The sequence below is a fragment of the Lithobates pipiens genome, unplaced genomic scaffold, assembly GCF_037356315.1.
Source record: "Lithobates pipiens isolate NorthernLeopardFrog02 unplaced genomic scaffold, aLitPip1_a1.2 Scaffold_27, whole genome shotgun sequence".
NCBI lineage: Eukaryota > Metazoa > Chordata > Amphibia > Anura > Ranidae > Lithobates > Lithobates pipiens.
The window spans coordinates 142,703,075-142,766,178 of NW_027507788.1; the positions used below are offsets into that span (position 1 = coordinate 142,703,075).

At 44.1% G+C, this 63,104-nt stretch overlaps 1 protein-coding gene across 1 annotated transcript; it reads right to left on the reverse strand.

The window, feature by feature from the left end:
- Positions 1-1,287: 1,287 nt before the first annotated feature.
- Positions 1,288-23,502, reverse strand: LOC143934190 (taste receptor type 1 member 3-like). The gene is made up of 6 exons (XM_077457587.1): positions 23,230-23,502; positions 16,974-17,274; positions 9,569-10,336; positions 8,441-8,638; positions 2,513-2,633; positions 1,288-2,335 (listed from the first exon to the last, which is right to left on the reverse strand). The coding sequence occupies exons 1-6, from the start codon at positions 23,412-23,414 to the stop codon at positions 1,437-1,439; spliced, it is 2,472 nt and encodes an 823-aa protein (XP_077313713.1). The 5' UTR covers positions 23,415-23,502; the 3' UTR covers positions 1,288-1,436.
- Positions 23,503-63,104: the final 39,602 nt, after the last annotated feature.

A 63,104-nucleotide genomic window follows, 5' to 3' on the forward strand; every position in this document is an offset into this window, starting at 1 on the left:
CTAATGTACATTAACTATAGCTATAATTATTTTAGCAAGGGTTTCCCAAGACCTGAAAAATATTTCACGGGTTCCTCTGAGGTAAAACAGTTGAGAAAGACTGATTTGGAGGTTGGATAAAATATTTAGTATGGTAAAATACTCTGGTGGTTAAATTGTGCATTTTTTACAGATCCATACATTAGACCACAGAGAGGGACAACTGAAGAGGAAATAGTGAGAGGTATGTGGTTCCATAAGAGGGACGGTCCCTCTGGTAGTCCTATGAAGAGTTAGTACTCTATCCTTCAGGGTTGAATAGAGAATGTGCTGTGTATGTGTGGGTCAACAATTGACTGTTATCAATTTCAACTGACCACCACTGTTCTATAGGGTAATTAAGAGACAGGCACACTTTCTGCCCTTTCAGCTTTAGTCCACAAGGTAATTAGAACACCTGCTAGTCTGGGGTCTTGGGCGTGAGAAGTCCCGGTTCAGTTTGAAGTATGGAGCAGAGGGAACGCTCCATCGATGTGGATCATCTTTGGTAGGAAGCAATGTTGTGAAAGCACCACCCCGTTACCATCGGGAGATCATATTTAGCCTATTGGATTCATATTTGGGCCTTTAGAGATCATTCTGAAAACTCTAATCCAGCATGATGGGTTGATGAGTGGATAGACCTTTCAAATTCTTTGACCCCTTTTGAGAGACCTGGACTACACTTTTGTGGCTTCACAGTCTAGTGATAAAGAGTATGCAGTTAGAGACAGTTTGAAGTTTTACTTATGAATGGAAAAAAGGAACTTTGTACTGGATTTCATGCTTTCAGGTACCTTTTTGGAGCCTGCAAAGAAAATTCTGAATACTTATCTGTCTTACCATCCATGCAGACAAAAGACTCTGACTTAAAAAAGTTAACCTTGCTGCAACACTTCCAGGAGTGCCAAGTGCCAGCTCTCCCCGCTGAGCTTAATGGTTCCTTCCACAGGCCTCCTACGCCACTGCTGGTCACAGGGACTTGGGGGGGGGAACCGCAGAGCACAGTGGGGGACCATGCATCTGACACACCCAGAAGGATGACAGATGCTGAAGAGTCTTCAACAAACAAATTTCCTTTGAAGTCATTAAGTCATTGGAGTTCAGAGGCACAGATGTTGGTACAGGCTAGTAATTATGTCTTTCTTTGCAAGCTTGGCTTGTGTTTCTTAATTTTAACAAAGTGACAAAGTCATTTTAAGAATATAAAAAGATGAGCTATAACAGTAATCAAAATTATTTCTAAACTGAATGCATCGACACATGAGATAAATATGATTTTTTTATTTTTATTTAAAATATTATACTTACACTGCAAAGTCATAGTAACTACAGTTGTAATCTAAAATACACCAACACCATATTTTTCCGAGGTTGAAATATATTTACAGCTAAAAAAAGCTACTTTGATAGACAATCTAATTAATATATATTTTAAAATACTCCTCTGTTGCCATCTGTGGATTAAACAAAAGAATATAGCACTTGGGAGCAAAATAACCCACCATTATACCAAATGAACTGATAAGAGTAACTGCCATTTGCAACAAAGATTGACTGCCATCTGTAACTTCAGCATAAGCAGGAACAAAAACTATCCATATCAGCAAATAGGACAATGTTGAGAATGTGATGTCTCTGGCCAGGTTGTATTGGCCAGGGGGTGCCTGTGCTACACAATTTAGCATGAAGGATATGAGAGCTAGCAATCCATTATAGCCAAACATCAAAAAGAAATCAAGGACATTGGATATTTCACACTTTAGATATTTATAGAGGAAAGTGACCTCATTGCTTTGGGGTGTATTGACCATGCTTAGAATATGCCAGATGCAAAACAACCCCTGAATAAGGATGCCAGAGAGTAAAGAGACCCAGGTCCCTGTGGTCTTTAACCATTGGATATATTTAGTGGGAACTCCTTTAAAGTCTGTCACCAGCATGACTTGAAGGGCCTTGATGGAGAATGTTGACAGACAGCAAGTGAGGCTCATAGCCAGGAATGGCTGCTGTACTAGGCACACCAAATAAACTGGTTTCCCTATGAAAAGAACCATGCTGGATAGTACAGCCACTAGAGAAGTTAGTGCAAAAAAGCACATGTAGCCACCAGAGGCCTGAACAAGCGGAGAATGCCTGTGGTTGAAGAATAGAATGAGGGTTCCAAGGACAAAACAGAGGAGGACAAAGGAAACAAACAGAAGACAAATAACAGCAGTATCACTCCACTGTAGATACAGGTAGGTAGGGTAGCTGCAGCTGATGCTCCGTACACTGGACCACTGACCCGCTGGACAAGATTGACACTGGAAGTCATCTGAAAAAAAGACGATGGTTACAATTTTATTATTATACAGTATTTATTATCTGTGCGTATTTTGTAATATATGTATGATTGCATACCTCCAAAATAAACTGACAAAAACCTCTCAAATAGTTAACTTACACTCATAAGAAAATACTATCTTTCTGATCTCTAATTCTTAATGCCTACCTCCAGAAGACTGAAATAATCCCTCCTGACAATCAATACAGTCAAAACAGCATGAATGTGTTCCTTTCACTCTCTTAATCTGACCAGGTAAGCAGTCCCCTGAACACTGAGATACTGGAACCTGAAAAAAGATTACAAATATTCAGCGCCATGAGACTTAATCATGTTTATTGAAAGATAACAGTACTCATAAAACATATTAGCTTCAAAGATACCAAGGGATACTAAGCCACTTCTATAATGCTGTATAACCTCAGACAGTTTCTCCAAATTATGCTTTAGGAACATCACAGGTTCAGGACAATTTAACCATTCGACCTCTGCAAGATTTGCCCCCCTTCATGACCAGTTCAATTTTTGCGATATGACACTGTGTTACTTTAACTGACAATTGTGCAGTCATGCAACGCTGTGCCCAAATAACATTTATGTTTTTTTATTGTTTGCGCTATAAACAAAAAATGACAGACAATTTTGAAAAAACAAAACAAAAAAAACAATATGTTTTACTTTCTGCTATGAAATATATCCAATAAAACAAATTAAAATTTTTAATTTCTTCATAAATTTAGGCCAATATGTAGTCTGCTACATGTTTTTGATAAACAAAAATCCCAGTAAGCATATATTTATTGCTCTGCGCAAACATTATAGCATTTAAAAACTTTGGTATATATTTATGTAATTTTTATAAAAAAAAAAAAATTTATTCTACTAATGACGGTGATCAGCAACTTATAGCAGGACTGCGATATTGCAGCGGATAATCGGACACTAACTGACACTTTGCGGGAACCAGTGACACTAATACAGTGATTAGTGCTAAAAAATATGCACTGTCACTGTACTAATGACACTGGCTGGGAAGGGATTAAACATCTAGGGCGATCAAAGGGTTAACTGTGTGCCTAGTCAGTGTTTTTGTGTACTGTATGTGCTGTTTTTACTAGGGGAAGAGATGGATTTTATTCCCTGCTTTGCAGAGACAAAAAATCCATCCCTTCCTTTCTGTTAGAATGGAGATCTATCTTGTTTACATAGGCAGAGCTCTGTTCTGAGTGTTTTATCAACGATTGGTGGGTGCTGGTGGACATCTAGTGTCCGGCACATGCAGATTGGTTTCTGCTGTGAGCAAAGCAGAAGCAGCCTGCCAGCGGTGCACATGTATCCCCTGTAGGTGAAAGTAAAGAACCATGTACAGTATATATACACGAGATCCTCCACAGGAGGGCCGCTCCGTAGCTGTAAATTGGCTATAGGTCAGTCTGGAAGTGGTTAAACATTGCGTTTTTTTACATTCATCCTGTCTGTAGTCTGCGCTATGACTTCAGACGAGGATTTAGAGCAAAGAAAGCATCTGTTGTAGTTTAGTTTAATGTTTTCACTGGTAAAAGTCATAAATGCCAGAAAAACACACTTAAAGCGGTGTTCCACCCACCGCTGCAAAAATTAAAAGCCAGCAGCTACACATACTGCAGCTGCTGGATTTTAATAATAGGACACTTACCTGTCCTGGAGTCCAGTGATGTTGGCACCGCAACTGATGTTTCCATCAGCTGTCGGGTGCATGCCGCTACCATTGCGAGTAAGGGAACCCGGCAGTGTAGCCTTATGGCCCAGGGGCAGGGGGAGGATGAGGGAGCCGAGTCGTGACGTCATGGACTGCGGCCCAGATTCCCAGAAGTGGGAACCGGATATCTGTCAAAGACAAGCATCTGCCAGCCCCCCCCCCCCCCCCCACCCCCGAAAGGTGCCAAAATCAGTGGAAGTTCCACTTTTCTGCTTTAAGAGGAACCCATAATTTCAGTGCTTAATCTAATGGTACATACACAAGAAAATCTTCAAATGAGATAACTGGTGAGGTGGCTCTCAAACACACAGGTCTCCCTTAACTGGTACTCAGAAGCAACTGAAAATATTCAAATAGACACCAAACCATAAAATAAAAGAGTGAAAACCAATTTTAATAGTTCACAATACCGTTACATAAAAACAGCCAATGCTTTTCAGGGGCAACAAAACCCCCCTTCAATAGGGCTTAGAAGAATGGAATAAAGACTTGAATGGGTTTAACAAAAAATACAATTAAATTAATCTATATATAGTATAACACCTCCTTTAGGGTTGGAAGCAGCAGTAGATTATAAGTCTAATCAAAAAAGATAATTTGCAATAGATTAGACGTGAATCCCTTTGGTTGTAGAGTCTATTCTTCTAAGCCCTGAGGAACATGGAGTTTTGTTCCCCTAAAACCCTTTCGCTGGTCTTATGTTTCATGAACAATTGAAGGCATATTCGCCTCTTTCACTTTGTGGTTTGGTGCCCAGTTGCCCACTATACTTTGTGAATGGTAATTTCTGTGCTTCAATAGTAATTTAATTCCTAGTGATCACCTATTATTAGATGTAGACAGCCCTTGCAAAAGTTTAGCAAAAGCCCTTGGAAAACACAACGCAGGATCAGGACAGAGAGAAGGAAAGGCATCAGGGATCAATCAGATGTGTATTCTGTTTTGGTGTGTCCAGAATCAAATTAAATTAAAAAGAATCTTGTGATCGCCACTGATTAAATGAGTAAAGTGCAGCTTAGAAATCCTGATTTATGGTTCCTGGAACTAAAGTCATTGAACTAGAAAGGTAGTGAAGCCAGTACTTTGTTTTCAGCTCTTGTCTGCAGTTACAGAACAGTGGAATGCACAGACAGGCTGAATGTAACAACGCAACACAATGTCTACATCGGTTGAGCCTGTGATGACAGGTCTGAAAGTACAGAGAAAAATGGAGGTCAAATTAGCAAAATTATTTGTTATCCCTGTATATATGAAAAAAATATATAATTAAATAAAAAATATATATATTTAAAAATGTGTTTTTAAAAGTGCACCTATAGTATTTTTTATATACGAGAGGAGTTTGCATGAATACATAGAAGTTCTAGGCTAGCCTATACCTACAGTGGGTGCAGCTGGATACAACTTCTGGCCCTATTTTGGCTTGGAGGATGTGGGTACAAGTTCCAGGTCAGTAATTTAGAGCATTAACAGGGCCAGAATGATAGCTTGGCAGCTGGCATTTTCAGAAGGGTAGATCTTTATGGACAGCCTTTATATTTCCCCCATATCAGGTTTCTTTTATAACTTAGATAGGCAAGTGCAGCTTTCCTTCAGGTACGTTCAGTCTGCATTTGAGAACAATTTTTAGATGCTTCTGATATCATTCATAGTTCACGAAAAGATGCATTTGACCTGCAGCTGACCATTCACTTGAATGGGGAGCAGTTCTGACATGAACAAAAGGCAGTCAGAACAGGTAATCTAGTATTGTTATTGTTCTAAAGCAAATGATATTTAGTTTTAGTGGACTTGATCCTATACCCTTATAAAAGGACTATGCTTTGTACTCCTGTACAGTTGCAAAAGTTACACTTGCAGTATATCAACCTCTAAACTCCTAGTAAGCCTATTTTGGAAATTTTCTTGATGTAGATTACATGACATATACAGGTGATACTCGAAAAATTAGAATATCGTGCAAAAGTTCATTTATTTCACTAATGCAACTTAAAAGGTGAAACTAATATATGAGATAGACTCAATACATGCAAAGCAAGATAGTTCAAACCGTGATTTGTCATAATTGTGATGATTATGGCTTACAGCTCATGAAAACCCCAAATCCACAATCTCATATAATTTGAATATTGTGAAAAGGTGCAATATTCTAGGCTCAAAGTGTCTCACTCTAATCAGCTAATTAAGCCATAGCACCTGCAAAGGGTTACTGAGCCTTTAGGCTGGGTTCACATTGCAGCAATGTGGGAACGCTGCGAATCCGCTGCGGGTTCCCGCATTGCATGCCTCCTGGCGGCAGTTCACACTGCCCTATGCGAACTGCTGGGAGTGTCAGTGAAATGTTAATGACACCCCCAGATCAGTTTGCATATCGCAGTGCGATCTGCAAACTCGGACAGGAATTGGATCGCATGGTGTGAACACCCATGCGATCCGATTCTGCTGCGGACCAAAAAAAGGGTCCTGTGTGAGTTTGGGCCGGGTGCGATGCGAATTCAGCCATACTCTCTGTATGGCTGAACTCGCATCGCACAGAGATCGGATGTGATTTGCACTGCAGTGCGGTGCGAATCACATCCGATTCTCGTCACCGCTGCAATGTGAACCCAGCCTTAAATGGTCTCTTAGTCTGGTTCAGTAGGAATCGCAATCATGGGAAAGACTACTGACCTGACAGTTGTGCAGAAAACCATCATTGACACCCTCCATAAGGAGGGAAAGCCTCAAAAGGAATTGCAAAAGAAGTTGTATGTTCCCAAAGTGCTGTATCAAAGCACATTAATAGAAAGTCATGTGGAAGGTAAAAGTGTGGAAGAAAAAGGTGCACAAGCAGCAGGGATGACTGCAGCCTGGAGAAGATTGTCAGGAAAAGGCCATTCAAAAGTGTTGGGGACTTTCACAAGGAGTGGACTGAGGATGGAGTCAGTGCATCAAGAGCCACCACACATAGACGGATCCTGGACATGGGCTCCAAATGTCGTATTCCTCTTGTCAAGCCACTCCTGAACAATACACAATGTCAGAAGCGGCTTACCTGGGCTAAAGAAAAACTGACCTGGTCTGGTCCGTTGCTCAGAGGTCCAAAGTCCTCTTTTCTGATGAGAGCAAGTTTTGCATCTCATTTGGAAACCAAAGACCCACAGTATGGAGGAAGATGGAGGTAGTAAACACACAGATTTTTTTATTTTTTAAACCTGTAAGGCAAAATGCATAATGAGCTAGTGTGCAACGCATACTAGCTCATTATGAAATACTTACCTTAGAACGAGGCGTCGGCAGTTGATCTCGGTCAACACCGAGGGAGCTGACATATTCCCATGGCGTGTCTTCCGGGTATCGCAGCTGTGAGTGGCCGGAGCCGCGATGTCATCACTCTGCCGGAACTTTCAGCAGGGAAATTCAGAGTGCATGCGCTGAACTCAGCGGCTGAATGCAAGGGGAATATCTCCTAGACCGTACAGGTTTAGGAGATATTCTTTTTACCTACAGGTAAGCCTTAGTATAGGCTTACCTGTAGGTCAAAGTAAAAAAAAATGGGTATACAGCTGCTTTAAGTCCAGGGTCAACGCAGCTGTCTACCAGGAGATTTTGGAGCACTTCATGCTTCCTTCCTCAGAGGAGCTCTATGGGAATGTACAATGTTTGTTTTTTTGATTGCATGTAGTATTCTAATTTTCTGAGATTGTGGATTTGGGGTTTTCATGAGCTGTAAGCCATAATAATCACAATTATGACAAATCACGGCTTGAATTATCTTGCTTTGCATGAAATGAGTCTATCTCATATATTAGTTTCACCTTTTAAGTTGCATTAGTGAAATAAATTAACTTTTGCACGATATTCAAATTTTTCGATTATCACCTGTATAATTCCTCTTGTGGTTTTTCATTTTTTTTGTAAACATACAATGGGGGTTATTTACGAAAGGCAAATCCACTTTGCACTGCAAGTGCACTTGAAAGTGCACTAAAAGTGCACTTTCAAGTGCAGTTGCTCTAAATTTAAGGGGTAGATCTAAAATGAGTGGAAGCTCTGCTGATTTTATCATCCAATCACGAGCAAGGTAAAATGCTGTTTTTTATTTTCCTTGCATGTCCCCCTCGGATCTACAGTGACTTCACTTCCAAGTGCACTTTCAGGTGCACTAGCAGTTGAAAGTGGATTTGCCTTTAGTAAATAACCCCCAATGTTTTATTTTCAGAATAAATCATACTGGGCTTGCTGCGACCTTTTGAATGTGTTTGCCTGAGGATCAGATTCAGAAAGGAAATGTAAAGAAATTCCTTGACTAGAATTTTTTTTAATATCATTAACAAAATAGAAATGGATGACGTACTGAAAGATATATATTTTCTTACCAGGTTTTGTTTGGTTCCCCAGTTAATGAGAGAACTATTCAACGTCAGCTCCATATTGTAAGATCCAATTATGCTGAAGCCCAATTCAGATATGCTATGAGTAACAATATCATATCCCGTGTTGGGATTACCATAACTGTCAAATCTGAACGATGTGTTAAAGATGGAAAAATTCACTTTCTTCACTTCTTCTAGCAACTACGGAGAGAGATGGTTATAGTCAATAATAAAAATCAACTCTAAAGAGTAAACCACTGTGCTGGGGGCAGCAATTCCTACAGTTGGATTAGCTTGTGATACAGTGCTTGTTGCACCTGATGTTGGGGACTAGGGCTCTTCACACCTTATTCTTGGATATAAACAAAGCTTACAATGACCCCCAGAAATGAATGGGGTGACTAGAGGCCTCCATAGACTTAAAAATAGCTCACTCCAATTTAAAGCTTAGCTTTCGACAGATGAATAAAGACCACTATTTAATCTAGTTATACATTCATTAAAAAATATATATATATTTTATCTAAAGTCGGGATATTAGCTTCCCTTAATACACTACATAGGAACACAGAGAGTGTTGTCAGTCTAATACAGTAAGCTTAATGACAGGAGACGAGAGAAGAATGATAGAGTGATGACTTCATTAGTATGCTGATGTTTCCCCACTGTCCAATCAGCAGGCTTTGGGAAGGCCACAGAATCTTAGCAGTTGAGACTGTTCACATATATGCAATAAAGCTGTGCGTTTAGCGCTTTGCCTGAGGGCAAAGAGGACAGGAACATTTTTTTTTCAAATACACTAATGATAGCAGATTGCACTGTGCTTACATTAAAAACGATATAATTGTGTAAGAATCAGGAAATATTAAAGCTCATAACAATTTGGACCTTATTCCAAGCTTGTATATGTGTTACTGCTTAATGTAGAAATAGCCTTATAAATACAAAATTGAAATATGTTTTATAAATAAGAAATGTTCATATCCTTGCAGTATTTGAAAGTCAGGTGTGGGTCTCCAGAATTGTTTGGCCATGGATGAATGCCCGTGTTACCCCATTATTTAAACAGGCTTGCTCAATTTCCATTTGGAATAGAGATGCTGAATAATGTTAGTAAAATCTAGACCTTACCTTCCAAGCATATAGGTTGGAACCCTGGTTGTTGCATTTTATGAAAGTACAGTTAAGAAGACTGTGCAATGCATAAGCCACTGCATACACAGCAGTGTATACACTATGTGCATGCAAAGAAGTCAGCGGGCTTAATATACTGCTGATTATGTCCGGCTTGAGATCAATGTTTTGATAACCTTCACTGGTCCCCAAAGATGAGGACATGAGGGCAGACTGTGATGGGTATATCTGTGAGATAACGTTTTTTATAAATTCATCGAAACCAACAACATAGTGGGCATTTGGGAAGAATCCTATTACTGGTCCAATGTGTTCAATGCCTGGCATAGACAAAATATCTTCTGAAAGCACCCAGGAGGCACTTCCTATCCATACTTTTGTCATATTACGCATAATGACTTCTTCGAAGAGGGCTATGGAATGGGTTAGAGAAGCAAAAACTAGCACCACGTTGACATCAGCCTGAGCTATTTTGTCCAATATGTCCTCAATGATGGTGTTTGTTTCAGAGCTTGAGAGGGTCTTTGAGATTAGACCTTCATAGGCAACACAGATGCCTTTACCCATGGCAGAAGAAGAGAATTGCTGTAGACCTGTCGTGCCATAATCATCGTCACTAGCCACAACAGCTATCCAGTTCCATTTGAAGCATCTCATCAAATCAATCATGCCATTAATTTGCTTACTGTCGCTTGGCACGGTTCGGAAGAAGGCAGGGTAAACCGTTTTATCACTAAATACATCAGAAGTCACAGAATAACTGATCTGAAAATCCAAATAAAAGGGACAAGAAGTTACATTTTTTGTGAAAGTTAATGTTTTTCCTTATCAACATGGTATATGTTAAAGCATGGCATATTTTATATGTGAAAATACTTGTATAGTTCTTGACCAATGTAAAATGTTTTAGTTTAGCAGAAAACATATGTGAGAGTATGGACAGAGAGAGGAAAGATTTGACCCTCTGACAATATTTTATTGAGGTTGGTGTCCCAGCTGGAGAGTGTAACCCCTCTATTTGTCCTACTGACCACTACACTTTAACAGAAAATATGGTATGTTTTAGAGTTGGCGTAAGAGTTAGAGGTGAGAGTAAATCTTCCCATGGGGGCAAATGTTCTTTGATTACTGTCCAAGATAGGAATTCTCCCCACTTTAGTCTCTTACTTCCTGTTGCTTCTCCGAAAAAGTAAATAAAGGGAAATCTACCCAAGGGGACACAAACATCAATAAAATAATCGTAGACACACTTCCTACTCTAACCAAACCAAAAAATAATTCTGGGTAAACATACACTTTAATCTCTTTCCATAATGCTTATATGCAGTGGCAGGGCAGGTGGGCCTTAAAGTCCAACTGCCAAACATGCATCTATGGGAGCCAATAGATGAGATTACTCCTCTCGACAGACTTCTGTGTACAAGCTAAAATATGTTCCCTTTGCGCTCACAATAATTGGGCACTGGTTAATGCATATGCGCATGAGCATACCCACGCTGTATCCTGATTCCAGTTGCTGACCTGGCTTGGCTTGACCACTCTCTGAACTCCACCTGCACCAACTTCGGCTTGTCCACTGACCTCCGCTTCTGTCTGCCCCATTGGCTCCTGCTTTACTGATCGGCTTCAGACCCGGCTTGTTTCCTGAATATGCACCTGCCCATGCCCTGTACCTGATCCATCCTGTCTGTGTATGACACAGCCTGCCTGACTCTGCTACTCTGCCTGCTGTTGCCAGTCTCATCTGCTCACCTGCTTATTGGAGCCATCTGACGATTTCGCCTGCCCAGCATGGACACCTGCACTACTGCTTGCAGGACTTACAGGCACTCATGCGACTTAACTCCTGCGCCTCCTGTCTACATTATCAGGAGCCCCAAGACAGAGGTGTAAGAGAGGCCTTCCTCATATCAGGCTCTGCTACCAGGTATGTGATAACCCACTTCAAACGCTATCGGAAGGCAGCGGGAAGGGTTTGCTTGAATATTATACTACATTTTTCAGTGGGAACATATTTTGCATCATTATGGCAGAATTTACCTTAAAGTCATTTTCTGTATGGTTTTTAACATTTTAAATGTTTTCATATTTTTATTTTATTGGTATATTAGGAATTTGTCGATGGACCATTAGAGGCTAAGTATTTGACTCACAGTTAGTGTATGTATGTATGTATAGCCAATACTTATTTTTTCTGGTTTGGATAGATTAGGGAAGGGTTGAAATTCCTGTTCTGTCAGTATCCCTTTGGAAAGATTTCCCTTTGCTTCCTGTTCTGTAGACACAGCAGGATGTAAGAGAAAATCTCTTCAAAGAGGGGGGAGCTTCCCAGTTAGACCATTATCACCAGAACACGTACATCTATTGGAAAATGTACCCCACAAACTGACACATTTTGGATTTCCCATTGCATTCTGTGCCTGTGACAAGAGTCACCACAAACATTTTCACTGAGGTTTCAGGTTTTTTCTGCTCTATTCCAAAATAAAATTTTGTTTAGGCTACTGTACACTTCAAGACAGGATATCAACCACATTGGAAGTGCATTTTTTTTAATGTGTTTGCCAACTCATAGACCTACAGTGTGAGAACACCATTGTGTATCACTGCAAAGCGGGAAGCAGAGCCTTAGCATGCAATATTGAGTAAATATGGCTGTCCTCATAAATATATATAATTACAATCTATACATACAAAAAGAGACATTTTAAAAACTGCAAATACAAGGTTAAAATTACTTGAAGGTAAATCCTGCAGTAAAATTCACTGTACGGTATCTACCAGGGACGTGCAGTGAGGACAGTGGCTGGTGAGGCATTGGCTAGTATCAGAGCCAGATACACACAGGTTACATACGTCACGATCATTAAAGCAAGAACAATAATTCCAGCACTAGACCTCCTCTGTAATTCAAAACACGAGACCTGTAAAAATGTTTAAAGCGTCCCCTATGGAGATTTTTAAGTACCGCAGTTTGGCGCCATTCCACGAGTGTGCGCAAAGCGTGACATGCCAGGTAACTATTTACTTGGCATAACATCATCTTTCACAATATACAAAAAAATCTGATTCCCTTTAGTGTTTTTTTTTTTCCATGAAAAAAATGTGTTTGAAAAATTACTGAGCGAATACCATGTAACAGAAAATGTTTATTCCCTAGGGTGTCTGCTAAAGCAATATATATATAATGTTCTTTTTAGAGTTATTTTATAGCAAAAAAATTATGATTATTGCATGTAGGAGAGAAGTGTCAGAATCGGCCTGGGTGGCAAGGGGTTAATTACCATAACTAATATACAAATAATTATTATATATTGTTTTTAAGGTAGTTTACTATATTTTCAAAAGCTGTACTCAAGAAGATAGCTTAACGGATAAATTACTGAAGTTTGAAGTTATAACTTAAAACCAGTAATTTCACAGTAAATAGATAAATAATAAATTATTATCTTATAACATATAGCATAATAATATATGATTTAGCTTGTACCTTTTCAAAAGCAGCAGATTCTCATTCTCCCTCTTAACTGTGTGAGAAAAACATGGGATTGTGGGTAAATCGTATACCCATGAACCCATGTTATTTCCTTGTAGTTAAGAGGGCTGGGCTGGTAGGAGACATTTGTCTTTTAGACACATGCCCCCTTCTATGACACTGCAGTGAGAGGTGTGCCTCCACTGCAACATTTTCATTGGACAGCTGGGGCTAATGGTACTTTACCATTCGTCCAAGTCTCCAAGTTGTCCATTGAGCTCAGTGCCTCTGACAAGAAGTGAGGAGAGACACTGTGAGCTCCACCTCTCAGTCTGCTGCAAACAGAGTGTACCAGCCTGTAGTTAAACTGGCTGTATATGTAGCTTCTGACAGGCTACACAAGGAGCCCTGTATCTCCAGAACCATAGGTCGTAGAAGCCCCATTTTACCAGTGTGGGGTAGGACTTAGGCTACCTACAACCCAAATGTGGGGTCTATGTGACCTCAGGTCGCTGAGCTACAACCCTCAAGTTTTTTATTTTTAATCTTATTTTATTTTTAATTTTTTTATGTTCATTACAGGTGAGGCTCTGCCTTACCTGCCTCCCCTGACTGCACTTCCCTGGAATCTACCAGGAACATTGTCAAAATTGTCAACCTAGGATATTGAGCTTAAAGGACAGAAGTATATAGGGACTAAGGATGAGCTGAACACCCCCCTGTTCGGTTCGCACCAGAACCTGTGAACAGACCTAAACTTCGTGTGAACTTTAGAACCCTATTAAAATCTATGGGACTCGAACGTTTACAATCTAAAGTGCTAATTTTAAAGGCTAATATGCAAGTAACTGTCCTAAAAAGTGTTGGGGGACCTGGGTCTTGCCCCAGGGGACATGGATCAATGCAAAAAAAAAGTTTTAAAAACTGCAGTTTTTTCAGGAGCAGTAATTTTAATAATGATTAAAGTGAAACAATAAAAGTCTAATATTCCTTTAAATTTCGTACCTGGGGGGTGTCTATAGTATGCCTGTGAAGGGGCGCATGTTTCCCGTGCTTAGAACTGTCCCTGCACAAAGTGTCATTTCGCAAGGAAAAAAAGTATTTTAAAATCACTTTCAATTGTCGGCTCCCGTAAAACAGAGAACACTCAATGAGTATTCTCTGTATTACAGAGCACAATTCATTCATTGATAAAAAAAGCATGGGGGTTCCCCTAAATTCAATTACCAGGCCCTTCAGGTCTGGTATGGATATTAAGGGGAACCCCGCATCAAATTAAAAAAAAAATTGACGTGGGGGTCCCCCTAAAAATCCATACCAGACCCTTTATCCGAGCACGCAACCTGGCAGGCCGCAGGAAAAGGGGGGGGATGAGAAAGCGCCCCCCCTCCTGAACCGTACCAGGCCACATGCCCTCAACATTGGGAGGATGCTTTGGGGGTCTGTGACCCCTCAAAGCACCATGTCCCCATGTTGATGGGGACAAGGGCCTCATCCCCACAACCCTGGCCAGTGGGTGTGGGGGTCTGCGGGCGTGGGGCTTATCAGAATCTGGAAGCCCCCTTTAACAAGGGGACTCCCAGATCCCGCCCCCCTCTGATGTAATGCAGGTTTCTGCGTTACATCAGAGGGAGGCGGGGTCACCCATACGTCACTGGGGAACCCCATGGCTTCCCTCACCAGCATCAGAGGGGTCGGGGTCAGGTGACAGGTGGCCCCGCCCTCCTAATATAAGAAACGTCAGCGCTGGGATCCCCGCAGTGTCTCCGTAGTGGAGACAGAAGACGGATGCATGTATGGACAGCGCTGGACTGAAAATCACCCGTCACTGGATCAGATCAGCCATCGCTGGACCCCGGAGAGATGATCATCCATCGCTGGATAGCAAGAGTGGATTAGCACCGCTGGAATCTTTTTTTTATTTTTTTATTTTTAATAAAGGAATTTTTCAAAAGTGTATTTGTTTTATTTAACCATTTTTACACTTTCTTTGTGAAATGGTACCCCCTTACCATTTCAAATGGGGGGCAGGATCTGGGGGTCCCCTTGTCAAAGGGGGCTTCCAGATTCTGATAAGCCCCCCGCCCGCAGACCCCCACAACCACCGGCCAGGGTTGTGGGGATGAGGCCCTTGTCCCCATCAACATGGGGACATGGTGCTTTGAGGGGTCACAGACCCCCAAAGCATCCTCCCAATGTTGAGGGCATGTGGTCTGGTACAGTTCAGGAGGGGGGCCGCTCTCTCGTCCCCCCCTCTTTTCCTGCAGCCTGTCATACCAGACCTGGAGGGCCTGGTAATTGAATTTAGGGCAACCCCCACGCTTTTTTTTTTTTTAAGCAATGAATGAATTGTGCTCTGTAATCACTCATTGAGTGTTCTCTGTATTACGGGAGCCAACAATTGAAAGTGATTTTAAAATACTTTTTTTCCTTGCGAAATGACACTTTGTGCAGGGACAGTTCTAAGCACGGGAAACATGTGCCCCTTCACAGGCATACTATAGACACCCCCCAGGTACGAAATTTAAAGGAATATTACACTTTTATTGTTTCACTTTAATCATTATTAAAATCACTGCTCCTGAAAAAACTGCCCTTTTTAAAACTTTTTTTTGCATTGATCCATGTCCCCTGTGGCAGGACCCAGGTCCCCAAAGACTTTTTAGGACAGTAACTTGCATATTAGCCTTTAAAATTAGCACTTTAGATTTCTCCCATAGACTTGTACAGGGTGTTCCGGCTTTTCAAATTTGCTGCGAACAGCCCAAATTGTTCACTGTTCACTGAACAGGCAATGTACGAGTTGAACATGAGTTCGACTCGAACTCGAATCTCATCCCTAATAGGGACAGAGGGTGTAACTGTACTTAACTATACACATAGTTATTTGTATAAAAAATAAGATAAGTGCTTTCATCTTTCGCCTTCATATTTAGTTTTCTGAAATACGGTCTTGTTAAGCTCTAATGTGCTAAAAATACCTTTTTCTTGCTCCATACAATGAATAGTGTGACTCATTTTTTAAGTCTTTAGATTTTTGGGGGCTTTTCAATATTGGGCATGTTAAACTCCAGCAAGATGTATGATTAAATACTTACCATTGACCCATTTGCTTTTGTTATCTGCAGTCTTGGGAATGATCTGCTTAACAATACACAGAATTTCCTCCTAATCTCCTCTGTCATATGTGATGTTTAATGTACTATTGAATAAGGCTCTGTTCACATTATTGTGATTTCAGATGTGACTTGAACCGCACAGAATTACATGACAATGGAAATAACATTGTTTCACATCAATGCAACTCCGCATTGTCATGATGTTAGAAAATTGTGAGATTCCAGCATGATTTTGGCCCCACAGATTATGCAAACCACATCCAAGTTGCACTACATAATCGCACTTAAGCCGCGTACACACGGGCGGACTGTCTGGCCAACTAAGTCCGTCAGACAATCCGACAGACAGTCCGTCCTACTTTCGAATGAACTGACTTGACCACACACGATGAACAAACAGTCCGCTGAAAGCTTGTGCGATGACGTGTACAGCACGTACGACGGGACTAGAAATACGACGTCCAATACACTGCAATGCAACCTTTCGCCGTGTAAATCCTTTCTGAGCATGCGTCATACTTAGTCCGTCCAACTTGCCTACTCACGAGCGGACTGTCCGCTGAAACCAAAGTTGGACGGACTGTATTACAGAAATTCCGAAAGACTTAGTCCGCCAGACTGTCCGCTGAAAAAGTCCGCTGAAGCCCACACACGAGCGGACTGTCCGCTGAAATGTGTTTCAGCGGACTAAGTTGGACAGACAGTCCGCCCGTGTGTACGCGGCTTGAAATACTGGATCAAAATTGGATTTCTGCAGTGTGAACCTAGCCCCTCCTCCTTAAAAATAAATAAATAATAAAAGACATACTTGAGGCACAAGGAAAGCACCGAAGAGCTTCATGGTGACAGTGGCCACCTCGTTGGATGAAGGTCCAATCACAGAAATGACTCTTGTTTTGTAGTCCGTAAGATTGCACTTCATTTCCACACGTTCTGTCCCATTTTTGGTTAAGAGGAGCAGGACAGGGTGCAGACAGGTCAGTGTATTTAGACATGTATCATAGATCTCATAGCCCAAAGTCCATCCTGGAATGAGGGTAGTGCTGTTGTTTATTTCTTCCAGTGTAAATTGCATTGCTAAAGCCTGCAGAAAACCTGTAGGGTTTAAGCTGAAGTAGACAAGCCTTAGTAAATATAACTTAGTAAGTGAAATGGACATGTATTGCATGCCATCATGAAAAATAAGCAGCATATTTTATAGTAGGCACATACAAGCAGTGGCTGACCTTCTATCAGAAATTTTAGTCCTACGTACTACAGAGCTCAGACTGGGAGAGGGAGAAGCAACACAAGAAGACAGTCAGTTGTGCTGCAGTGTTCATTTTCTAACATGTTAATAGGAAGAGAGGGCAGAGTTACAGAGGAATGGGCTCCTTAGCCTGCTACTTCTCCTTTCACTGACCAATCACAGGTTTGGGAGGTGGGAGCTGCAGGTGCTACCTAACTCTAGCAGAGAAAAGGAAAGTCTCCTGCCCTGGCAGACATGGATGTTTTGTGTGGCAGAGCTGTGCAAATCTCAGAAGGGAAGAGAAGAAAGGTAACAGCGCTCTCTGCAGGGAAAACTCAATCCATCCACCAGGTCCACTCACAGGTGCCGAGGCTCAATGTGTCCCAACACACTCCAATGCAACAGTAGTAAGAAGAGGCGGAAACACTGTAATCCTTGAAATGTCGTTTATTGGTACATCAGAGTGACAATAAAACAATAAAGCCAGCTACGACTAAGGCTATTGCCGAAACGCGTCAGCTTTATTGTTTTATTGTCACTCTGATGTAACAATAAATGACATTTCAAGGATTACAGTGTTGCCGGCTCTTCTTACTACTGTTGCAAAGGGGGGCAGTGTTGCCAACCGTCAGTATTTCTATTGGCAGCCAGTAAAAAACAGACAATTTTCTCCTGCCAGTAAATGCCAGAAAAAGGAAAAGGTTGCCAGTAAAAAATATAGCTGTGACGTTTGGCTTGGCCCGGAGTCGGCTGAGACCATCCGAGTGCCTGCTACAGTGTGATCGGGTGGCTCTGGCGTAGGCGATGCCTGAGCATGTCATGTGATGTCATGGTGCAATGGAGCCAAGCAGAGCGGCCAGAGCCTTGTGTGCCAGTCTACGGTATGGGAGCAAGGCAGGTTGGGACCGGGACGTCAGTGCTGTTTAGACTGGAGTGGACTGGAGGGACCGCTTGACACTGTCACTGTTACTCAGGAGGGGGAGTGTTGTGTCTGTGAGGTCTCATCATCTGTGCTGCTGCTCACTGCTGTCGGTGTCACTGAGAGTCAATTTTATGTGTGTGTGTGCACCCATTCCAATTTTTTGCACTCCTGAGTCCTGTCCCTGTGCCACTTACTATATCGAAAATAAAATAGGAAATATGTTTTTTGTCTTAAATCATATTTCTAACTGTATATTGTATTTGTTTGTAGCCTAAATACTCTAATTTGCACTTAAAACTGCAATTTTGTTACTTTTGGAATTGCCAGTAAAAACTTAGCTGTGCCAGTACATTTTGGTTGTTGTGCCAGTAAATTTCAATCTGGTAGGTTGGCAACACTGAAAGGGGGTAAACAGAAATGCCAATCCTTTTATCAATTAAAACAGCTCCCTTATATGTATTTCATCTGTGTATTACAGTGCTGGACCTTCAGAGCCCGTGCTGTAAATGGCAGCTCCTGCGCGCATGTGCGGGAGTGATGTCATTCCGTCCCCCGGCCACTCATGTAGCCGGAGGGCGCAAACCCGGAATGGAAGACTGGGGGGGAAATGTCAGTTCTCTCAGCGGTGACAGAGTGGTGCTTGGGGGCTTAGTTTTGAGGTCTGCGATGCATAGTAGAACATTATGACATTGCCTTGCAGGGGATTTCTTTCTTTTTTTTCAGCAACTGCTGTTTACTACTGCTTTAAAGTAGAATTCCAGGCAAAACCTAACTCCCCTCTGGCAGTCAGCAAAGGCTGCAGGGTAGAGGAGGGAGCAAAGACAGCACATGATGGATCAGATGAACCTATGGGTGATGTCACCATTCTCAGCTGTTGTTAAGCACTCCTCTCCCCTGCTGCTGCCACTGGCTGACACAGGGAATCATGTGACTGGACTGGAGCAGACTGAAATTAGGTAGGTATATACATCTTTCTTATCCAGGTTAGTCAGCATATGTGTTAGGAGGAGGCAGGGAGCATTTTTAAAACTAGTTAGGTTTAGCCTGGAATTCCAGTTTAAATCTGAACAACGTTGTCTGGGTAATTTTAAGCTTCTCCCTATAAGCAAATAATTTATTTGCACTTAAAAGCACAAAAATAGCTCTTTTGTATAATGCCGGGAAAAGCGCACTTGTATATCTCCAAGTAACACGCAGGGCCGCTGATAGGCCAGTACAACTGGCCCTGTGGTACCGGGCCTGGCCAGCAGGGGGGCCCGGGAAACCTGTCCACAGAACTAATTAAAGTGGAAGTAAACTCCCCTATCGTTTTAAGGCAAGGAAGCTGCCATCTTTGCCTCTGTTTAATCTTCAACTGCTATGGTGCTGCACATGTGATTCGTTATGACACCAGCCATTGGATGGTTTGATAGTTTGGCTGAGAGCACAGCCAATGTGCAATTAGCATTCCCGGCATGCCTTTTTTTTAACTGTTTAAATCCATGGGTTTACTTCCACTTTAATGTAAGAAAAAAAAATCCTCCAGCTACCATGACCAAACATTGTCTGTCGGAGTCATCCTCCCCTCCCCTCCACCCCCCCCCCCCCCCCCCCCGGTTACTTTTTGAGCTTTTTTTTTGTTTTTTTTGATAGCTCAATATCTGCAGGTGGCGACAGGGGGAGAGACTATTTTCTCTATTGCAGGCGCGGAAGAATGACTCTTCCGCGCCCGCTCCTCATGCTGGCTCAAGTCCCGGCCAGCATGTCGTTTCCTGGTGCTGCGGAGTGATTCCTCTCCCTCTGCTCTGTTCTTCAATCGGCCCGAGAGAAGAAGCAGTGAAGCGAGCGGGGCCGCCAGTGGCAGAAAAAAAAAGAAGCAGCTGCCATCTGACTGGAATAGTTTGTGGACACCCGCACTCTAGTCCAGGCAGCAGCAGGATCAGGGAAGAAGTGACTCCTGGGGCCAGGCCAACTCATGTGTGTGCTTGCTTGGGGGTGGGCTTTCGAGATCTACTACTACTACTGCAGCAGCATCTATACATATATAATATAATATAATATAATATAATATATATATATATATATATATATATATATATATATATATATATATATATATATATATATCTATATATATACATATTATGTGTATATGTGTGTGTGTGTGTGTGTGTGTGTGTGTTATTTTCAAAATAGTTTTTTTTTTTTTTTTTTTTAAGTAAAAACCGCAGAGGTGACCAAATACCACCAAAAGAAAATAAATATCACTTGTAGACAAGCCTGCACTTTTTTTTAAGGCGAGGTCTGGGGAGGGGCCAGGGGTGGGGCTAAAGGAGAGACCAGGGGCAGGACCAAGGGTGGAACTGAAGGGGGCCCTGTCAGGTAGGCTGTACGGGGCCCCATGATTTCTATCAGTGGCCCTGGTAACACGGATGTTGGTATCATGTTGAGCTTAGCAGAATCCTCCAGAGAATAGCCAGCTCCATTTATTTACACTATAAATATGAATAACAAAGGAAGGTGGTGGCTTCAGAATCAGCCAATCCGACATTTGTATTCTTTCAAAAGAACCAATCACACACATGTATATATTCAAATAGAAATACTGTAGTGACGTGTGCAGATGGTCGTTTGCAGAGCCATGCAGCAAGCATCCTGTGAGACAAAAGTGTCTCACAATTTGAACACTAACCCCATGGCTCTGAACACGATCGTGTGCACACTCCCACTGCTACCAATGACACGAGCCATAGTCTATTATGGCTCAGTGGGCCATAATTTTGTATGGTTATGCTATGGTTCCCATGTACACAGATCTGCTTACTTAGGAGTGTAGATGCAGTTGCTATGAAGTGGCCAGTGCCTTGGTGAGGCATAAACAAACATCCCTAAAAGAGCAAACAGATCTGCTGTGTCCACAGGAAGGTTTCCCCAGCCAATGGTCTTCCACCAACTTCTGAGCGTATTACAGCAAAACTGACACTGGGGGACATCTGACAACATGCATTAATGTCTACAACGTCTTCTAACAGAAGATGCTTCTTTATTGCTAGAAGTTGATGTCGGGCCATGTCTAGGTAAAAGGAGCAAATTACATTTATAAGTGAGCCTAAAAAGCATTCCTTACTTTTAGTTTTGTGTTTCAAGCACTTGAAGCAGTTAACGTATTTATCGGCGTATAACACGCACTTTTTTCCCCTTAAAATCAGGGGCAAATCGTGGGTGCGTGTTATACGCTGATACCCGCTGATCTCCCGCTGATTGTGGTGAAAGGAGCAAGCGGAGCTGAGATACAGAAAGCCGAAGTACACTCGGCTTTACTCAGCTCCTCTCGCAGTCCTGTCCACCTCCACTGATTGCGAGAGGAGTGAGCGCCGCTGACATACAGAAAGCTGAGTGTACTTCGGCTAGACTCGACTGCGAGAATGCGCATATTCTGTATATATCTGCTGAACACTGTACATGAATATGATAAGACATAAACTACATATATGAAAACTAAATTTGCTTATACTAAGTGCATGTACACAGTATTTCTGTATGAAAACTAGATATCCCCTAAAGCAGTGATTCTCAACCTTTTTTTCAGTCACGGTACCCTTTAAAAGTATGCAAAATCCCAAAACACCCAGTCTAAAATGTTAAAAATGTAAATGTTACTTATCAATGGGAAGCCTGAGCCTGGAACGATGCACACCTTGATAAAATTACATTCACATCAAAATCACCCTCTTTACATTAGAGGTTCCTCATACCGTCAGAGCCCTCCCTATATGCCACAGTCCCGATTATATGTCAGAGTATCCACATCACATCAGATTCCACCTATAAACAAATCTCTTCATCACATCAGAGTCCCTCCATAGTTACACAGTTGGTAAGGTTGAAGAAAGACACCAGTCAATCCAGTTCAGCTTATGTAGTATATGCGTGTGCTTGTGGGTGTTTATGTCAATACCCTTTCTTATATCCCTCTATATTGCATTTATTAGGATGCCCATCTAAATGTTTTTTCAAATTATCCACACAGACACCATCAACTGTAGAAGGGAGTTCCACATCCCTACCACTCTACCATGCTTGTAGATATTCTTTATAACTGAAGTCCTCTAGTCACCTAATTAGCTTTGTTGCCCTTCTCTGGACTCTCTCCAGTTCCAACACATCCTCCCTAAGGACTAGGTGGCATACTCAAGATGAGGCCAGATCAGAGTTTTGTAAAGTTGAATAATTATAGTTTTATCTCTTGAGTAGATTTTTAATGCACGCTAATATTCTACTAGATTTGCTTGCTGTAGCTTGGCATTGCATGCTATTACTGAGCCCGTGATCTACTAGGACCCCCAGATATTTTTCCATCCTGGATTCCCCCAAAGGTTCTCCCCCTAGCAGGTAACTTGCGTTCATGTTTTTAGCCCCCAAGTGCATTACTTTACATCTTCCAATATTACACTTAATCACTGAGCCATCCAATCACAGAGCCCCTCTTCACATCAGAGGGCTCCAGCAGCCCAGCAGGGGGCAGGAGATGGAGCAGATCTGGAGGAACCAGAGGTATGTCCTTTCTGACTGCTAAGGCAGCCCTGAATGCCACCTGCCTTGGATCAGCATCCTGAGTTGCCATAGTGCAGGTGGGCCGGCTGGCAACACCATAGCAATGAATTATGCCATGCATACTACTCTAGAGCATCACTGGCTGTTATGGTGCTGGTGGCTAGCCGGCCCACATCATGCAACTCATGATGCTGATCCAGGATAAATTGGGTCCCATACTCGTAGTACCCCAGTGGAAACCAGACGGCATCTCTGTTGAGAAACACTGCTCTAAAGGAAACTTATTCTTTCCACTACCCTCTTTTTGTATTCCCCTCTCCCATGCTGAGACATAGTGTTATAGCGTTATAAGTCTTCATCTTATATGGCATATGACCTTACCTTGAACATGTCAGTGGTTCTGGTTTCCAATAATTATCCAAGTCATTAACAGTGGTGTGAAAGGGGAACAGACCTCCGATCATGATATCGCCTGCCTTCCTGAAAACCTGATAGGCTACTGGCTCCTCGTCCCCCAGGATAGCCCCCACACTGAATCCCAGCGTTAAGACTGCATATACTATCATAGCTGTGAGTCGCTGACAATGAATAGAGGTGATGGGAACGTGAACAGCTGTCAGCTATCGTCGGCACACCAGACCGAAAGTAGAATGCAACAAAGATAGAATCAGTAATCTTTTGTTATCCCGGAAGACTCTAACCCTAAGATTTGAGTAACTACAAACCTTTGTTTTACACTGGACAGACAGGATGCACAGTCAAATGGTGAGGTTTGTGGAGACATCATCACCTGGAGAACTATGGAAAAATGAAATACTGTACATTTGGCTGCCAGAAAACATTAAAAATAGGCTTTTCTTGAGCTGAAGTGCAATGTAAGTCATGGGCAGGCAGATGTAAACAGACGTGTATCAATTTATATCTGACTCCTTCCAAGTCCAATAAAAAATTGAAAAGTTCTGTGTGACTCTGTTTTTTTCTGACCAAAACATGATGGATTGGAGGTAGCCTAATGTAGGAATACTCAAGTCTGTTTTCATCTGTCCGTAAGGTGCCCACGTGTCCCGGATTGCCCGGGACATTCCCGCAATTAGCAGGTCTGTCCCGGGTCCCGGGCACCTTCATTCCGGGACAATACAGTGTCCCGGAATGAAACTGATGCAGCCGTTTGTGATTTTCCATTGACTGCTGAATGTCAATGATGTCATTCGGCCGGGCCAGCCCAGTGGTGTACCGTGGGGGTGGGCAGCCCAAGTGACTACTTCCAGGCTCCAGCCCATATAATAACCATACACCTCCAATGAGGCAGACACTCCTCAGCACCCGGGTTTCCCCCCCGCTCAGGGACTCCAGTGGTCCAGGCTGTCCCCCATGATTCCTCAGGTGCGGTCCACAGGCAGCCCATGTATGTGAGGGGGAGGGGCGGTGCTCGATGCAGACGAGCGTATGGCGGCTGCTGGGGGAGATCCTGGCCTGCGGGGGATACAGAGGAGCGACTGGGGGATAGCAGACATCTATGGATGATCTTCATGGAATCCTGGCCTGGAGTGGTGAGTGAAATCCACCGATCTACCTTATATTTGTGTGGGGGAGTAGTCAGTAGTGTGAGTAGTGCAGTAAGGAGTGTAGTGGTCAGGGGGGTCAGGTAGCTAGGTGCAGGAGACAGGGAAGTTAGTGTAGTGGGCAGGTGGGTCATGGTAGAGGTCAGGTAGGTTATAGTGGTCAGGCAGGTCATTTTAGGGGTCAGGTAGGTCAGTATAGTGGGCAGGTATGCCATTTTAGGGGTCAGGTAGGTCAGTGTAGGGGTCAGTGTACTGGACAGGTAGGTCAGCATAGCGGTCAGTGTACTGGGCAGGTAGGTCAGCGTAGTGGGCAGGTAGGTCAGCGTAGGGGTCAGTGTAGTGGGCAGGTAGGTCGGCGTAGGGGTCAGTGTAGTGGTCAGGTAGGTCAGCGTATGGGTCAATGTAGTGGGCAGGTAGGTCAGCGTAGGGGTCAGTGTAGTGGTGGGAAGGTAGGTCAGCGTAGGGGGTCAGTGTAGTGGGCAGGTAGGTCAGCGTAGGGGTCAGTGTAGTGGGCAGGTAGGTCAGCGTAGGGGTCAGTGTAGTGGGCAGGTAGGTCAGCGTAGGGGTCAGTGTAGTGGGCAGGTAGGTCAGCGTAGGGGTCAGTGTAGTGGTGGGCAGGTAGGTCAGCATAGGGGTCAGTGTAGTGGTGGGCAGGTAGGTCAGCATAGGGGTCAGTGTAGTGGGCAGGTAGGTTGGTGTAGGGGTCAGTGTAGTGGACAGGTAGGTCGGTGTAGGAATCAGGTAGGCACTTGGATCAAGGGACTTACCCAGCAAGAGCGCAGGGTGGCAAATGCCACTGCATCTGGTGGCAGGCTATGGGGGCAAGTGACACACCACATCTGGTGGCAGCCTACGGTGGCACGCTGCATCTTGTGGCAAGTGACAAGCTCAGGGTTCCCAATGATTCTGCATTATGGTGAGTTGAACTATTTCATTATATATTACAATGTAGTAATAGAAATAATATGATTTGATCACTCGCCCCTGAAATCCCCGTCAACCCCCGAGACTACCCCCCCCCCCCCTCCCCCTCCTTGGCAAAATTGTCCCTGAATAGCAGTTTGGAATTGTGGTCACCCTATCTGTCCGTCCACAGGTTTGTAAAAGCAGAGAAAAAGTAAACAGGCACAAATGTCACAAAAGTGTCATCCGTTCCGTTCTGCTGAGATTCAGAAGGGTTCATGGATCCCCTGCTGATCGAACAGGATGGTGCCTGTGTGAAAGGGGCCTTGGGCTGATAACCAAACAGGTGTGCTGAATGCAAATATTCCGATAGGGACACTGCTGAGAGTATGAGAGAGCAGAGTGAGCTAGGAAATATCTTCATCTGCCTGCTGCTTCTCATTCACTGTCTATTCAACAGTTTGGGATGAGGAAATTACATTACTGTAGATGTCATCCACCTGGCTGTGCTGTGTGGCAAAGATAAAGTTAATCTAAGGAATAATTGTATAGAAATACAAATTCTTTGCAGGTAATACTGATGCTATTTTATATACTATATTCGTCTGCATATTTAAGTGTTAGCCTGAAGTTCAACTGGAAAGACAGCTGTGGTCTCTAATTAGTAATTGAAACTAGCATTTAACAACACTACCATTTTAGGAAGGTATGTAATGGCAATACAACTTGGGCAAAAAGGTGCATAAGAGGGACAGTGCAGTTATAATTGTCAAACTCGGTTCCCTGTCTTAACTGCAAATTCTAATCAAGGCATATGTCTCCTCAAGTGTTAGTGTGGTCTCTGCACTCTTGTTTCTCTTACTCCATTAACACAATAACATTGTCTTTAGTGGCAGTGCCTCATAAGGTCAACTTGTTCACCTGACTCAAGCTTTTCTAAAGCCCTCTGCTCCCACTCTGGTGTACACTTGTAGCACCCTTAGTGTACAGATAATGACAAATTAAGTTTTTATTCCTCTGTAGTCAGAAGAGCTGGAGTTAATTGTGTGGGTTGTAGAGTTCAGAGCTCCAAGGGCTGGGTCCCTGTTACTTCCCCCTGGCATATGGAACTGGCTAGATGGCTCTAAAACTTAGACGGTGGAGGAACAGAGACTAAGCCTGAATATTTATGGAGATTCTCCCAATCCCTGGGTAGGTAAGGCCCAAAGGGCTGGATGATACCCCATAAAAATTCTGGGGCCTGGCAGTGAGGGAGCAGAGTCTAGGCTCCTGTTACCTGGAGGGGATCCCTGGGCAGAGGGAAGAATCTAGTGGAAGAGATGGAAGAGAGAGAACTGAATACTCACACTCCTTTCCAGCTTCAGCTAGGCTTAGCTGGAGCTACCCTGAGAGTCAGGAGAATGTTCAGAAGGAAGCCTGTGCAGCAGCCATCTGGACTTCAGTATTAACTAAAGAGGGATAATGAAGGGACAGCAAGGTGCAATACTATGCTAGCCAATAACCAGGAGACAGCTTTGAGATAGTTCACAGCCGTTAAAGCAATCCTATACCTCTAGCCTCCCTGGCGGTATGATTATGCCAGGAATTTTGTACCAAAAACTGTAAATGTTTGCATGGAAATTTGGTGTTATGTATTATAGGCCTGCAATTCTTAGTAATTACTTACTTAAACCTGACCAAACAAGACTCTAGTAGACATCCCAGATGTGATAAAGTTTGAAACACAAAATCATGAATTATAATGTAATAAATAATATAATTTTATTCAATAATGTAATGCAAAATAATGAAATTTGTCAAACAAAGAAAATTTAATAAACATCCTGAATGTGATAAATTTTGAAACAAGATACAGCACACAGTCCGACATCACAATCCGGACAATGGAACCTGCTTTCTTTTCAGACTTTCTTTCCATTGCTATCTCTCTTTGAACAGCAAACCCCGCACATCCTGGTAGGTGCTGCCTTTTTTGCGGTTGGCGGTATGTAGTCCATGTGACTACCTGTTAGGCGTTCTGGGTTGGCAACGTCAACAGCACGTTGTCCAGGTCTGTTCACAGCTACTGATGGCGTCTGGTGTTTGACAAAAATCTGCTCAGCCACCTTCCAGATAAAGTCAGAATGAACAAGAGGCTTGTCACTCTTTGCTCTGTAGAGAATATATGAATTCCAAAGGCATTGTTCCAGAAGATGTCGGAAAATCTTTTTGTGATTTTTTTTGCTGTTTGCACATAGCCGGATAAAATGTCATTGCCTGATCAGCTCTGTCGACACCTCCCATAGTGCAATTATTTTCTATCACGACTTGCGGCTTCAGCACATCTTTGCCACCTTTTGTGTGGACCATGGCATTGGAGGTATTGTGCACAGTGCTCATGAGACACACGTCCTTCTTGTCTAGCCATCACATTGCCATCATCTTATGCCACATACACACAATCTGCCCGTGTGTGGGCTCCGGCAGACTTTTTTTCTCAAAAGTCCGGCGGACAATCCGGCCATGTGTGTGCGCTAGTCTGGACTTTTAACTGAACGGACTTGCCCATACACGGAGAAAAGTCTGTTCATTTTGAACGTGACTCCGGGTAGATGGGACTAGCGCAGGAGGTCAATGTCGCCGCCTCCATCGGCGAGATTGACATCTCGCTAGCCCCATCGCCTGCTATGGACTTAAAGGGGAAGCCCTACGCCAAAAAAATGTTGTGGGCCCCCCCCCAGGTCCATATCAGACCCTTATCCAAGCACGCAGCCCGGCCGGTCAGGAAAGAGGGTGGGGACGAGCGTGCGCCCCCCTCCCTCATGAGCCGTACCAGGCCGCGTGCCCTCAACATGGGGGGGTACTTTGTCCCCATGTTGATGAGGACAAGGGCCTCTTCCCGACAACCCTGACCGTTGGTTGTCGGGGTCTCCCCTGAAGAATGATGAGTCCCAGAAACTGCTAAATGTCCTCTTCGGTCACCGGTTCCCACTTTTTGCTTCGGGAAAACCTGGCATGCAGCGTAGCAGATTGCTGCTCTTGGTAGCGATTTGTCTCTGTGACAATTTTTTTCAATTACCTCCTCAGTGAGGAATAATTGCAGGTATGCCAGAGGGTTGTCACGTTCAATGTCTGCCTTCATCCCAGGTGATCCAGTGAAGGGGAATCTTGGCGGCGCTACCTGGTCCATATCACAGTCAATAGGGCACCAAGTGTGCACATCGCTGAGGTTAGGTGCAGGATCATCACCGCTGCCACTTGCCAGATCAGTGTCGGTGTCAGATGACAGATCTCCCCATGACTCACTATCGCTCAGTTCTGCGAGCAACTCCGTGTCGCTGCCATTGACACTCAGCTGATCCAAAGATGATTTTGTAGCGAAGTGGCGCTTTTTTGATGCCATGTTAGATATATTTTATTGGGAAAAATTGGAGGCAAGGGGCACTGTACATTTATCAGTCAGATAAAGAGATGATACAGTGTAATCCTTTCAGATTACAGTGTATCACCTCTTTTTATGTGTTTGTGTTATGTTTCACTTTTTGAAATTTCCGCCCAGTTCCGCTCCCCAAGAGCCACTGCTGCTCGCAGGGAACAGAACCAGAAAGTCAGATGCCGTGATCTCGCCGGCATTCGCACCGGCAATCACAGGGGAGGACAGCAGGGGACATCGCTGAAGTGCCAGGAGAAGGTAAGATCTCCGCTGACAGCTCTGCAATGTTACCCTGAGGTAGAGAAAATCAACCCCGAGTCATGCGCGGGGATACCACCAGGGAGGCTAGCTTGGTTCCAAAATCACCTAGGTGTATCAGCATTAGCTTACAGAGCAGCAACTGCATTCAACAGTTGAGACTTTTTGTTATTCCGTCAGCTAAATCAACATTCAAGTTTCCCAGCTCTGGGCACCCTAAGGCTTCCCATCCCTATCCAAGTACATCCCATAATAAACCGAAAAACAAAATAACCTTGTCTGGTTCTTGAAGTCTGTGCAAATGTTGCAAAATTCCTGCGACCTGGCTGCGTGAGGGACGACCCAAAATCCAGCGCCCCTTAGGGGGGTAGTGCTACACAATCACACCAACCCAACCACATGTTGTATTCTCTACAATTTTCATTGATGCATTCTACATATCATGGATGCTGTACCTTTCCACCAATACCAGGTTGACTTCCCCTTCCCAGAGCCACTGCATCTCATATAGCTGCAGCCCACCACAAGGTTTCCAAGGACATCTAGGAAACCAGTTTATGACTGGTAGGGATGAGCCGAACACCCCCCGGTTCGGTTCGCACCAGAACTTTCGAACGGACCCCAAATTCGTACGAACGTTAGAACCCCATTGAAGTCTATGGGACTCGAACGTTCGAAATTAAAAGTGCTAATTTTAACGGCTAATATGCAAGATACTGTCCTAAAAAGGGTTTGGGGACCTGGCTCCTGCCCCAGGGGACATGGGTCAATGCAAAAAAAACTTTTAAAAACGGCCGTTTGGCGGGAGCACTGATTTTAATGACGATTAAAGTGGAAAAAAAAAGTGAAATATTCCTTTAAATATGGTGCCTGGGGGGTGTTTGTAGTATGCCTGTGAAGTGCCATGTGTTTCCCGTGTTTAGAACAGTCCCTGCACAAAATGACATTTAACGGAAATAACGTCATTTAAAGCTGCTTGCGGTTTTAATGTTATATCTGGTTCCTGCAATATGGTTGAAAATCATTGAGAAAAATGGCATGGGTAGCCCTCCCTGTCCATTACCAGCCCCTTTGGGTCTTGTACGCATATTAAGGGGAACCCCGTAGCCATATTAAAAAAAGGAAATACGTGTGGCCCCCAGGCCCTATATACTCAGAACAGCAGTATACAGGCGGTGCAAACAAGACAGGGACTGTGTAGGTTTGTTGTGTTAAGTTGAATCTGTTTGTAATTTTCAACTGGTACATCTTTAAAGCGGGAGTCCGCCGGGACTCCGCGTTTTTTTTTTTTTTTTTTTAAAAGCCAGCCGCTACAAATACTGCAGCTGCTGACTTTTAAAATAGTGACACTTACCTGTCCAGCGCGCCCACGATGTCGGCACCCGAAGCCGATCTCTAGATCGTCTCTCGGGTGCTGCCGCCGTCATCTTGGGTATGGGAATCAGGAAATGGAGCCTTTCGGCTTCATTTCCCGGTTCCCTACTGCGCATGCGCGAGTCGCGCTGCGCAATAAGGACGGTCCCCGCTGCCTCTGGGATCTGTGTGTTTCCCAGCAGGCAGCGGGCACTTGCGGAAAGGGGCGTAATCTACGCCCCTTTCCGCAGAGAGCTATCCCGGAAGTGGGTGCAGATACCTGTACTGTACAGGTATCTGCACCCCCCTCCCCCCTGAAAGGTGCCAATTGTGGCGCCGGAGGGGGGGAGGGTTCCGATGAGTGGAAGGTCCACTTTAGGGTGGACCTCCGCTTTAAAGTGTAGCTCCAGTCAAAAAAACTATTTTTAAGCTTTTTGGAAAACATAGGGAAGGGTTATCACCCCTGTATAATTTGTTTTGTCGTCAATCTTTTTTCATCTCACTTGCTGTTGTCTTCTTCCGTTTGCAAGTAGGAGATGTTTTTAAGTTGGATGTTTGAAAGTAGGGGCCTGCCCTATATGCTCTGCAGAAATGGCGGAACAAGGTGTTGGTTTTGCCACAACATTGTAAGCCCTCAAAGTGACTCTTGGTGGGCGCTGGAGCGCCCTGCTGTGAACGATTATATCAAGAATTGTAATTACATGCCATTGTTGAACAGTGGTAGAAAAATTGACCTTTGGTGGTTGTGGTGCTGGTGCCACAACACTATAAGTCCTCACAGTTACTCTGGGTGGGCACAGGAACGGGCCCTCCTGTGAAATATTATATCAAGAATTGTAATTACATGTCCCTGTTAAACAGGGGCAGAAAAATTGGGCCTTAGGCACTGGTGCTGGTGCCACCACACTGCAACCTCTCCCATATACTCTAGTTTTATTGCAGGAATTAGCCCTGCTGCAAAGCATTGCATTAAAAATTGTAATTAAACGCCCCTGTTAAACAGGGGCAGATAAATTGGGCTTTAGGCACTGGTGCTGGTGCCACGACACTGCAACCTGCAACGTACAACACGTACAACGTGACTAGAAAAAGGAAGTTCAATAGCCAGTAGCCAACAGCTTCTGTCTCGTAGTTGAATCTGAGCATGCGTGATTTTTGGCATGTCGGAATTGCATACACACGATCGGAATAACCGATAGAAAGTTATTACATTGGGAAAATTGAGAGCCTACTATCAATTTTTGGCTGGCGGAAATTCGGACAGCTAAATTCTGACGGAGCAATACACTAGCTATATAGGTGAGGTGAATATAGCGGTGTATACTGCGGTCAGGGCACGCAGACAACAACCACTACACAACAGCAAGATCGAAAATCGTACGAAAACGATCGGTGTGTACTGTGTTGAAGGTACACAGAACACCCACTAACTCCTGCAGATGCCTTTATTATAGAACACCAGAGATAAAGGGGTATATACAGATGTATACTGTGCTGTGCTGGAGGCACACACAACTTCCAATAACTCCTGCAGATGGCAAGTGGGCTCAAATAGAGAAGAGCTATGTAGGTGGATATAGCGGTGTGTACTGGGTACAGAGCACGCAGACAGCACGCACAAGCTCCTAACACTACTGACTGCAAGCTCTATTATAAAAGATAGATCACTAGCTATATAGGTGAGGTGAATATAGCGGTGTATACTGCGGTCAGGGCACGCAGACAACAACCACTACACAACAGCAAGATCGAAAATCGGCCGAAAACGATCGGTGTGTACTGTGTTGAAGGTACACAGAACACCCACTGCTTCAGACGCCAACACACTACACAAGGCCGCCGTGCTGGCGGCCTTATATAGTGTGGGGCGTGCACTACACAGCCTGAGCTATGATTGGCCACAGGCATCCTGCCTGTGGCCAATCATGGCTCTCCTCGCTGCTGGCGCTGCGATTGGCCAAGCATACGGGGTCACAGTGCATGCTTGGCCAATCATGAGCCAGCAATGCACTGCACCATCGCAGTGCATTGTGGGCCGTAAGCGCCACACGAATTTGGTGCGAACGGACCAAAATGTTCGGACTTCGCCGAACGGACGAACAGCCGACGTTCGACTCGAACACGAAGCTCATCCCTAATGACTGGTTAACTAATGGTATCTACAACAAGACATTTATCACTGCATTGTTTAATTGTGGGTATTTATACATCCACTTGCATTTAGAATCATGGATCTGTGTTTGCATACCTTTACGCAGATAACCGTGCAATTTGAAATTCAGTAGTGGATGTATTGAGGCCAAACACAGCAATTTAAGTTGCAGCATTGTTTCTACCTTATTTATTAAGGCAATTGAAGTATGAAGTTGCAATTAAGGATTCCATCATTATGATTTATCGTGCCTGTCTTTGACTGGTAAAAATGGGAGCACCAATGCAGCATGAATTATGAAGGAATAGTATTCTTATCATCCATTGCTTGGGACCTTTCTTTTACTGTCAGCTGCCTTGTAAACAGTTATGCACTTTATGGATTACATGAATGATAGATGTATTTTTATTTATAGCAGGAACTGGGTGAAATCAGATTTTTCTTTATTACGCCTTGGCACGATAGATGGATTGGATAATTAGGAAGTATTGAACATAGTTACCCTATATATCAATCATTTTTACATTAAATTTATAGTGAGATTTATCAGGATGCACTTACATTTTTTTCTGCTAATTTAGAGTGTTGTCATGTTTTAGTATTTAGAGAGGACTGGCTTTCATGCATATTTTAGAGTATCTTTTTTATGGGGAGGGAGTGAGATATTTAACCACTTGCTTACTGGGCACTTAAACACCCTTCCTGCTCAGACCAATTTTCAGCTTTCGTTGATCTCACACTTTGAATGACAATTACTCAGTCATGCAACACTGTACCCAAATGAATTTTTTGTCCTTTTTTTCCCACAAATAGAGCTTTCTTTTGGTGGTATTTGATCACCTCTGGGGTTTTTATTTTTTGCGCTATAAATGAAAAAAGACCGAAAATTTGGAAAAAAAAAAACACATATTTCTTTGTTTCTGTGACAAAATTATTAATTTTTCTTCATAAATTTTGGCCACAATTTATACTGCTACATATCTTTGGTAAAAATAACCCAAATTAGTGGATATTATTTGGTCTTTGTGAAAGTTAGAGAGTCTACAAGCTGTGGTGCGAATCATACAAAATTCATCACATCTGATGTACTGGTGGCCTATCTCATTTCAAGTCAGGAAAGTACAAATACCACCCAAATGATCCCTTTTTGGAAAGTAGACATTCCAAGGTATTTAGTAAGAGGCATAGTGAGCTTTTTGATGTTGTCATTTTTTTCCCACAATTCTTTGCAAAAATAAGATTTTTTATTTTTTTTATTTTTTTCCACAAAATTGCCATTGTAATAGGTTATTTCTCTCACATGGCATGTGTATACCACAAATAACACCCCCAAAAAGATTCTGCTACTCCTCCTGAGTATTACAATACCACATGTGTGGGACTTTTTCACAGCCTGGCCACATAGAGAGGCCCAACATGCAGGGAGTGCCATCATGTGTTCTAGGAACATAAATTGCACATCTAACTTGTTGACTACTTATTACACTTTTGAAGGCCCTGGAGCACCAGGATAATGACATGTGACACTGATGACAGATGGCACTGATACGTGGCACTGATGACACTTATACGTGGCACTGATGTCACGTGGCACTGATGACAGATGGCACTAATATGTGGCAATGATGACAGATGGCACTTGTACGTGGCACTGATGACAGATGGCAATTATACGTGGAACTGATGACACGTGGCACTAATACGTGGCACTGATGACAGATGGCACTAATACGTGGCACTGATGACAGATGGCACTAATACATGGCACTAATATGTGGCACCGATGACAGATGGCACTAATACGTGGCACAGATGGCGCGTGACACTGATGACAGATGGCACTGATAAGTGGCATTGATGACACGGGACACTGACAACAGATGGCACGTGACACTGACAGGTGGCACTGATGACAAATGGCACTGACACATGGCACTGATGACAGATGGCACTAATATGTGGCACTGATGACAGATGGCACTATGTGGCACTGATGACACGTGGCACTGATGACAGATGGCACTTATACGTGGCACTGATGACAGATGGCACTGGGGACAAATGGCACTGACAACAGGTGGCACTGGGGACAGATAGCACTACCCAGCTGGTTCCTCAATTATTCTTTTCTCCATTCTTATGACCTATGGAAAGCCAACACAATGTCAATCTGGCAAGAGCATAGATAGGCGAATATAAGAATTTAGGGAAATGCCATGGGGTCACTTAAACATAGATATATGCTATATATACAAAATGCAGTTTTACCTATGTAGCACTGACCCCTGAAGGAGCTGCTGGTTTTATTGGGCTTACCGTTACCTTCTTGACCTCTTCTCCGTCTAGGGGTTCCCGTGGAAGATAGCCCAAAGAAATGTGGACACTGACACTAAATCTTCTTTTGGGTTATTTATTTGAACCAGAAACAGAGTTTTTAGATAAGGGTAGAGGGTTAGGATTAAGTTCCGGTACTTTGAATTGCAAAAATGGAAAGTCTCTTATAGGAAAAATCCAGAGGATAGCAACCGTTTCACAACTGGATTTTACAACCCCCGGATAGACCTCCTCTCACTAGGCCTAGCAGCCGGTAGGGTGTTAAGTAAAGTCTCTGCTACAGACTTGAGTGTAGAATATTTGAGAAAGTCTCTGCCACAGACTTCAGCGTTACTGAGGGACATAGACAAATTTAAAGAGCTATCATACGGTACCAGTATCTCTCAGCCGATCCGGCGATACTGCATGAGTGTAGATCTATGTAGTGTCCTTCAACTAAGCCTCCAGGCTCCTTCAGAGAAGCCAGCCTTGCGCACGGCCTTCTCCTGAAGAGTCCTCCCCTGGGGTTTCTCCAGTTGCTGAGCCTCTCCCTTGGACGAGACAGCACCGGACCACCTTTGGATCAATTGGCCCCCGAAGTCCATTCAGGCCTGTCCCTGCAGTTGCGTTGCCTCGGGCTAGCTAGCCCGGAGACTCAAAATGCATGGTTCCACACCCCAGGCCAGGAGGGCCATGGGGCTGGTCAGGAGGACAAGAACCAAACAGACAGAATATAATCCTCCCCCGAACCCCGTGATGTCAGTACCTTAAATACCACCTCCCGGAATGCACCGCAAAGAACAGTGGCATTCAATACACCCAGCTAGACTGCGTTCTTACTTTTGCCAGCAGTGATAGCGACACCTGTGGTCAAGGAGAACCCAGTGCACCCCAGCTGGACTGGTACTGAAACCCTAAATTTTGAGAATTAGCCCCAAAACCAAACTGTGCTTTCAGGAAAATTTAACTTTGAAAAAAACATAGCTCCTGCTCGTCAGGAGCCAGCGCTACACCTAAAACAATGTCCTACCTAAAGTACAAATATAATCCATCCTAACCACTTGCCGACTGTACAATTTAAATATACGGTGGCAATGTGGCCCTGCTGCACCGAATCACGTACCTAGAACGTGATCCAACACTTCCGGGTTAGGTGTGAACATGCAGGAGCTGATCTGCGAATAGCGCAGACTCAATGTCCGCCGGTATCCGCAGATCATCCAGCACAGTGGCATAACAGTGGTCTGCCTAGGTAAACAACGCAGATCGCTGTTCTGTCAGTAGGGAAGGCATGGATCCTGTGTTCCTGCAAAGCATAGATATGGCTATGCCTTCCCTTAGTAAAAGCACCTACCACACTGTAAAAAAACACTGGCCAGGAACACAGTTAACGCTTTGATTGCCCCTGATGTTAACCCCTTCCCAGCCAATGTCTTTAGTACAGTGACAGTGCATATTTTTTATTTTTTTTACCAAAAAGTGTCAGTTAGAGTCTGACTGTCTACCGCAATATCACAGTCCCGCTAAGTCACCGATCGCTGCCATTACTAGTAAAAATAAAAAAAAATTAAAAAATATCCCATAGTTCGTAGACGCTATAACTTTTGCACAAACCAACCAAAATACACTTATTAGAAAAAAAATTTAGAAAACATATGTAGCAGAATACACATTGCCCTAAATTGATGAAGAAATTCGATTTTTTTTATTGGATATGTTTTATAGCAGAAAGTAAAAAATATAGTTTTTTTTTTTTCTAAATTGTTGGTCTTTTTCTGTTGAAAGAGCAAAATAAAAACCCTACAGCGATGATCAAACACCACCCAGAGGTGACTCTATTTGTGTGAAAAAAAGGACATAAATTTAATTTGGGTACAGCATTGCATGACTGCACAATTGTCAGTTAAAGTAACACAGTACCGTATCACAAACATGGTCTGGTCAGGAAGGGGGGTAAATCTTCCAGAGGTCAAGTGGTTAACAGATCCAGGCTCTCTGCCATGTATACTGTATATGTTTTCAGCTGCTGAGGGGCTTGGGAAGTTAGGGGTGGAGCCTGCAGGGGGGAGTGTTAGTAGGAGGAACGGTAGTAGGCTTCATGTTCACATAGCCTATTATGACCGGCGGCCATGGGAAAGCGCAAAATGTTGCAAAATTGCGCCACCGTGTTCAGGAGAGGTGGATGAACCTCCCCTAATTGCAGCAGCTCCTAAACAATCCTAAAAGCCTTTATTTACATTGACACATAAGCTTTTATAGAGTTGAGTTTAGTAGCTTTGGCAAAAAAATGGCAAAATCTCCTAAACTTATGTTTAGGAGCTGTAGTGTACATAAAACCTTACACTGATACATTGATCTTCCCAGTGAAGAACTGTATGGGGGGGGGGGGGTAAGTCAGCACAGGTCTGTCAATTGGAATAAAGGCAGGCTGTGATGCCAAGTAAAATGCAAGGAAGAAAACTAACCCTGGTGGGATAGATGTGCTTCCATGCCCTGACATGGTCAATTTGAAATAGGACAGCAGGGGGACTGTCAGGAGCACCAGGTATTTCACATAAAGGAAGCAATACAAAGAGAATGGGATACTTTCTCATACAAGTACATGGTACAGCAGGCACATATCAGGAATATGAAATGTTTGGAAATTTAAAATAGATTTTATTTAGGTAGTGATTCATTTCGTTAATGTACTTTTGTAAACCCAAAGAGTTTTTACTGCTGCTCAGCAGATCTGACAGACTTTTTTTCTGATAGATTTATACCCTGTTATTCTTTACATTTCATGTAAACATACATAATATAAGAATACATTATTTAAAAATGTATGCACTTCTTTTTTTTTTTCTTTTTTTCAATCTCTTTATTAATTTTCTTTATGCCATAAAAAATTCAAAAAAGTTGAGATACACTTCTCAACATTACATCATGTATTACAAATTCCATTTTTCCCCATCCCAAAAATGTACGCACTTTTAAAAATATTGCACGGGGGGCGTGGCTTGCGGCGGAAGGAATAGGCAGCATAGATGGAATAGGCAGCGGTATAATATTTGGCCATATTCCGGTGGTGGACATGTCCTGCAAAAGCGGCAAGGACACTATGCAGGTCACAGAGTAAGGAAGCCAAGATGGCGCCCAGACCCAGCGCTCGGCTAAGGAGGCTGCCATGCGGATGTTCATATGGAAAGGGGGAACAGCGAAAACATCCTGCCAGCTCATGGGCTCATCGATGGGCTCATGAGGAACAGCCCACCTCCTGGGACGCAGTCAGTACACTGGATACTAATATGGCTCCCAGGGCACCGACAGACCAGGACACTCAAACCCCTGAACCGACCCTTAGAAACATTTTTGCAGCAGTGACCTCCTGTAATACCTCTATCAACACACTAACTAAGGAGATCAAAGGAGTGAAACTGGAAATAAACATGGTCAGACAGGACATGCAAAAGCTGTGTGACCGAACAGCTGCGCTGGAGGACAGAGTGAGTAATGTGGAAGATGATGTTGCTGCCTTGCAGAGGGAAGTCCGCAATATGCAATCTGTTATCACTGGCCACACAGCGCGCTTAGAGGATATGGAAAATAGACAGAGAAGCAATAATGTTCGCGCGGTAGGCATTCCGGAACGGGCCGAAGGCAAAAACCCTATGGTGTTCATTGAGAACTGGCTGATTAATACCTTTGGCAAAGAATTTTTTTCCCCCATGTTTGCAGTGGAGCGAGCCCATAGAGTTCCGCCTAGGCCGCCAAAACCCGGTGAACCTCCCAGGCCATTCCTGTCCTGAACTTTAAGGATCATGATGCCATTATATACCAAGCCAGGACCAGAGGTGCCCTTATGAGGATGGAGAATGCTCGCATTTCTTTCTACCCGGACTTCTCTGCTGATTTACATCAAGAAGTGTCTCTGTAAATATGAGGTCGCATATGCCGTGTTGTACCCTGCCAAGCTCAGGATAGCCGCAAACGGAGAAACAATTCTTTGACAACCCTGCTAATGCTTCTATGTGGCTAGACCACGTGGAACACACCCTCAAGAATGCGCCATCTACGGCCTGATGAAGACCTGCCTTTTTCCTTTCTCTACCGGGCAAAGCAGATGCCAAGCAAGAAGATTTGGGCATACTTCCCCTTTTTCTTCAACTTCCCTGACAGGCGGAGGAGAAGATGTATGATACTAGTACTACTACTTACCGTTAAGTTGGACTCGCAATTCCCTTTGAATCGGAGTTGAACAGAGACGCTGGGGCCGCCCGCATACTCGTCCTGCGTGGACATGTTCTGTTTTCTACCATGCTTCCGTACTGTTTACAGGAGGTACGGATGTTTTTTTCTCCTTCCCCTACCCCTTATCTCTCTTTTGTTTTTTGACCCACACTACAGGCAGGGGCGGATCCAGGGGGGGGCAATGGGGCAATTGCCACCCCCAAGAAATTTGTTGCGGGCCGGGCGGAGGAGAGAGCAGGCGGCTCCGCGAGTGGAGAGAGCGGACGCCTCCGCGAGTGCTGGAGAGAGCAGGCGGCTCCGCGAGTAGAGGAGAGAGCGGGCGGCTCTGCGAATGGTGGAGAGAGCGGGCGGCTGCGCGAGTGGAGGAGAGAGCAGGTGGACCATGCGGGTCGGTTTGTGAGAGGGTGGGCATGTGGCTCAGTGTGTGGGCAGGTGAGAGCAGGCTAGGTGTGAGTGGGCAGCTGGCCAATCAATGAGCCGGCGGGCAGGGGAGAAGAGAGATGACATCATCTCTCACCGCCTTCGCATCCCTGCAGAAACTTCTGCCCTCACTGTGCAGGCAGCGTGGGCAGCAGAGAGATTACATTATATCTCTGCTGCCTGACTCTGGGACAAAGAAGCAATGACAAGCAAAGCACCACCTTAGCAGGCACGTGACAATCCGCAAGATGTGGCAGGTGACGTGGCAAGTGACAATCTGCATCTGGTGGCAGGTGACGTGGCAAGTGACAATCCGCATTTGGTGGCAGGTGACGTGGCAAGTGACAATCCGCATCTGGTGGCAGGTGACGTGGCAAGTGACAATCCAAAAGGTGTGGCAGGTGAGGTGGCAAGTGACATTTCGCAAGGTGTGGCAAGTGACGTGGCAAGTGACAATCCATATCTGGTGGCAGGTGACGTGGCAAGTGACAATCCACATCTGGTGGCAGGTGACGGGGCAAGTGATAATCCGCAAAGGTGGGGCAAGTGACATTCCACAAGGTGTGGCAGGTGACGTGGCAAGTGACAATCCGCAATGTGTGGCAGGAGACGTGGCAAGTGACAATCCGCATCTGGTGGCAGGTGACGTGGCAAGTGACAATCTGCAAAGGTGTGGCAGGTGACGTGGCAAGTGACAATCCGCAAAGGTGTGGCAGGTGACGTGGCAAGTGACATTCCGCAAGGTGTGGGAGGTGATGTGGCAAGTGACAATCCGCAATGTGTGGCAGGCGAAGGGCTCCCACTGAATCTGCATTATGGTGAGTTGAACCATTTAATTTTATATTACAATGTAATAATAGAAATAATGCGCTTCAATCACCCTGACACCATAACAACCATGTTGCTGGGATGATTGAAGCGACAACATCAGCCATTTCCCCCATAAATTGCCTGCAAAATAATGTATTTTCTGGCAGTGCCCCTCCCGAGACTAGGCTCTGGATCCGCCCCGGACTACAAGGTGTTTTTTCTTTTTGTTTCTACTGATCTCTGCTGTTTTCAGAGTGAATAGATCAATACGTCTTTTTGATTTACCAACCAAGGACATATTTATGTGGCTGATGCTGTCAATACCATTCATGTGCTGTACACAAAGCGCTGGGTCCTATTTCAAAGTTGTCAGGCAGAAAGGTGGAGTGTACCCTGGTGAGCCTCTACAACCGACAATGATTACTCATGTGTCTTAATATGCCTAATGTGTATACTATAGTGTCATGGAATGTGAGGGGGCTGGGTGACGGAGCAAAGCGGGTGGCACTTTTCTCCACGGTTAAGACCTATAAGCCTTCAATGATATGCCTACAGGAAACTCACCTGCAGGATAGTTCCATATCTATGCTTAAAAATCGTGGCTTAATTTGCTATGCTATTCATGCTTCTCAGCATCATACAAATGTTTATCCCGTATAGATTTATGTCTAACTAATGTTATGGCACCTGCATTGACCGATTCGGTGAAATATGCCCCTCGCAACATTTCTGATCACTCTCCTTTAAGTACTACTATAAGGATATCGCCAAATCCACACTGCAAGCTCTGGAAGGTGAACCCCTTCTGGTTCACAATATTCCCAGGTACTGACCCCATCCCCAGGGCTCTGGCAGAGTTTGTGCATCTTAATCAGGACATGGCTGGGCCGGCGTTGGTCTGGGACGCACTAAAGGCTCATCTCAGAGGCCTGCTCATCAAGCAGATTAATGCAATCAAAACTGATTCTAAAAGGTGGGAGAACCTGGTGATGAATGAGGCAGCTAGGGCGTAGGAGAGGTATATCGCAGCCCCTTCTTCAGATTCAGAGCATAGATGGCAGGAAGCACAGGCCCTATATAAACAAGTTTCCACCAATGCTGCAGAGAACAAGAGGTTTTTCCTATAACAAAAATATTTTAATGAAGGAGAAAATAAAGGTCACCTATTAGCTATGATAGCCAGGACCCAGCACAGCACGACTCACATAGAAGCCATCTAAAATCCAGACGGAGTAACAATTACTGACCAGACCCACATACCTGTACACATCTAAAGTACACCCCACATGCAAGGATCTGGCCCATTTTCTGGATCAGTGCTCTCTCCCCTGTGTGACGCCGCAGGGACTTGCTGTCCTTAACGCGCCACTGAAGCTAGGGGTAGCACAGATGGATAATAACAAATCCCTGGGAGCGGATGGTCTACCTACTGAGACGTATGGGAAATATGGGGATAATCTCTTACCTACTCTACTTAACCCTAAACAGTGCCCTCCAAGGAGGCTGCTTACCAGCCTCTATGAATTAGGCTATTATTATAATGTTACTAAAGCCAGGAAAGGACCTATTACAACCAGCCTCATATAGGCTTATATCTCTGCTTAATGCAGATGTCAATTGGCTACTAGACTCTCGGGAGTGGCTTCATTCCAGCCAGATCAATGGCACTGAACATCTGAAGATTATTTCTTAACGCCCAAATACCAGTAGACAACCCGGGCAACAGGACCACCTTTTCTCTCAACGCTGCCAAAGCTTTTGACAGCGTGGAGTGGGAATATTTATGGGAGGTTCTGCGGTGCTTTGTTTTAGGTGATACATGTATTTCTTGGGTACATCTACTATATGCTGCCCCAATAGCCAGAGTGAGAGTAAATGATTCCCTATCAGAACCCTTTCCTTTGTTTTGCGGCACACGTCAGGGGTGCCCATTGTCGACCCTGCTGTTTGCCCTTGCACTGGAACCTCTGCCGGCCATGGAGCGGGCTTCCCCCGAAATTACAGGCTTCTGTAGAGGACAGGGGGAGGAAAAGATTTCCTTATACGCAGATGACACGCTGCTGTACTTGGGAGATACTGACCATTCCCTAAGAGCGGTAATGCATCTAATAGATCAGTTCGGACAATTATCAGGATTTGCCATTAACTGGCACAAGTCAGCTCTGCTGCCCCTGGATCCATTACTGGCACCATTGTCGGGAGACGTATCTCACATACAAGTGGTTTCCTTGTTTAAATACCTGGGAATAGTGGTGACAGGGGACACACGGGATTACATAACTCTAAACCTAAAACTAATACTACAAAAATTCAAACAGAAGCAGGCTAGCTGGAGCAGATTACCGCTGTCGGTGACAGGCTGTTAATCTTATAAAAATGATTTGGGCACCACAGCTTTTGTATATTTTACACAATGCCCCAATCTGGATACCATAATACTGGCTCCAGTGCATTGAGTTGCAATTCAGAGCCCTTATATGGAGAGGTGGAGTGGCGAGAATCAAACTGGCCACTCTACAGCTCATTAAAGACCAGGGGGATATGGCAGTTCTGCACCCCCAGATGTATTATCTGGTGTCACAACTCCAACATTTTACAGGCTGGGATCTCGGGACGGTGTCGGACCCCTCCAGGGGTCTTCTCCTGGGTCATGGCACGGACTATACTGCTCTATCCAATATGGAGATGGGTTTTCCTGGAATTCCCTCCACTTGCCCCACAGTTCGGTCTCTAATGAAAATTTGGAATAGGGTCAAGACTACGCTGGGTCTGACGGGCTATTTCCATCAGACCCCTATATGGAGGAACCGCTTTTACACTGACCTGACCACTTTTGGGAAAGGGCCGGGATAAGATTTCTCAACCAGATACTCAATAGACCTGTCTTAAACTCTTTTCGGGAGTATGATAACAGTTTTTACTTCATAACTAAATACACTAATATGTTGTATGAGAATTAAAAACCCTGATATTCTCTTAATATGTACTTAAATGTCATACATATATACAATGTACCATGTATTGCCTTGTGTTCTCATCAATAAAAACCTTTTTGTTGATTAAAAAAAAAATATTGCACAGTGATCATGATTTTCTAAAGGAGTAGAGTGAATTTTTAATTATCTTAGTGAATGAGGTGAAGTTGTGCTGACTTCAATCATCCAACCATGCACAAGCAAAAACCCTGTTGATTTAAGTTTCCTTGCATGTGATTGGGTATTCTTTGCAAAGTGAGTTTTCATGTTGTTTCGCCCTATTCACTAAAATAAGGGCAATCCCTTTTGCAAAGTGAAACTTTGCTTTCAAAAGTGAACATGCTCTACTACTTTCAGCCCCACCATCTAGAAAATGGAATTGTTTTAATCCTACGCTCATTTTGTAAACTCCCCAGGTAGTTGAGTTGGCATATATTGTGCTTATGACTTATTTAGAGAAAATCAGCCATTTCTGATTTTTGATAAATTGTTTTTTTTTTCTTTTATACATAGCTTTTTTATTGTTAAAAATACTTCCTACCTGTACTGAAATAATAGACCCATCTGTGAAATGTGCTGCAATTCAAAATGCTATAATGTCTAATGTACCTGATTGATAGCTAGTACGCAATTTCTCAGTAAGAGTAGAGAAGAAGTCCTACATAGCAATTCAGCTTTCTTTTTTGCTGGAGCTATTTTACATTTATTTGAAAAGGCAAATACTTTATAGAAAGGACACAGCACTCACAGGATGTTTTTAACCTAAGGGGATAAAAATACACAGAGATTTAAAGTTTTTCTCCTGCTGCCAAAAAAGTGACAACAAATAGGCTGGATATTACAGCTCTTAAAGAGCATCAGAGAAGGAAAATAGGGTATTTACAACCTCTTTAGTTTAGTACAGTTCACTAACCACAAATCATACTAATCATTACAGAATGTTCTTAGCACAGTGTGTGATCAGTGAACCTTATCAAAATAATATGCACCACTTTATATTTGAAAGCTACTGAATTCTTTACAATTTATAGATGGCTTTCATCTTTTTTAACTCTTAAAGCAAACAATTTATGAATTTCAAACTTTTTAAAATGGCCACTGAGGTAGCCTCATTAGACAGGAGGGTGATAGAGAGATGATAGTTTGGGTGCTTAGCTGTAGTGATGGTAAATTTTTGCATAGCCAACTTAAACTGCATATACATTATACATAAGGGTTCCAGACTGCAGCACTGATTATCCATGCAAATGTCTGGCTCCTTATTGTTACTATTCCTAAATAGTTTGATAACATTTTTTTTGTTGAAATAGTGCACCAAATCTAGGTTTCTACACCCTGAACCAAGCTGCTAATGGAGAACTGTTATACCCTGTACACACGGTTAGAAATTCCGATGGAAAAGGTCCGATTGCATTATATTGTTGGAAAATCCGATTGTGTGTGGACTCTATCGGATTTTTTCCATTGGAAATTCTGACGGAAAAAATTTTAGAGCAGGATCTCAAATTTTCTGACAAAAAAATCCGATCTGACTTTTTCCGTCAAATTATGAGACCAAAGCTATTGGCTACTAGCCTCTACGTAGTCCCGTTGTACGCAATGAACGTCACCACGTTCCGAACGATCGGATTTTCTGACAACTTTGTCCAACCGTGTGTATGCAACACCAGTTTCGGACAAAATCCATCTGGAAAAAATCAGACAGACAGATTTTGTGGTTGGAATGTCTGACCCTGTGTACAGGGCATTACAGTTTACTCTTCTAGTTGTCTATCTGGTTTGTTTTTTGTGGTGGCAACACCTGCTCTTGTTAGGCCCATTTCACACTGATGCAGTGTGGTTTTCTCCCCACCGTAGTGCAACATCTATTGCATCAGGCAGTTTTGGTGCATTTTCTGAAAGCGATTCAAACTGCCTGATACAATAGTACAACAAAGCAAAGTGTGTGGAACCTGCATGAAACCCATGGGTACACTGCACATCCTAATGCAATTTGTTCTTTCTTAAGCATCCCGTGTTCTTAAGAAAGTTTTATTCCCTGTGCTTGCCTTATTACAGTTTCAGGGTATCTCCATTGTAGGATATCTGGACAATCTCTTGTTCAGGAAACAGCCGCATAGGTCCTGACCAACATCCAACAATAGAACGTCTTGATGCTCTTGTGGCTGTTTGGGACCAATATGACCTGACCTAAGCTTTTGTCTCCTTATACTCCTTCTGCATCTGCTTTACAAGATTGAGATGGAGGGCATTCCAGTAATGCTCAGTAAAGCGCCACACAATGGTTCAATTGGATGTGGCTTTTTCAGCTTGATCAGTTTATTGGCAGATACTCGATCAACCTGAACTCCTATCCTAAAAAACTGTTTACCATCCTGCTTCACGGTCACTGGCTATAGTGGCATGGCTGTTGAAGCCCAGGTACTGAGGGACAGGGACCTCTAAAACTAGGTGGTCCCCACAGTATTAATAGCCTGGAAGTCTATATCCTGCAAGGTCTACCATCACACATGGCATACTTCACTGCAAGGAAAAGATTCATCCCAAAAATCACTCTTTGGGAAGAATCCTTACTTTTTAGTAATTGGGACTAAATCCACAATCGGCCATGACTAATATTAAGGGTCAGATCTCAGTACTTTCTATCTGATTCCAAAGATCACCTGTCACTAATTTGACCTTTACATAGCGTGTATCTCATGTGATCCTGTACGTCCACCATTGTCTCCATGAGATTTGAATTTGGTTCTCACAGCACTTCTAAACCTGCCATCCTATATCATTCCCCCTTCCATGCTCATTCACAAGGTTGCTTGTTGCCATAACCTCTGTGTGGTGTGTTTCTGAATTGGCAGCCCTGTCCTATAATGTTTGAATGACTATATCATATAGTGCAGCGCAACAGTTCACTATATTTATATATTGACATATTTTAAAATATGCAGTATCTCGCAAAAGTGAGTAAACCCCTCACATCTTTGTAAATAATTTATTATATCTTTTCACTGAAGAAATTACACTTTACTACAATGTAAAGTAGGGAGTGTACAGCTTGTATAACAGTGTATCTTTCTTGTCTCCTCAAAATAACTCAACACACAGCCATTATTAATGTCTAAACTGCTGGTAACAAAAGCGAGTACACCCCTAAGTGAAAATTTCCAAATTGGGTCCAAAGTGCCAATACTTGGTGTGGCCACCATTTTTTTCCAGCCTTAATCCGCTTGGGCATGGAGTTCACCAGAGCTTCTCAGGTTGCCACTGGAGTCCTCTTCCACTCCTCCATGATAAAATCACTGAGCTGTTGGAAGTTAGAGACCTTGCACTCCTCCACCTTCCATTTGAGGATGCCCCACAGATGCTCAATAGGGTTTAGGTCTTTAGACATGCTTGGTCAGTCCATCACCTTTACCCTCAGCTTCTTTAGCAAGGCAATGGTCGTCTTGGATGTGCGTTTGGGGTCTTTATCATGTTGGAATACTGCCCTGCGGTGCAGTCTCTGAAGGGAGGGGATCATGCTCAGCTTCAGTATGACACAGTACATGTTGGCATTCATGGTTCCATCAATGAACAATAGTTCCCCAGTTCCGGGAAACACTCATGCAGCCCCAGACCATGACACTCCCACCACCATGCTTGACTGTAGGCAAGACACGCTTGTCTTTGTACTCTTCAGCTGGTTGCCGCCACACACACTTGACACCATCTGAACCAAATACATTTATTTTGATCTCATCAGACCACAGGACATGGTTCCAGTAATCCATGTCCTTAGTCTGCTTGTCATCAGCTTCCTTCTGAGGCCTTCTTTCTGGGACGACAGCCATTCAGATCATTTTGATGCAGTGTGCGGCATATGGTCTGAGCACTGATAGGCTGACCCCCCACCTCTTCAACAATGCTGGCAGCACTCATACGTCTATTTCCCCAAAACAACCTCTGGATATGACGCTGAGCATGTGCACTCAACTTCTTTGTCGGCCAATGTTGAGGCGTGTTCTGAGTGTAACTTGTTCTGTTAAACCGATGTATGATCTTGGCCACCATCCTGTAGCTCAGTTTCAGGGTCTTGGCAATCTTCTTATAGCTTAGGCCATCTTTATGTAGTGCAACAATTCTTTTTTTCAGATCCACAGAGAGTTCTTTGCCATGAGGTGTCATGTTGAACTTCCAGTGACCAGTATGAGAGTGTGAGAGCGATAACACCAAATTTAACACATCTGCTTTCCATTCACACATGAGACCTTGTAACACTAACAAGTCACATGACATCGGGGAGGGAAAATGGCTAATTGGGCCTAATTTGGACATTTTCACTTAGGGGTGTACTCACTATTGTTGCCAGTGGTTTAGACATTAATGGCTGTGTGTTAAATTATTTTGAGGGGACAGAAAATTTACATGGTTATTCAAGCTGTACACTCACTACTTTACATTGTAGCAAAGTGTAATTTCTTCAGTGTTGTCACATGGAAAGATATAATAAAATATTTACAAAAATGTGAGAGGTGTACTCACTTTTGTGAGATACTGTACATTTAATTGATATTTATTGAAGTGTTGCGCTGCACTATAAGATATAGACATTTAAACTCAGATTTGGGTGGATTATTGTTATAGCTTGCAACACAGGGCACTTTATATTTATTATTTATTTTGAATGTGTAATTTATTTTAATTTTATGTAAGTAATACACAGAGTTTGATTGATAACAGATTAATAGTAAGATAGAAACACTCAGCGCTGATTGTTTTGACACATTCGTTCTGTCCTATAAAGTACTCTTTCTGTTCTTGGTCCAGCTCCAGTAAATAAAAAGGAGATTTCCCTGCTCAGTATGGATGAAGTTCCCAGAGTGGGGCTTTAAGGATCAGATTCCACCCTTTCCTGCCAAGGCTCACTCTACTAGACACGTGGGTGCTTCTTGGGGTTTTCGGCATCAGGCAACTGTTGCCTAGATTTGCAAGGCTACAACCTGGTCCTTCAGGCTGTTCTTGAGCTGTAGGAAGTCCCCAGTTTGATTTTAGTTGAGCCTGTTCCTCAGTTGGACTGCTTTTTTAGACAGTCCCTATTGTCTCTGAATGAAGGAGAAGGAAAACTGAATTTTTGTACTCACTGTAAAATCCTTTTATTGGAAGTTTATTGAGGAACTCATGCCCCAACCCTCTGTGTTCATGGTCTTACTCTTGGAAACTGCTTTCTTACAAAATTGAGGCAACTGGTCACTATTTTTTTGTTTGCAAGTGTCCAAATCCTCCTGTAGGCAGTCGTATAACCCAATTGTCTTAAAATCTTGTGCCCCTTCCAAGAAAAAGAATTACAAGAATCTAATGTTAATTCAAATTTATGTACTTACACCATTTCTATTTAAAACACATTTACGTTTTAGTAATGAATGCACAACTTTATTGGTACAATAACATTGACAGACATTGTATCACTTCTATTTCCTCTGACCTCAACTCTGTCTCTGTCAGATAACTCCATTCCGCATATGGTATTTCCTCACAATTAAATTACTCCACTGTGTCTATTTTATTATCAGACCACTACATTGTACTATGTAAAGCCATCATCAGGATCATTTTAGTCTTTGTAAATGTCACAAAATGCTACTTAAAACAGAACTTCACTCTCTCAATCAACATTGACTACTTTCAATCCTTATGCATCTAGTATTAGTAAATTGATAGGAAGGTACATTACATTTATTTGTTTCTTCAGTTATCTCCTGGTTTCCAGGCCTAGGCAAATGATGACATACACCTAGGAGTCTTCAGGAGGGGAGGAGGGGTTTCCTCAGATAAGCACGCCCTCTGGCCAGCATACCTTAGCTAAGGGCAGATGGATTCCAGGAAATAAATATTACGTAAATCATCTGCCCTTACCCAAGATGGTCACGGTCAGGATTGCTGGGGGTGTTCTTTTTTAAATGATTTCTCAGCAAATAAAGCATGGCGACATGGATGGATGGGTGAGTTTGCTTTTGTAGCACCCTCTAGCTTAAAGTGGATGTAAACCCTCACATATACCCAGTGAACAGCCTCAGATGATACACAGGGATGAAACAAATCTCCCTATATAAGTTTTACATGTAGATCTGCCGTCTTCAGCTTTATATATTCTTTAGAAAGTTCAGATCATGTTAGATTTTCTCTTCCTGTTCAGCACAGCCGTGAAGCCCGTGCATACAGCCAAGACAGCTGATTGGAGAAAAGGCACACACCCCCTCTACTCATAGGTAGAGACTTTCAGAACTGTTCAATGAATAGTTCAGCACTCTGCTATTCTATTTATAGCATCCTCCCCAACACAAAACTCAGGTTGCTTTTATCTCAATTGATGGAGAACTTGTCAGAAGTTATCAGGCTGATAACAGAAGAACAGAGCAAGAAAAAGGCACAGTGCATTGAAGAGAGATAAGAAAACACTGCAGATATATGTGCCCAGCTCAAATATCATGAATCGGGTTTACAGCTCCTTTAAAGAGGTTGTAAACCCTCATGTTTTTTCACCTTAATGCATCCTATGCATTAAGGTGAAAAAACATCTGACACTGACCACCCCCCCCCCCCCCCATTTTACTCACCCGAGCCTGTTTGTTCCCTCTGCGGAGACACGCTCTACCTCTCTGCCAATTGTCTCGGCTCTTGATTGGATAGATTGATAGTAGCACAGCCATGGTTTCCCACTGCTGTCAATTAAATCCAATGACTCGGGCGCCTGGGGGGCAGGGCTGAGACCGGCATTAACTCCCAGGGAGAGCACTTCTCCTAGGGGGTTTACGGATATGGGGAGGAACTGATAGCACCACCAGGGGACCCCAGAACAGGTGGATCAGGCCACTCTGTGCAAAATTAACTGCACAGTGGAGGTAAGTATGACATGTTTGTTATTTAAAAAAACAAGGGTTTACAACCCCTTTAAATGTGCTAATGTATAGATTTTGTTTTTTTAAGAGTAGGTGAATTATCAGGCTTGAAGAAGGTAGAGAAGGAAGCGCCACCTGAGTGTAGTATTAGAGACAGCTTAAGACAGCGTAGCATGCCTATACAACCCTTCTCACTCTGTGGAGTCCTCCCCCGGAAGTGAACCCGTGACCCGTGACCCGTGACCTCAGCCCCAGCTTCTTCCTGATGGCCGCAGGATCTGCTCCAGGCTGAGCAGCAACCACGACTGCAGCTTCCCATCTCTGCATAGAAAAACAGATCCGGATCTGAGGCTTCCCTATGGGCCACTGACACACAGATGAGATGATTTATCTGTGCCATTAAAAGCTGTCTCTAATACTACACTCAGGTGGTGCTTCCATCTCTACCTTCTTCTTGCCTAAACACAGAGCCAGCTCTCTGAGGACAGCAGCCGCCATTGATCTGCCACGATTAACATTTGAACTATTTATGGACTTATTGCTTATTTAGCGGAATATTTCAGCCATTGTGTGCACTTAGGTACTTGCGCTTACAGTTACTACCACCTTGAATTGTCAGGCATGGCTGGCAGCTAAGCCTGTGTGTTTTTTCCTAGGTTGGGCAGAGATCCAGGGATGGCTGAATGACTCACAGGCCGCATCATTGAGACCTCCCCCCTAGTTCTAGGACTTACTGCAAACTTCTAGAAGAATGTAAGAATGTAATGTAAGGAAGTAAGGTAGAGCTGCCTGGAGTATTCATGAGGACCCTGGCCAATCCCCAACAGATGGGTTGTTTTAAGCCAATTAAAGCCTCGGGCTCTAATCACGTGCTGCTGCAAAAAACAAACAAACATTGAAATCCATGCGCCCAGGGCCCTGCATATAGATTAGGGTCCGGGTGCATGGATTAGGGGGATGGCACCCCTGCGCCCTGCATGAGAGACCGCCACTGTGAAACCTAGTCCGCTCTCGCTCTTAGGTCAAGCTAAAAGAGTATTGTCATGTCATCACAAGTGAGGGATGGGGCATGAAATGTCCCCCATCCCCACCACATATGGGATCATGACAGAATATTATTTTGTAAAGTTTAAATAAAAATAAAAAAAATAATACTTACCTGAGATAGGTTGAAATTATAACAGTTGTCCAATAAACGGTCCTCTGGCACGGGCAAGTACCTATAAAAGAAAGAGGATGCATCATCATAACGGACAGAAGAAGGAAGACTCCAAAGAAGCTTGTCCCACCCTTCCCCTCCCTGTCGTGGCCCTACTTATGAAGTGCATGTTTTGGTGTGGTTGGTCCTTTTATAGTTATGTTTGCTACCCCCCGTTTTTTTTTTTAAGATGGGGGATTTTGTTTGTTGTGTTTTGTATAGCTGAGCTATAAGTATGAGATGTATTATTTGTTATTTTATAAAGAATTGATTAATAAAGTTAATCCTTATTTTTTTATGGATTAAAAAAAAACTATAATAAAGGGCACGGCCTATTTGACCAACAAGTAATATCTGAATGTTATTTATTTAATTTTGATAGTTTTATCTATGATCCCATAACAAATCCAGTGTGGACAACAGCTCATCCGGCTCCGGAGGTCTTGCCCAGGAGGTGCAAAAATTTACCAGTGAGTTACCTCCTCCCCTGAGCGCTAACAGCGACAAAAGGGTAAGAAGTGCTGGGCCTGTGGGACAGGCAGGGCCACTGATAGAAATCATGGGGCCCCGTACAGCCTACCTGACGGGACCCCCTTCAGCTCCACCCTGGCCCCGCCCCTAGTCCATCCTCCAGCCCCACCCCTGGCCCCACCCATTGCCCCTCCCCAGACCATACATAGTAAAATGTAATGTTAGTTCAACATCTTTAGGCTGGGTTCACACTGCTGCGGCTACGAGAACCGGATGTGATTTGCACCGCACTGCAGTGCAAATCCCATGCGATCTCTGTGCGATGCGAGTTCAGCCATACAGATAGTATGGCTAAGTTCGCATCGCACCCGGCCCAAACTCGCACAGGACCCTTTTTTTGGTCCGCAGCAGAATCGGATCGCATGGGTGTTCACACCATGCGATCCGATTTCTGTCCGAGTTTGCAGATCGCAGCTGGGTTCAAACTGCAGCGATGCGGGAACGCCGCAAATTCGCGGCGGGTTCCTGCATCGCATGCCTCCCGGTGGCAGTTCACACTGCCCTATGCGAACTGCTGGGAGCGTCAGTGAAATGTTAATGACACCCCCAGATCAGTTCGCATATCGCAGTGCGATCTGCAAACTCGGACAGGAATCGGATCGCATGGTGTGAACACCCATGCGATCCGATTCTGCTGCGGACCAAAAAAAGGGTCCTGTGCGAGTTTGGGGCCGGGTGCGATGCGAATTCAGCCATACTATCTGTATGGCTGAACTCGCATCGCACAGAGATCGGATGTGATTTGCACTGCAGTGCAGTGCGAATCACATCCGGTTCTCGTAGCCGCTCCAGTGTGAACCCAGCCTAAAGTACAAAATTGCTTAAGATTTTTAAAATACAGGATTCTAATCACTATGAGTATGATATAAAAGCAGGTCAGTCCAGTTTCTTGTCCACCACAACTTCAAGATCTGGACTCGATCGCCCGGCCCCTGCTCTCTCTGCTTCTTGTTAGTCACGCGTAGAGAGAGAGAGAGAGGATTGGGCATATCACTCTGCAACTTAACCTTTCTATGCTAATGCTGTGCGGTGTGCGGAGCGGGTGCAGAAGGTGTATTCCTCCACGCCCGAAATAGAAGAAAGAGTCCCCCCCACTGCAGCCGCATACACAGCGTAGAGCACATCTAAAAAAAACAAAAAAAAAACTGTACCGAACGGGGGGGGGGGGGATGGGGGTGGAGGCGTGTGGTGGCGAGGTTGGATGTTATCTGCTGATAGCGTTATTTATGGCGATCACTGATCGGTGGAGGAGGTACTTTTTTTTTTTTTTATACATAGCATTTTTTGCAGTTCAGGTTGCCCGGGCCCCCCTGCTGGTCAGGCCCGGTACAGCAGGGCCAGATGTACTGGCCTATCAGCGGCCCTGGGCACAGGCCTATTAACAGACTAACAAAATGAAAAAACGTTTTGCCTTTAGTTCTATTTTAAATTATACTTGGAGAATGCCATTGCTGATCTACTTTACTTAAAATGCTAGTTGCTTGGCTGTCATGCTTATCCATTACCTGAGTACTGTGAGGGACTGACCTTGCACAAGTGTACACGATTTGCAAGATTATAAGTTCTGACAGTATGCTTTTTTGGCAGAGTAGGTCAGATAGTAGTGAAGCCAGACAACTCGCAATTGGGGAGATAAGCAGTAGAGGCCCTCTTAACCACTTGCAGACCGGACCATTTTGCTGGTCAAAGACCAGACCACTTTTTGCGATTCGGCACTGCGTCGCTTTAACTGACAATTGCGTGGTCGTGCGACGTGGCTCCCAAACAAAATCAACGTCCTTTTTTTCCCACAAATAGAGATTTCTTTTGGTGGTATTTGATCACCTCTGCGGTTTTTATTTTTTGCGCTATAAACAAAAATAGAGCGACAATTTTGAAAAAAACGCATTATTTTTTACTTTTTGTTATAATAAATATCCCCCAAAAATATATAAAAAAACATTTTTTTCCCTCAGTTTAGGCCGATACGTATTCTTCTACATATTTTTGGTAAAAAAAATCGCAATAAGCGATTATTGATTGGTTTGCGCAAAAGTTATAGCGTTTACAAAATAGGGATAGTTTTATAGCATTTTTATTAACAATTTTTTATTATTTTCTTTTACTAGTAATGGCGGCGATCAGCGATTTTTATTGTGACTGCGACATTGTGGGGGACCCATCGGACATTTTTGACACATTTTTGGGACCATTGTCATTTATACAGTAATCACTGCTATATAAATGCAGTGATTCCTGTGTAAATGACACTGGCAGTGAAAGGGTTAACCAGTGGGTGGCAGTGTAGGGGTTAAGTGTTCCTAGGGGTGTGTTACTAACTGTGGGGGGGTTGGGCTTTCATTTAGTGAACACTGATCTCTGCTCCAATCACATGGAGCAGAGATCAGTGTCACTAGTTGCTAGGCAGAATGGAGAAATGTTGTTTACACAGCATTTCCTCCATTCGGCCGCTCCGTGAGACGATCGCGGGGATGCCCGCGGCGATCGAGTCCGCGGGTCCCGCGACCGGACTCACGGGGGTCCCGACCAGCGCGGGAGCGCGCCGCCGCCGGCGCGCTCCCGATGGCAGGGCGGCATTGAATATTGGACGTACCTTTACGCCAATATGCCTGCCCGTGCCATTCTGTCGACATACATCGTCGTGCGCTGGTCGGGAAGTGGTTAACGTGGCAAAACGCTGCTAAATGCGGGATATGTAAGTGAGGCAAAATAGACGTTTTAAACGTGGGTTACTATCTGTTAGGTTAACTCATTCAGGAGAGGTTGTAAAAATGTCCTGTGTACATGAAGCCTTACTCAGGACGTGCTTCCTATTACCTCACAAGTGTTCATAAATATTGCACACACTTGTTATCTTTTGCAGCATTCATTTCAAAAGGACTTTTGTCCAGCAGTGACCAGTCCTCAGTCTGCACAGAAAGAGGTACAGTTTCGGCACCAGGTGCACAGCATGTATAAAGGTCTGCTAGGGGGTTAAACATCCCTGATGCACACAAATTTGAATGAGCAGAGGCAGGTATCTCACTGCCCACCAATCTAAGTGGAATTGTATTACTGTTTAGCCAGCCTTACATATGCCAGCATTGTATCAGAATTAGAGGGGAAAAAAGCACACTGCCACTTCCCTAGCATTAGGCAGGAAATAAATAGAGCATAAAATAGTCAAGAGTGTCCAAGTGACTTTGCAGCAATTTGCAGGGACTCCAAAATCTTAACATTCAATATTCAAAACATGTATCGTAAATCGTTAGAGGGCCCTACACTCACAGTGAACAGTATTCCCTTATTACATCTTTGCTGGTTGCAAGTACAAAGATTCTTGGTTTCATTTCCAGTAGAAAGATTTAAAGATTTGGTATACAATTATACACCAAAGTAGAAGCCACCCGCTGTTTTGATAAAGTATATGTGAATGAATCAAATATCAGTTTCTCAGAATGCTTGTACTTGCATTGAACATTGAGTCATAAAAGTGACTATACCCACTGTGATCACAGGATTTTCTCTGTATTATACATGCCTGAAATATACAAATAGATATGCTTCCCAAGTTTTGAACTTCAGAATTAGTACAAAATGTGGGTGTTGCCAAACCCTTAGAAGTGGGAGGGGCTTAAGGGTAAGGGGTACGCTGTGTGCAAACGGCAGGGTTGAAGAGTAGAGGTCGACCGATATGGGTTTTTCTCTGGCCGATGACGATATTTAGAAATTGCGGCCCAATGGCCGATATATGATGGCCGATTTTTTTTCCCCTTTTTTTTCCCCTTCATCTCATAAAATCTAAGTTAGACACCTTTCACACTGGGACGTTTTTCAGGCGCTTTTGGGATAAAAATAGTGCCTGTAAATTGCCTTCAAAACGGCTCCCCTGCAGTCTGTGTGAAAGCGTGCTTTCATAATGAGGAGATGCGCTGGCAGGACGTTAAAAAAAAAAAAAGTCATGCAAGGAGCATCTTTGAAGTGGTGTACACCGCTCCTCCACCACTCCTGCCCATTGAAATGAATGGGCACCGCTGCTGAAGCATCTGCAATGCGATTTTGGCAGAAGCGCTTCACAGGCGCATTTAACCCCTTCCTCTGCCACTAGCTGGGTTATAAGTGCCCCGCTAGCAGCCGAATAGAGCAGCTAAAATGACGTTAAAGCGCCGCTAAAACTAGGAACGTTTTACCGTCAACGCCTGCCCACTCCAGTGTGAAAGCAGCCTTCAGTAATAAGTGATACAAAAAATGTCTTACATTTAAACATTTATTAAACAAAACAAACCTCCAATCAGTTCACTTGTATGTATAATTTAGATTAAAAAAAAAACTATATATTAAATACTAGACATGTGCAGAGTAAAATATTTCGTTTCGGAATTTCGTTTTCGTCTGAAAACTTAATTTATTTAGTTACTCCCGAAATTCGTTTTTATTTATTTCATTTTTCGTTCAAAAATTGCATTCGTCCGAAAATCCACATGAATCACGGTCGAATCTGTCTTTGAAGGCTTATGGTGTCTGTCGAATGTATAAAGAAGATTCGACAGAGCTAGTATATAGCATACTTTAGAACCCTATTAAAGTCTATGGGACTCCAACGTTCAAAATCTAAAGTGCTCATTTTAAAGGCTAATTTGCAAGTTACTGTCCTAAAAAGTGTTTGGGGACCTGGGTCCTGCCCCAGGGGACATGGATCAATGCAAAAAAAAGTTTTAAAAACGGCCGTTTTTTCGGGAGCAGTGATTTTAATAATGATTAAAGTGAAACAATAAAAGTGTAATATTCCTTTAAATTTCGTAGGGGGGGGGTTGTCTATAGTATGCCTGTGAAGGGGCGCATGTTTCCCGTGCTTAGAATTGTCCCTGCACAAAGTGTCATTAATGCAGGAAAAAAAGTCCTTTAAAATCACTCGCAGCTATAATGAATTGTCGGCTCCCGTAATACAGAGAACACTCATTGAAAGTCATTGATAAAAAAATAAATAAATAAATAAATAAAAAAGCGTGGGGGTCCCCCAAATTCAATTACCAGGCCCTTCAGGTCTGGTATGGATATTAAGGGGAACCCTGCCTCAAATTTAAGAAAAAATTTGACGTGGGGTTCCCCCTAAATATCCATAACCAGACCCTTCAGGTCTGGTATGGATATTAAGGGGAACCCCGCGTCAAATTTAAAAAAAAATTGACGTGGGGTTCCCCCTAAAAATCCATACCAGACCCTTTATCCGAGCACGCAACCTGGCAGGCCGCAGGAAAAGAGGGGGGGACGAGAGAGCGGCCCACCCTCCCTCCTGAACCGTACCAGGCCACATGCCCTCAACATTGGGAGGATGCTTTGGGGGTCTGTGACCCCTCAAAGCACCTTGTCCCCATGTTGATGAGGACAAGGGCCTCATCCCCACAACCCTGGCCGGTGGTTGTGGAGGTCTGCGGGCGGGGGGCTTATCAGAATCTGGAAGCCCCCTTTAATAAGGGGACCCCCAGATCCCGCCCCCCCCCCTGTTTGAAATGGTAAGGGGGTACAAAAGTACCCCTACCATTTCACAAAGAAAGTGTAAAAAATGTTTAAATAAAACAAACACACTTTTGAAAAATTCCTTTATTAAAAATAAAAAAAAGATTCCAGCGGCGGTAATCCACTCTTGCTATCCATCGACGGACGGTCATCTCTCCAGCGATGTCTAATATCATCCAGCGCAGCGCAGCATCCTTCTTCTGTCTCCGTGGAGGAGACACTACAGACATTCCGGCGGCTGACGTTTGTTATATACGGAGGGCGGGGCCACCCGTCACCTGACCCCGCCCCCCTCTGACGCAAGGGGAAACCCGGGGTTCCCCGTGACGTAGGGGTGACCCCGCCCCCCTCTGATGTAACGGAAACCTGCCTGTGTTACATCAGAGGGGTGCGGGTCACCCCTACGTCACAGGGAACCCCGGGTTTCCCCTTGCGTCAGAGGGGGGCGGGGTCAGGTGACGGGTGGCCCCGCCCTCCGTATATAACAAACGTCAGCCGCCGGAATGCCTGTAGTGTCTCCTCCACGGAGACAGAAGAAGGATGCTGCGCTGCGCTGGATGATATTAGACATCGCTGGAGAGATGACCGTCCGTCGATGGATAGCAAGAGTGGATTACCGCCGCTGGAATCTTTTTTTTATTTTTAATAAAGGAATTTTTCAAAAGTGTGTTTGTTTTATTTAAACATTTTTTACACTTTCTTTGTGAAATGGTAGGGGTACTTTTGTACCCCCTTACCATTTCAAACAGGGGGGGGGCCGGGATCTGGGGGTCCCCTTATTAAAGGGGGCTTCCAGATTCTGATAAGCCCCCCGCCCGCAGACCTCCACAACCACCGGCCAGGGTTGTGGGGATGAGGCCCTTGTCCTCATCAACATGGGGACAAGGTGCTTTGAGGGGTCACAGACCCCCAAAGCATCCTCCCAATGTTGAGGGCATGTGGCCTGGTACGGTTCAGGAGGGAGGGGGGGCCGCTCTCTCGTCCCCCCCTCTTTTCCTGCGGCCTGCCAGGTTGCGTGCTCGGATAAAGGGTCTGGTATGGATTTTTAGGGGGAACCCCACGTCAATTTTTTTTTTAATTTGACGCGGGGTTCCCCTTAATATCCATACCAGACCTGAAGGGTCTGGTTATGGATATTTAGGGGGAACCCCACGTCAAATTTTTTCTTAAATTTGAGGCAGGGTTCCCCTTAATATCCATACCAGACCTGAAGGGCCTGGTAATTGAATTTGGGGGACCCCCACGCTTTTTTTTTATTTATTTATTTATTTTTTTATCAATGACTTTCAATGAGTGTTCTCTGTATTACAGAGCCGACAATTCATTATAGCTGCGAGTGATTTTAAAGAACTTTTTTTCCTGCATAAATGACACTTTGTGCAGGGACAATTCTAAGCACGGGAAACATGCGCCCCTTCACAGGCATACTATAGACAACCCCCCCCCTACGAAATTTAAAGGAATATTACACTTTTATTGTTTCACTTTAATCATTATTAAAATCACTGCTCCCGAAAAAACGGCCGTTTTTAAAACTTTTTTTTGCATTGATACATGTCCCCTGGGGCAGGACCCGGGTCCCCAAACACTTTTTAGGACAGTATCTTGCAGAATCTTTTCTCTCTGTCAAATCTTTTTTCTCTGTCGAATATTTTCTCTATATAATCTTGGACTAATAGAGGTAAGGTTAGGCACATTCGAACACAGGTTCTATAGACACAGATTGTTGTCAGAGTCATGTCGAATCTCCTATTCTATATCGAACTGTTGTAACAATGAAAACGAAAATAAAGCATTTATTTATGTCGGATCTTTCGTTTTTCGGATTTTGTGCTTTCGTTATCGTTTGTCAAAACGAAAACAAAAATAGCTGAAATTCGGACGAAAATACATTCGGACGAAAACGAATGCACATGTCTATTAAATACACAAAAATGCGCAAATACTGCATCACATAAAATATTGCAACAACCGCTATTTCTTGATCATACATCACGGGACACAAGAGCTTCATTACATAGTGGGTTATATAGGCACCTCTGGTGATTGGACACTGGTTAACCCCAATTAAGGAGAATTCCTCCCCTATATAACCCCTCCCATATGGGAGGCACCTCAGTTTTTTCGCCAGTGTCTATGGTGGTTGGTCACGTAAAACGTTAGCTCTGTGCAGGTCCCTGCAGGGGCCTAAGGGCTACAACAAACCGGATCCATATCTCGGGCCGATATTTGACTCCCAAGATGATATGGTACCCGGGCCTCGTCAGCCGAAGAAACGAGGTTTGGCCTGTAAGTCCTCTCCTATTGGAAGACTGGGCTCTGGGAAAACCATACTTGGTGTACTGTTTACACAGAGCGCACAAAAGTTTCTGGCAGAGTCTTTTACATGGTCCAGGTAGGAGGCTCTTCCGAGAAAGAGCCCCAGATAAACCTGAAGGTTGGCTAACACTGCCCGCCGTGATGGGTGAAGGCTGGAATTTGTCTGTTCAGCAATTCCTGCGGCGAGGACAGGTAAGGGAAGTTAATCCTATATATATATATAATTATATGATGGATTTCTTCATTTTGAGTAGTTGTATGTCTTACCCGGTTTCCACCACTAGAGGGAGTAAGAGCAGCCTGATGCATACTTACATGCCTTTCAGTACACACGCTCAGTGAAGCCTGGTTCTCCAGCTGTCTCACGTCTCCACTGCAGTCCCTGCCACAACAAGGTAATACAGGGGTCCCACGTAGTCTGGAGGTCCCACGCAGCTCCGATGGAGTTTTCCTTCCCCCCCTGGATTCCGCGGTCCTCGTGCATGTGTGCCGGGCGTGTTCCCGGCCTAATGGAGGAGGGGGTAGTGTGGTTGTGAGCTGTGCACGTCAGTGTGCACGGCGCTGTACTGCGCAGGCGCCAGGCGGCAGTTTTAAAAAGCCCAGAGCGTCAGGGGGCTGTAAGTGGAGACACAGGAGCTGTGGGCAGTAAGCATCCGTGGGGATTGGATCCAGGCAAACCTTAGACACCTACTCAGCATCAGGTTGTGCAGTTTAAGCATATATATTTATTGTGAGACTTTAAGCACAACAGTGATTGCACTTTGTACTAGTACCTCTGCTTTGTAGCTTAGGACTATGTCTCCTCATAAGAGGTTCTCAGGGGGAGGTAACAAGGGCACTGGTAAATCACCGCCTAGGTCCAGGGGTTCTAAAAGTGCCTGTAAATTACCACCCCCCCCCCCCTGCAAGACTGGAGCCAGCCTCTCAGGACGAGTCAGTGCCCCTGTCAGGTTTTGCAGCCTCTCCTAATGTCCCAGCCCCGGTTTATGTCACTGATGACTCTCTTAGGGCTACATTGGAGGGTTTTGAAGGGAGAATCATGAATTTTATTTCTGCTTCCCTGAAAGATAGCAGGAAAAGGGGTAGATCCCCTCCCTCTGCTGAAATCCCTCTCTCAGATGATTCTTCTGACAATGAGGAGAGATCCCTTGGGACAGGGATCATGAGCAGTCGGATGAATCAGAGGAAGAGGAGAGAGTCCCCTCCTCCCAGGCGCTCAGAAAACAGGTGCAGTATTATACTGAATTGGTGCGTACCACATTCAGAATGCCTGCTGCTGAAGTCGCTACGTCCTCTGTTTCCTCCCTAGGAGTTAGGAAAGCCCCACAGACTGTCTATTCCTTTCCAATTCATCCCTTAATGGATGAATTGTTGTATGAGGATTGGAGACATCCCGATAAACTGTTTGCTCCTCCTAAAAGGTTTTCTATGCATTATCCTCTGGAGGAAAGTTTCACCAAGAAGTGGGGGGTCCCATCTGTCGATCCGGCTGTTTCTTGCGTGAATAAAAACCTGACTTGTCCCTTGGATAATGCGCAGGTATTTAAAGATCCAACTGATAAGAAGCTGGAAACCTTATTAAAAGCCTTCTTTTCCATGACTAGCGCTGTAGTGCAACCTACAGTCGCAGCCGTGGGGTTGTGTCAGTCCCTCAAGGAACAGGTTAAGCAGATGCTTGGGCTCCTTCCCAGCGAGGAAGTAGAGAATTATGCAGAAATACCTCATATTCTGTGTTTCATGATTGATGCGATTTTGGATTCTGTCCAACAAGCATCACGTTTGTCTCTCATGTTGGTACACATGCGAAGGGCCCTATGGCTAAAGAATTGGGCAACTGAGCTGTCATGCAAGAAGCATTTGTTTGGGTTCCCGTTTAAAGGGGAACGTTTGTTTGCAGAAGAATTAGACAAATTCGTCCAAAGGTAAATCTACTCTCCTTCCAGTCAAAAGGAGCAAGCGTCCTTCATTTAGGCGTGCTCTCTCTCCCGGAGCATCAAGCTCTAAGCAGTGGTGACGGCCTTCTCAACCCTCCTCTACAGGAAAGGCTCAAGGCCGAGCCCAGGGGCAGAAAAAGACTTGGGGGTGAAAGCCTGCCAAGCAGAGCCCAAAAGCTTCCTTGTGAAGGGGCGCCCCCGCTCGGCCGAGTGGGGGGAAGGCTCCTGCAGTTTGGCGGGAAGAGATACGGGACAAGTGGGTGATCTCTTCGGTATCTCTGGGCTACAGGCTAGAGTTTCAGGAGATTCCACCTTCTTGTTTTCTAAGGTCAAGGATCCCCAGGGATCCAGTAAAGCAAAAAACGCTATTTCTGGCCTTAGATCACTTACTATCCCAGGGGGTGATAGTAGAAGTGGACCCAAAAGAACAGGGTTCAGGGTTTTACTCGAATCTCTTCACCGTTCCGAAGCCAAATGGAAGTGTCAGACCTATCCTAGATCTGAAGGATCGGAACCGGTTTTTACGCATTCGGTCCTTCCGAATGTAGTCAATCCGCACTGTGGTCTCCTCCCTGCAAGGGGGAGAGTTTATGGCATCAATAGACATCAAAGATACATATCTCTATGTGCCAATTTTTCCCACACACCAAAAATTTCTAAGGTTCGTGGTAGAGCGGCTGTCAGGAAAGGTTCCCTCCGCTGGTAATATCAATCATTTGGCATGCAGTACTGCGATCCACCAGCAGGTGTCTCCTGCTGGAATTATGTAATCTTTGGTCCGCAGTACTGGTGTCCACCAGCGGAGGGATCCTGGCAGTGTGGAGCAGGTATTGCCCTCTGCAGTCAGGCGTCACATGACTGACAGCAGCCATTATAAATACCTGGCAAGTTCATACACACCTTGCCTTGGTATTGCCCTTGAGCCCTGACCTGCAGCCTGTTTGTTACCTGATACCTGATACCTGATACCTGATCCTTGTTTCCTGCATCCTGCCTCCTGTACCTGTTCTCTTTCCCCTTGTCCCCCCATCTGCTGACCTCCTACTTTATGACCCCGGCCTGGCTTGACTACGATTCTGGTACTCCCTTTTGTTACATATACTGGTTTATTTGTTTGTCTTCACTGTTTGGTTGTTTAGTTTATTCACTTAGTTCGTATTGGTGGTGTGTTCACATTTATATGCGTTTGCTTAATAAATTTACCTTCACTTATTTGTGTCTGGTTCACTTTGTCGCAGTCACACAGTTCTGGTCACATCTGATACGTGACAGCGGCACCATTTTCAATTTGTGGCCTTGCCGTTCGGGCTTGCTACGGCCCCTCGAGTCTTCACAAAGATTCTGGACCCTCTCTTGGCAAACCTAAGAGCTCAGGGTATAGCTGTCATGGCTTATCTAGACGATTTGCTTCTCATGGAGAAAACAGTAGCGTTGCTGAACCACAGCATTACCAGAACACTAGAACACCTGGAATGCCTAGGTTGGATTATAAACCTAGAAAAGTCGTCCCTACAGCCT

Bases quoted from the DNA above. Each gene is read 5' to 3' on its own strand.
- LOC143934190 (XM_077457587.1), bottom strand. From the start codon at position 23,414: ATGATAGTATATGCAGTCTTAACGCTGGGATTCAGTGTGGGGGCTATC. The intron at 17,275-23,229 runs GTAAGGTCATAT...TGTCTACTTCAG, and splicing joins GAACCACTGACATGTTCAAG to CTTAAACCCTACAGGTTTTC. The intron at 8,639-9,568 runs GTAAGGTCTAGA...CTCTCTCCGTAG, and splicing joins CCAACCTATATGCTTGGAAG to TTGCTAGAAGAAGTGAAGAA.